We start from the raw sequence: 72,089 nt of genomic DNA, 5'->3' as shown, positions 1-72,089 counted from the left end.
TCGAGCGTCTCTCCTCTCCTCACGTTGGTCCCTTCTGTCCTCACGTTCACTGGCATCTTTCCTTTACTTTGATACAGTGTCCTTCCACTCATTCAGATGAGCTCTTTCATTGCGGGTCAATTCCATGATTTCAGAGAACATTTAGTCTCGTGTCCTTTTTTTTCGCCGCCTTATCTGAGATAGCCTTTGGGACGGAGGAGAGAGGCTTGAAAAATTTGCAGCTGCACGAGGGAGGGAAAAAAGGGAGAGAAGTATTTAAAAAGATACATTTACAGAACAATGCTCATACTCTTTCACGGTGAACAACACTATTCACATTACATAGCACATGTGATTTCAGTACAAGGTCGCATTTTGCATCTTAATATTGAGTGCCTGCGGCTTTGGTGTTAGAGAGCACAGACGCAGGTCCAGGCAACAGAATTCGGCTTGCATGCGGCCATGGTAAGCCATTGTCTTTTGGCTTCTGCAGTCTTCAGAAAAGCAGTGCCCTCTTTTCCCACATACCAAACAAAGCCCGTTGAGTGCTGCAGTTTTCCTGTTAACGTGCAGCAGCAGCAACCAAACTAACCCCCCCCCCCGCATCCAATTCTCTGGGATGATCGTTTTATCTCTCCTTCTTCCTCCCCTCCCCCACTGCATGGCTTGTATCAGGGAAGATCCCTGCTAGCCAAACGCGAAAAGCTCAGCGCCAATCTCTCCCCGCCCCTACCCACTTCGCTAACTGCAGGGAAGGATTTCTTTTCAGCCACAGCCAAACAGCCCAGTAGGAACAGCCACCTCTGTCCCTTTAATTAAATTCCCATATTTCAACCATATATTACCATGAACGATATCACTTTCCTGAGGATAACACAGCGAGATAAAGAACAGATGTTGCTTGAATGCCAGCAAACACCGGGACCATATGCTGCCAGGCTTTGTCCTGCAATGATACCAGATTACTTGCTACTAATATGGCGTGGTCAAGTGTCCTACCATGGAGGACGGAATAAGGCTGCACTGCCCAGAAACCTTTTGGAAAGGCTTTTGGAGTACCTCCAGGAGAGCTTCATGGAGATGTCCCTGGAGGATTTCCGCTCCATCCCCAGACACGTTAACAGACTTTTCCAGTAGCTGTACTGGCCTTGAATGCATCTCAAGTCTTCAGGGCAAATTAATCATTAAAAAACACTTGCTTTTAAACCATGTTTTATATTTACAAAAGTATACTCACCGGAGGTCCCTTCCATGGCCTCATTGTCTGGGGGTTGGAAGGGTACTTCAGTCAGGCTGAGAAAAAGATCCTGGCTGTTGGGGAGAATGGAGTGCTGGGTGCTCTCCACAAGTTCGTCGTCATCCTCCTCCTCCTCCTCCTCATCTTCCCTGTCCACAGAATCCTCAGGCATGGCTGAGATTACCCAATGCTCGGAATCCACGGTCAGAGGTGGGGTAGTGGTGGCAGCCCCCCCTAGAATTGCATGCAGCTCTGCGTAGAAGCGGCATGTCTGTGGCTCTGACCCAGAGCAACCATTTGCCTCCTTTGTTTTTTGATAGGCTAGTCTGAGCTCCTTAACTTTCACGTGGCACTGATATGAGTCCCTGTTGTGGCCTCTCTCCATCATGCCCTTGGAGATTATTTCAAAAGTTTTGGCATTTTGTCTTTTGGAACGTAGTTCTGCTAGCACGGAATCCTCTCCCCATATAGCGATCAGATCCAGTACCTCCCGTACGGTCCATGCTGGTGCTCTTTTTCGATTCTCGGACTGCATGGTTACCTGTGCTCTCCACGCTGGGCAAACAGGAAATGAAATTCAGAAGTTCGTGGGGCTTTTCCTGTCTACCTGGCCGGTGCATCCGAGTTCAGATTGCTGTCCAGAGCAGTCACAACGGTACACTGTGAGATAGCTCCCGAAGGCCAATACCGTCGAATTGTGGCCACATTAACCCTAATTCAAAATGGCAATGTCGATTTCGGTGCTACTCCCTTCGTCGGGGAGGAGTACAGAAATCAATTTTAAGAGCCCATTATTTCGAAGTAAATGGCTTCGTTGTGTGGACGGGTGCAGGGTTAATTCGATTAAACACTGCTAAATTTGACCTAAACTCGTAGTGTAAACCAGGCCTTAGTGTCATTTCTGTGCAGCTGACATGATGAGATGCACCCACCAGACCTGTACTAGCACTACCCCAGCCCAATGCACATCTACTCACTCCAGGCTCCGCACATGAATCATAACAATATGGAGAACAACCCAAGAGGGAACTATGTGCTAAAGCATCTAACTCCATAGCACTTCATCTCACCCGACACACACTTCCATGTGGCACAGGTAAGAGTCACAAGCAGAGGGCTCTATCCCTGCATGGAGCCCCTGCAGCAGGCTCTGAGGCCCTTGTAGCCAACTTTTCCTCAAATAATAGACTAGTTGGTAGCCTACTTCCTGCAGGGGAGATGAAAGTAGGGGTGCTAGAGTTGAGCAGCTTCAAGTAATATTAGCAAGTGAATGCATGGGCTCCATTATATACAGCTTTTACAGTTTTGTTCAATGGCTTTCAGCAGCCACGCTAACAATTATTCCAGCGCCCCTAAATTGCTGTTACCATACAAATTTACTGAAAAAGATGATTTGGCTCCCCCAACTCCCAACACCCTGTGATTAATCTGTTTGTGACGGGTTGGATCACAGAAACCCCCTTGGGAGCTGCCACCCGATGTGCCAAGACTACTTCTGCTCCTGTTTTCCCTGCCAGCTCAGGACTCCAGCACCCTGTCTTGCTGAGCCAGACACTCCTGTCTGGCTCCAACACAGACCCAGGGTCTGAATCACTTGTCCCAAAGCTGCAAGTTTACCTGAAAACAGCTCACAATAGTGTGCTTGTCTTTAACACTCAGATGCCCAACTCCCAATGGTGTCTAAACCCAGTGTGATCGGTGTCGGCCCACCTACCCGCTAGGGGGCGGTGGGGAGCTACGAGGTCACTGGCCGGCCTGGGTCACGCCTCCGTCAGCGGGGAATTAGCGGCGGGGCGGCCGCCAGCCAGAGTCTGTAGCGCGCCCCTCAGGCAGGGGAGCGCCGGCAACGGTCAGTAGCGCGCCCCTCAGGCAGGGGAGCGCCGGCAACGGTCAGTAGCGCGCCCCTCAGGCAGGGGAGCGCCGGCAACGGTCAGTAGCGCGCCCCTCAGGCAGGGGAGCGCCGGCAACGGTCAGTAGCGCGCCCCTCAGGCAGGGGAGCGCCGGCAACGGTCAGTAGCGCGCCCCTCAGGCAGGGGAGCGCCGGCAACGGTCCCGGCGTGGCTCTGCCGGGTAGGGGAGCGCAGGCCCACCCTACACCACTGCGCTCCAGCCCAGGGCCCTGACAGTGGCAGAACGAGGGTCCCACCACTGGGTCAGCGGGGTCGTCCCGCTACATAGACTCACCACTGTGCAGCTCTGTCCCTGGGCTACTTCCTACCCGATTGCTCGCCCGAATCCCTCTGGTCCCGTGAGTGCGTCGGGGTAGTCCGCTGCTGGCAGCTCCGGCTCCCCCTCAGGCTCAGGCTCCTCCAGCTCCTCTGGGTACTCGGCTGCTGGCAGCTCCCGCTCCCCCTCCGGCTCCTCCAGTTCCTCTGGGTACTCGGCAGCAGGCAGTCCTGGCAGCCCCAGTCCGTCCTCCAGGTGAGGTTTCCACAGGTCCAGGGCCTCCCCTGGTGTGGCAGCAGGCTCTGAAGGGAGCAGCCCGCGGTCTGCGTCTGCCTCCCTCCCTGGTGCTGCCCTAACTGAGCTAAGGGCCCCGCCCTTTATACTTCCTGTTCCACCCCTCCCCTTCCGGGGGGTGGAGCGAGCTTGGGCTGGCCCCGCCCACTCAGGCTGAGGGAAAGGCACTTTACCCTCAGGGTCGGAGGGAAGCCACCCTGGCTCCCTACACCCAGATAAATCCGTTTTACCCTGCATAAAGTTTATGCAGGGCAAACTCATAAATTGTTCGCCCTCTATAACACTGATAGAGAGATATGCACAGTTGTTTGCTCCCCCAGGTATTAATACATACTCTGAGTGAATTACTAAATAGAAAGTGATTTTATTAAATACAGACAGTAGGATTTAAGTGGTTCAAAGTAGTAACAGACTTTGAACAAAGTAAGTCACCAAGCAAAATAAAATAAAATGCGCAGATCTATGCCTAATCAAACTGAATACAGATAATTTCCTCACCAGTTCCAGAGTGCTCCCTTTTACAGGCTAAGCTCCTTTTAGCCTGGGTTCAGCAATCACTCACACCCCCTGTAGTTACTGTCCTTTGTTTCAGTCTCCTTCAAGTATCCTGGGGGGAGGGGGGTGGAGAGGCTCCTTCTTTAGCCAGCTGAAGACAAAATGGAGGGGTCTCCCACAGGTTTAAGTAGACTCTCTCTTGTGGGTGGAAACCTCCCTCCTCTGCAAAGCCCAGCTCCAAGATGGAGTTTTGGAGTCACCTGGGCAAGTCACATGCCCCTGCATGACTCAGTCTTTGCATTGTCCACATGGCATCTTGCATGTCTCCAGGAAGACTTCTCATGTGGATTGGAGCATTCCAAGATGCATTGTTCCCTAAGTGTCTCCTGATCAGGTACTTAACCGGGCAAATTCCTTCCTAAAGAAGCTGACCAAATGCCTCACAAAGCTTACTTAGAAATCAGGCAAGCATACAGCCCATATTCTTAAGCTCGAGTAGAAAATGATATATACGTACAAATAGGATGAATAGATATAGTAGATCACAACCCTTACGGAGATATGTTACATGGCACAGGCAGCATAAAACATATTCCAGTTATGTCATACATACATTTATAAGCACCCCCTCCCCATAAAGCCTTATGGGGTACACTGTCACACTGTTACCTTATCCTCTCCTAGTATTCATACTATTCATTCCCCTCTCTCCTCAACATCTTCCTCTGGACTTCACCCTGGTGTGGAATAAACATCCCCAACACCCATGGAAAGTAATGTGAAAATGGGGAGCATAGCCCATGGCAATCTGGGGCCTCTGGAAAGTCTGCTTTTCCTGCTTTACAGAAACTTTCATGTAGCGGATACAAAAATCTGAAAGTTCTTAGAAAAGTGCAGGAAGACTTGGGAGACTCTAACCAACTTAATATGTACAAAAATGTTTTCATGGTTTCTTCATGCGATTTTTTACTTTCTAATGTCAGTGAAAAGAGTTTTCTTTTTGGATGAAAACAGATTTTCCTGCCATGATGGAAAAATCCAGCACAACAGTCTGCTAGGGGAAGAGAACCAGAAAATGAAATATGACCACAGGACTAGAAAGCAGTGAATTAAACAGAAAGAAAAAGATTGAAGCCTCCAGAAGGGAAAACTTTAAAAAAAAAACAGAAAATGATGAAACACAAATTCGGCTACCAAATATTTATATTCAGAGACATGAAGGAAAGACACAGCAGTCTACGTAGGACCCTCAACAAACTCCAGGCTCACGGTTCCACACAAAGAAAAGGACGGTATAGACATCATCATGACCTCCAGCTGTTTGCTGCATGTTTGCCTCGTACTGCTCTTCTCCACTGAAATCTCATCTCGGCTCTGTACCATGCTTCACTTCCAGCAGAACAAAGTGAACAAAGAGAGCTTGGAGCTTCTGCAGAAAATGAGTGGAAATTTCCCCTCACAATGCATAAATGAAAGGACGGCTTTCAAACCCACCCAGGATGTTGTCCAACTCCCAGTGTCCCAGAAGGAGAATGCCAAGGTGGCAATCCAAGAAATCCTCCAACAGATCTTCAACATCTTTAGCAAAAACCTCACCCAAAGTGCCTGGGATGGGACTTCCATAGTCAGGTTCCAAAATGGACTTTACCAGCAAATTCAGCGGCTGGAGGCATGTTTGAGAGCACAGATGGAGAAGGAATTAACCAACCCAGAAAGCGAGGACCTCCAGCTCACCAGCCGGAGAGTGAAAAAATACTTTCAGGGGATAGATGCTTTCCTGAAAGAAAAGCAATACAGCCTGTGTGCCTGGGAGATCATTCGCATGGAAATACCCAGATCTTTTGTACTGATTGACAAACTCACTAGAAGCCTTAGTAACTAAGGTACAGTACAAATCTTTTCCCTGGAGTAAATGAACTAACATTAGTGTAATTTTTACAGCTGAACAAAGATAGAGGATATTTTATAACTCTGCTTATATAGGGCCTGATCCTTCTTCTACAGGGTCTATGGCCAAATAGCAATTGATTTCCATGGCAGCAGCTTTAGGCTGTTCCTGTCCTGTGCTGGAAATGGATTTGCAATGACATGGATTTATTTTTGGGGGTTTCTACTATTATTTATTTTTGCACATCTTCATAATCTCTCACATATCAGTACTGTTGGGCAGCAGGTAATTGGCAGACCACGCAACAAAGTACACATATGTGGAATCTTTAGGCACCTCACCAGCACTTTGGTCATCAGATAATGATACTTTCCTCCCTCCCACACCACAAAGTACTCTAACTTCGACATATGTAGGGTGTTTCTACGATTATCATCATTGCTATTAATTAATCTGTCCCCATGAGAACTATTTCTAGTATTCCAAGGTTTGAGAAGCTTCCTAGAGACTGTAAAAACAATATTAACATACTAAATGACTTGCGAGCTTGTGTGTGGAAAAGATGTTTTCATTTAATTTATTGAGATCAGTTCAATGAAAATTATATTTTTTCCCTTTGTGTTTCAACTATTTCCTATTTCATTTCAGCTCTGGATGCTGCAACTACTGAGATTAAAACAGAAGGATGCAGTGGAATCCCTCCTCTCTGCTGATTCTTCCCACAGTGACGTCTAACACTCCATAACGCTTGACGTATTATGCAATACATTCGCTCTATTATGGAAATCCAATTGCACAAATTACATTTTATGTGATAATATTCTGTTCCTTTACTCATTGTTTAAAATGCAAAATGAAGGATATTGATGCAAAAATGTTACAAGACAAGAATTTCAAAAGAAAGGGTTGGACCTTAAACATTGTTGACATTATGTGTTTGCTATATATTTCTATGGTTCAACTCTTCTCTGATCAAATCTCACCTCTGAACTGTAACATGCAGTATAACCACAGTATAACAGCATAACATGTGTGAACTGGAACAGTTTCCAAACAAAGACATGTGGATAATTTTCCTATGATGTCAGAACGAAGAGAGAGATTTCAGGTGGCACCAAGAGGTTCTCAGTTACGAGTGTCTCTGAAGGAAAATGCCCAGGTGACAATCCAACATATTTCTGGCTGTTTTTGCAAATATCTCTCCCAAGCTACCTGAGGCGGGAGTTCCGTTCAGAGAGTCCAACACACTCATCAGCCAGCTGGGCATCTGGAGACATGTTTGGTTGCACTGCTGGAAGGTGGGACTCTCTCACCAGGATGGAAGAAAGGACTTTCAGCTCACCAGGATGAAAGTGAAGAGATACCAAGAGAATCTGAGTGGAATTAGAAAGTTTTCAACTATAGGACAAACTCAAAGAAGTTTACATATTAAAATACCAACCTTTAAAAAAATACTAACTGAAATCAATGAATATTTTATACATGATGTAAAAGGAGATGCAGTGGAATTTTAAAAGTTGTTGCTACTATTTGTGCATTGTGGAAATATTTTCAGATCATTTTATTTGTAACAGGATATTTATGTCAGTCTACTATTTATTGCTCTTATTTATATTTTATCATAGATTTAATAAATTATTATGTTATACAAAATGGCACCATACAGTTGTACTGATTTCTATTAAAGACCCAATTTTAAAAAATCCAGCAAAAACTCTATTATTATTCAACCTTAAAACCCCAAGTCCAGAAAGTTCTTATGCACGTGACTTATAGTATGTGACCCACCCCACCGATGTTCGTGCTTCCAGTTGGGAACATACTTAGATACATTGATGAATCTGTGTGCAAGTTCACTGTACTTCCATATTAAAAGAGTAGCAATGGGGTGATAATTAGTCTTTCCACTGTAACAATCCATGCAGCAGACCTGACCTCTGCCTCTTTTTCCTCTGCTACTTTTTCCTTAGTTATTTTCCCCTACCAAATAACTTCTTGTTGTGGATGTTTGGTGTAGTAGATAGTTGTGTTGGCGGTGGAGGGAAGAGGGCACTAATCAAGACAGTACGCACCCTCAGAAACACACCAGTTAAGTTAGCATTTAATTAGCTTGCTCATAACTCCATCAATCAGGTTTGTTTGCATTCACATACCACGTCTCCACAATACATTTACAAGCACCGCCCCCGACCATCAAGTATGGGCTTCCATGAACGATTCTCATTTGTGTGTCACACACACACACATTCGGTTCCAGTTTTTTGTGTGTGTGAGCACAGTACAGACTAAATTCATTTTTGAGTACAACCACAAACAAAATTACATGTGAGAAATGAGAGCAGGAAGAGACCATTTGTATTAGGATTATGATAGTTTTGAAACCGAAGGCAACCAATCAGGGAAGAGACATAATTACGTTAACTCAGGTGAACCATCATACAGAACAAGTAGTAAATTATAAATAGGGAATAGTCAAAGCAAAAGATGTGGTGAGAAGGTCCTGAGCAACCAGAGAATAGAATGCAAAAAGAACAGGAGTACTTCTGGCACCTTAGAGACTAACAAATTTATGCATCCGAAGAAGTGGGCAGTAGCCCACGAAAGATTATGCTCTAATGAATTTGTTAGTCCCTAAGGTGCCAGAAGTACTCCTGTTCTTTTTGCGGATACAGACTAACATGGGTGCTACTCTGAAACCAGAGAATAGAATGTAAAGCATTTGTCAAATTATATTAAAAAACACATTAACAAAATCTGAATTTATTTGTAGATTTGCAAATGGGAAAAGGAGCCAAATTAATCTAATTACACATTCAAATAAAGATGGTTGAAATATAGAGGAAAAATAATCCCAAAAAAGTTCTGCTATTTTTAATTGAAATTTATATACACAGTATTTCATCAAATTCTAGCAAATATTTCACCCAGCTGAGTCTGCATCTAATCTTTCCCAGAAAACAGGCTAATTGCTGATGCAAATATACTGAAAGACTGTCTTTACTTCCATTGCTTTCTTACTTTAGCTTTTCTTGTTAGAGTTCAGATTTTAAAATTTTTCTCTTATAAATATTCCCTCCTAAGCTTCAACTTGCCATGAAATGTGCACTCAGAACTCCTAGGGGAGACTGGGGTGTATAAGCGTTGGGTCCTGTATTGTACATAAATATACTGTGTAAACTTCATTCTTCAAAGTGACACTTCCAAGTAGTTTGGGCACAAACTCTGTATGATAATAACAGAAAGCATGTGAGGAGATGGGGGAGTGAGATGTGACAGAACTAATAACAAATATTCTTATGTTTTCTTCCTTTCTTTTTTAAAATTAAGATAAAACTTATTTTCTATTTTTGGATTGAAAACCATTCTCCTTTGCTGATGAAAACTCCAACATGACAGCCTAGTGCTATGGCATGAAGAACAGAAAGTGAAACTTGCTACAGAATGTGTAGCTCATTCAACAGACCACTTCGGTTTCAGTGTTTAAGCCCAGGAAAAACACACATTGAAATAAGAAAAAAAGCACAAATGGTGAAAGTCAATCACATTTGAAACTATAAACCTCGTTCATTCATGTCAGGCTCTCTAGCATATTTATTACCTACCACATCTTTTTGAACAACTCCCTTCCATGTCACTACAGTACATCCTGGGGAACTACTCATAAGTGCCCAACAAGATAACGTGTTCATATAATTCAGCCAAACCTGTTTCTCAGCTTTTTCACAGCTGGTATCAGGTTCCTAAGTAGAGCTCCCAGTTTCTCAGTGCCCTCTGTCCATCCTCTGGTAATCCCTACACACAAGGTTTTTCTCCCTCATTTTTCAAATGGCCAGGAAATTGCATGAGATTAATAGTTGTCTGGCCCCAGTCTCCCACGGGAATTCTTTCCATGCCTTATCAAATGTTCAGAGGTCCCTATGGCATTACTCCCTCCCAAAGCTTGGAAGGAAGGAGACAGCTAGAGCATAGCAGGTTTTTAGGATTTTCAGTGTCACACCAGCTAGGGAAAAAGAACGAGGAGTACTTGTGGCACCTTAGAGACTAACACATTTATTTGAGCATAAACTTTCGTGGGCTAAAACCCACTTCAACAGATGTATGCAGTGGAAAATACAGTAGGAAGATACACACAGAGAACATGAAAATATGGGTCTTGCCATACCAACTATAACGAGACTAATTAAGGTGGGCTGTCTCGTTATAATTGGTATGGCAAGACCCATTTTTCATGTCCTCTGTTATGTATATCTTCCTATTGTATTTTCCACTGCATGCATCCAATGAAGTGGATTTTAGCCCACTAAAGTTTATGCTCAAATAAATTTGTTAGTCTCTAAGGTGTCACAAGTACTCCTCCTTCTTTTTGCTGATACAGACTAACCCGGCTGCTACTCTCAAACCTGTCAGCTAGGGAAAGAGTTCCATCTGCTGGTGAAGTGAAGGAACAGCCGCTTTACACATCACTCCACTGCTCTTATTTGCAGGGTCTGGCAAAAAGAAGCTCTGCATTAGTTCGCCCTCTCCCCGCATCTTCCCAAATTCACTGTTATCACTTCAATGCATGGCTAATCTTACTAAGGTAACAGACATTCATACCCAATGCTAGCTACAGGTACTTGGGAGTAGACAGACAGGTCTCTACTCTGACCTGTAACTGTAGGATACTGTTAATCACCACTCTTTTTACCCTTTACATTTTCCTTTATCTAATGGGGAAGGGGAGAACCTAAGGAAAGAAATGTAGGGTTTCATTAATATTTAAAAAGGGACTCTTTTTGGTTTTGTTCTTCCGATTGTTTGTTCACTTCCTTAAATAAAAAGTAAGAAACTGAAAGTAAAAACCTCAGGCATGGAATACCTTGAATACCAGAAAGTGATAAAAGAAAAATCTCTCTCCTACATAATACTAACATTCAGAGACATGGGGCTAAAACACAGAACTCTGAAAAAGACCTTGAATAGGCACCAGTTGCTCACGTTCTGCACAAACACAGGGAATCTAAGACATCATCATGATTAGCAGGAGTTTGCTGCAATTTTGCCTCATGTTGCTCTTCTCCAGTGAAATCTCATGTCTGGACTGTAACAGGCTTCATGTTCTACAAACCAGAATGAACAGCGACAGTTTAGAGTGTCTGGAGAAAATGGGTGGAAACTTTCCCTTCCAATGTCTAAATGAAAGGACAGCTTTCAAGCCCAGAGATATCCTCAAGATACGACTGTCCCAGCAAGAGAATGCCAAGGTAGCCATCCAGCAGACCCTCCAAGAGCTCTTCCATATCTTTAAAACAACAATCTCACCCAAGTTGCCTGGGATGGAACTTCCATAAAGGAATTCCAAAATGGACTTCACCAGCAGATTGAGAAGCTAGAGACGTGTTTGAGTGCTGAGATGGAAAAGGAGAAATGAGGAAATGAGACCCTCCTGTTCACCAGCCTGAAACTGAAGAGGTACTTCCAGACAGTAGACGATTTCCTGAAAGAAAAGCAATACAGCCAATGTGCCAGGGATATCATCCGTGTGGAAATATCCAGATGTTTTCCAATTCTCAACATACTCACAAAAAGACTTGAAAATGAAGATACCATATATTTATTTTTCCTAGAAAAAACTCAAATAATATTATATGAATAAAACAGCTGAAGAGAGATGGGTCAGAATTTTATAATTCTTATTAATAGGGCCCAATCTTTCTCCCATAGCTGTACTGGTGAAATTACTATTTCAAAATCATGTTAATAAAACGGTTTTAGAGTAGCATATAGTTTAGTGCTTCTTTACCGCACACAACATTCTATATGAAAAAATATACAAGTATATCATAACTGTCAACTAATGACAAAATATCATCCTTTAAGAATTAACCATACCAAATATAACTTTGCCCAGTGAGCGGCTTAGTTGGGGAAAAACAGCAACAAGCCCACTTTTAACAACTGCCTAGTAAGAGAAAATCCCAATCAGGACACCAGAAAATTGACGGTCTGTGGGCACACACTTCTATCCCACCATCTAATTCTGCCAGTTACTTCTGCACATAGGGATGGCCAAGACTACTTATTCTGCTTTTCTTTCTTCTGTTTACCTCTATATTTCAACAATTTTGGTAAAAAAAAAATTTCCACAAGATCATATGTACACTAAGGCTCAGGATTTATGATTTGACATCTGGTTAGAAAAAGATGGTCTATATTTGGCATTTGAAACTCTCCATGTTTGAGCTATTCCCCTTTTTTATTTCAGTATGTGATGCTTCATGCAATGATGTTATGAAAACAGCTGAATGAAACTACATCTCCACTGGAGTGGATTGTCTAAGTTGATTCTACAAGCAGTTCCTTTACCAGACTCTTATCAGTCTGTCTTGCATTAAAACAACTCCTACAGCACTCCAATTGCACAATTTATATTCTTGTCATTACCACTGATTCACTCACATGAGAAAATGTAAAACAAAAAAGATATTGCTGAAAATATGCCAGAAGACAACTTAGTATTTGAACCGAAGGAGAAAAACCTTACGACTTCCAAATCATTGATGTTACGCGTTTGCTCAGAATTTTCCTTGGGCTACTCTTAAAAATGAAATCCCACCTCTGAATTGTAACTGGCTTTGCTTCAGCATAACAAATGTGAATGAGGTCAACTTCCAAACAAAACGGAAGGATAATTTTCCTGTAAAGTCAGAAAGAAGAGAGAGACTTCATGTGGCCCCAAAAGGTTCTCAAGCCTTAGCAGAGACAGACTGCCAAGTGGCCGTCCAGAAAATCCTCAAACAGATTTGCTACATCTCGTGCCACATTCCTTCCCTAGCTGCCTGGAATGACAGTCCCATTCAAAGATCCAAACATGGACTCATAAGCAAATGGAGTTTCTGGAGGCCTGTTTCACTGCAAGAATAAAAAGCAAAGAGCATTCCAAATTCTAGGTCATGTATAATTAAGTGCACTGGAATTATAAACTAGTGAGACTATATATATCCTCCTCCTGCACTGTGAAAATATTCAGATCATTTTGCTAGATTTGTAACAGTATTTTGGTGTTGACCTACCTTCACTAGCAGAACCAAGTACTGATTTTGCCCCAGATGCCTAAGTGGCCCCCTCAAGGATTGAACTCACAACCCTCGGTTTAGCAAGCCAGTGCTCAAACCAGTGAGCTATCCCTCCCTCTACTTGTTTTCCCTCTGGGGTTCTAAAACAGTTTATGATGTGGGCCTACTCTTACAAAAATTGTTCTGTGGACCATTTCCCCACCTATTCGAGATCAGGTAACACCTTCGTGACAGGTACAGCAAATGCTTAACAAAAAAAAGCAGTACTAGGAATGCATTTATAGTAATTTCAGTACTAGCAATGTGGGATCAGCCAGTTCACTGAAGACCACCATCAGGTCCTCCATGTGCCACCACTGATACATGAACCTCAATTTGGGACCTGCTGGTTTAGAGGCATGTACAAGGAGTTAACTCTTAAAACAAATGCCTATTCTTTCTTATGGTGCAGGGTTTTTCAGTAGCTGTGCCTATCAATGGTAGTAGTTCTTTCCTGCTCAAGTCTCTCTGCATTCATTCATTCTTTGGTGGAGTTGAAGCCTACAGGTTATATTAACAAAATACAATTACATGGAAATGAGAGAGAGAAAAAAAAAAAAAAAGGACTGTATAAACAAGTCAAGGATTATAAACGGATTGGTTCACAACCTCCAAAATGTATCCCCCTCTCTGGTGGTACGTGGCAGTAACAGAGCACATGGGAGCCATATAAATTCTTCTTCAAAGTCTAACTAATTCATTACCCCTATGGTGCAGAGGGGAACCTCCTGACAATCATTTCATCACACAGTATTTAAGCTGTGCTACATAAAAGAGTCAATTCATTTCTTTAAGAAGCCATTTGATGATTTCTATCATCTATGATTTTAGACCTTCCTGTGGGAAAGCCAACCACAGGGGGATAAACAGGGAGGAATATGCAACTAATAGATCCCCACTTAAGCTCTCCTTCATCGTTCCATCAGTAGGCAGGAGGAAATAGTGACTGGTTTGTCTCCAGCTTTCATCATAGAAACAGAGGAGACTCTGTTTTCTGTACGGAACACAAGGTCTTTCCACACAATGTAATTTTTGTGCCACTGACATTGCGAGCTACTCCCTCTAGCACTGCCAGAGCCAGGACCGGCTCCAGGGTTTTGGCCGTCCCAAGCATAAAAAATAAAGCCGCGATCGCGATCTGCAGCGGCAATTCGGCGGAAGGTCCTTTGCTCCGAGCAGGAGTGAGGGACTGTCTGCCGAATTGCTGCCAAATAGCTGGACGTGCCGCCCCTCTCCTGAGCAGCCGCCCCAAGCACCTGCTTGCCAGGCTGGTGCCTGGAGCAGGCCCTGGCCAGACGCCAATGCACGTATGCTCACAAAAGGCCCCCCAGGTGGATCATAACTGTATGAAGAACAACCCAAGAGGGAAGTGCAAAAGCGTCTTACTCCCTGGCTCCTTATCTCACTTCCATGTGGAACAGGTAAGAGACACATGCAGATGGCTCTATCCCTGTACGGATCCTCTGCAGCAGGCTCTGAACAGTTTGTAACCAACTTTCCTCAAACAATAGATGAGCTGTTAATATTTTATACGTCATGTGAAATGAGATGTTGTGGAATTTTAAAAGATGTTGCTACTTTTCATTTGTAACAGGATATTTATGGAAGTTTATTATTTATTTATTGCTCTCATTTATGTATTTTACATAGATATTTATTATTTATAAATAAAGTAGTATTTTATACAAAATTACCACTATAGGTTGCCGTGGTTTGTATTAAATACCTATTTAACCAAAAAATGATAAAGCCCTTTCGCTCCTGCTCTGAGGAACAGCTGAGAAAGGAAAGGGGAAAAAAGAGAAATTAGCTGTTGCCACCAGCTAACTAAAAAAATGTGCACAAACAACTTAAGAAACAAAAATACAATCCTGTTCTTAAAAAAGGTAAATTTTATTAAAGAAATAAAATGAGAAAAACCTAATCGTGTCTTGCTACATGCTTCTTGATTTACTTACATATCTGGGGTATCAAATGAGTAGTTTCTAGCTAATAAACTGATGATTTTAGACACCTCTCCAGTTGCGAGAACAGACAGACAAAGGAAGGGACAGCTTTTCGCCAATTTCAAAATGTTCTAGCTACCTTCCTCCTTCATTTTAAACAACATTTTTACAAAACCGGCCATCGGCGGGCCGGCTCCCCGATGGCCGCAAGGCCATCGGCGGGCCGGCTCCCCGATGGCCGCAAGGCCATCGGCGGGCCGGCTCCCCGATGGCCGCAAGGCCATCGGCGGGCCGGCTCCCCGATGGCCGCAAGGCCATCGGCGGGCCGGCTCCCCGATGGCCGCAAGGCCATCGGCGGGCCGGCTCCCCGATGGCCGCAAGGCCATCGGCGGGCCGGCTCCCCGATGGCCGCAAGGCCATCGGCGGGCCGGCTCCCCGATGGCCGCAAGGCCATCGGCGGGCCGGCTCCCCGATGGCCTTGCGTTAGCAAAGTTCTTCATGAGACCCAGCTTGATGTGTAAGGGTGGGAACAAAATCTTCCTTGATTCAACTAGTGGTGGGTGCTGAACACTTTTCCTCCCAGACTCCAATGACTGTCGGAGTGGCCAATCTTTCTTGATGTAGTGGGAATCTCTTGCACGACTATCCCATTCGCAGAGAAAACAGCAGTACTTTGTGTATCCAGTCTGCAGACCAAGCAAGAGAACAACAACAGCAACAACCTTCAAATTGCCACAAAGCTGCCACTGATGTTGGTCATAGTTTACGCACCTCAAAAGTTGTTTCATGTTGTCATAGGTTTCCTTCATATGGACTGCAGGACCAACTGGAATTGATGACAAAACATTGCCATTATGCAGTAAAACAGTTTTAAGATTAGTCTTCGATGAATCAATGAACAGTCTTCGCTCATCTGGATCGTGAACGATGTTGAGGGCTGCCATCACACCATCGATCTTGTTGCAGGCTACAAGATCACCTTCCGTGAAGAAGAATGGGACAAGATCCTTTTGACGGTCACGGAACGTGGAAACGCTAACATCACCTGCCAGGAGATTCCACTGCTGTAGTCTGGAGCCCAACAGCTCTGTCTTACTCTTGGGTAGTTCCAAATCCCTGACAAGGTCATTCAGTTCACCTTGTGTTATGAGGTGTGGTTCAGAGGAGGAGGAGGATGGGAGAAAATGTGGGTCCTGTGACATTGATGGTTCAGGACCAGAAGTTTCATCCTCTTCCTCGTCTGACTCAAGTGAGAATGATTCGGGTGCATCAGGAACCGGCAGTCCTTCTCCGTGGGGTACTGAGCGTATAGCTGATGGAATGTTTGGATAATGCACAGTCCACAAGTGTTGCAGCATGTGTGTGGGTCCCACCTCTTGTCCTGATCTCCAGTTTTGCAGCCTAAATAAAGGCGATAGGCTTTTTTAACGATAGTGGTTATATTGTGCTTCTGTGATGCAAAAGTCACTTCACCACAAACATAGCAGAAGTTATCTGCTCTGTTCACACATGTACGAGGCATCTCTGCTCACTTTGGCTAAACAGAAATGTGTCCCTTTGCAAAATCAAACGCTGACAAATAAGAGAGCACGACACTGTATGATTTCTAGAGCTGATCTAGGGCAATTTGTTCAGCAGAGTGATGTAAGCTTCGTTATGATTGCATCATCCATGACTTCTAGGAATAACATGATGCAATTCATATCATGTATGACGCAATACCAGCTTCAGATTGCATCATTCATTATTTTGCCTAAAAAGCAAGTACCAGGCTCTGGCGATCTGCGGGAGATGGATGCAGCACGCTGCCTCTGAGCGCACAGCCACCTCCGCCCCAGGTTCCAACTTTCCTGGCTCCCCGAACCGCAGGGCCCGAAGCAACTTCCCGCCCCCCCCCCACCCAGCTGCTGCTGCGCGGGGGAAGCTCCCAGCCGGGGGCGCATGGGCTGGAGAGCGGCAGGAGCTGGGAAAGTTGGAGCCCAGGGAGGAGGCAGCTGCATGTGAGCCGCTGCCGGAGTGCGGGGCCCTGAGCCTGCTCCGGGAGGGGCAGCAGCAGCTCACACGCCTTGGAGCCGCAGAACCCGAGCGCGGTGAGCGAGGAGCCAGGGGGTGTGCCTGCCTGGGCTGCAGACCGGCACCCTCCCCCCCGAGGGGCTCCTGCAGCAGATGCATGCGGGCGGCGGCCCCGGTGAGCTCCCTGGCTCCTCCCTTGCCGCGCTTGGGCTCTGCGGCTCCCGGGAACGTGACCCGCCACTGCCCCTCCCAGAGCAGGCTCAGGGCCCCGCGCCCCACATGCCCGGGAGCCACAGAGCCCGAGCGTGGTGAGGGAGAAGCCGGGGGGACCCATGGGGGCCGCCGCCCGCATGCATCTGCTGCAGCCTGCGGGAGCCCCGGAGGCCGGGGGCGCCGGGCTGCAGCCTGAGCAGGAGCAGCAGGTGGCACGGCTGTTCCCCCTAGCAGCGCCGCCTCCTTTGTAGGGCTGCTGCCCCCCCTGCGCCACCCTGGCTCCTCCATGGCTGGGGCTCGGCGCCCCCACAAGCCAATGCTCTGGCTCTCTGGTTCCTCTGGAAGGCAGCTCCTACTCCTCTCTGCCAAGCCAGGGCACTGCTTTTTGGCACCCCCAACCACTTGGCGCCCTAGGCAACTGCCTAGTTTTGCACCAGTTCTGTCCCCACCTTGCACTTCCGAGCTTTTATAATCAGACCTGCATCCCGGAGCCAGTCCGGCACTTGTTTAACCTGGGACACATGGTCCTCCCAGGTCTGGCAAAAAACGCCGAGATTATCAATATACGCCAGGGCAAAATTCTCCATTCCTTTGATTAACTGGGGAGCAGTAAAACAAAGGGGGATTAGCGAGAGATGTGCATGCTGGAGGCTTTGAGAGGTGCGGCTTAAGCCCCGAGAAGGGCTGTCACACTTAAGGGGTTCCTCCAGGGCTCGTGGGGAGTGGAGAGAGCACAGGCCTGTGAGTCCGTGACCCCTTGGGAACAGCATGGAGATGGCCTATAACCATCTCCTTAAGAAGGACATCGTAGAGCTGTGCAGAGAGAGAGAGGGCTGCACACTGAAAAATTCACCAAGGCACAGCTGATTGCCCAGGTGGAAGAGAATGATCGCTCTAAGGAGCCGGTTCCTGAGCCAGCTGGGGCCACAAAAGAGACTGGGAGCAGCCAGGCAGTCCCAGGGGTCATCCCAGTCACTGACCCAACCAGGGATGTGGAAGGGGCTTAAAGCAACCAGGCAGCCCCAGGATCCACCTACCCGACCAGCAGGGGATCTTCCCGACCAAGTTCCCTGTTGGTGGAGCTGAGCCGGTTGGAGTTGGAAATGGGACTGAAACTGAAACTGAAAGAGCTGGAGGACCGTGAGAAGGAATGGGAGGACTGTGAGAGACTGAGGCACATGAACTGGTGATGGCAGAGCTGAGAGCAGAGAGATCCCCAGCAGAGAGATGAGTGGGGATGGGCCCAAGGTGGCTAAGCCCACAGGGAACTCGGATATAAAAGTGCTGCCTTAGTTTAAGGAAGGGGATGATACAGACACCTTCCTCACTGCCTTTGAGAAGGCCTGCAATGTGCACCAGGTTGACCCTGCAGACAGGCTTCAGCATCTCACCCCTGTACTGGGTCCCAAAGGCACAGAGATGTTCAGCCAGATGGATGAGGTGGAAGCAGGGGACTATGAACTGTTCAAACAAGCCCAGCTGCGCAAGTTTGAGCTGACCCCCGAGGCATATAGGAAAAAGTTCCGGAGTGTGCAAAAGACCCAGGGGATGACCTATCTGGAACAGGTCACGCTGATGGGGGAATACACCTGCAAGTGGGTGAATGGGGCTGGGGCACAGACCAAGGAGGACATGATTGAACTAATGGGGCTGGAGCGACTAAATGAACTATGTCCCCCTGACCTAAAGATCTGGTTTGTGGACAAGAGGCTGAAAGACCTGCACCACACAGGGCTGCTGGCTTACGAGTTTGTAGACAGCAGGTCGGGATATGGAATGGAATCCCAGGGGGACAGGCCCACATCAGTGCAGAAGCGTTATCACTCAGGGACTTCCCTGAAGGGATTGTCAGATAAATCCCTTCCAAGAGGCACAGCCAATACCACAGCTGACTGACCGGCCCCAGGGAACCAACGGGACCTGAGGTGTAATTACTGTGGGCAGAGGGGCCACAGATGGGCCCGGTACCAAAAGCTCAGGGACAGGATGTGCAAACCGAGCCCTCACAGAGTTAACTGGGTGGGATCCCAGCAGGAGGAGGGGTTGGCTCCCCAGGTAGAAGGGGCTGGCAGTTTAGCAATCGCCCAAGAGGGAGGAGTCTCCCAGGCCAGCTCCTCAGGGAGGCTTGATGCTCTGGATTCAAAGTTCTCAGTCTACAGAGTGGGTGTGGGGCGGCTCCTGAGGAGCGAGTGCCTCATTCCCCTGGAGGCGGATGGGAAGCAGGTCACTGGGTAGTGGGACACAGGCGCTGAAGTGACGCTGGCCTGGCCTGAGGTGGTGGCCTCAAACTGGGTGGTGCCCAACACCTACCTAACCCTGACGGGCGTGTACGAACCCCCAGTTAAGGTACCTATGGCAAGGATACATCTGAAATGGTGGGCCAAGGAGAGGCCAAAGATGCGGGGGCGCACCATCAGTTGCCAACCAAGGTGCTGATGGGGGGTGACCTGGCAGCCTCTAGAACGCCCTAGTCATCACCCGTAGCCAGAGCCAGCAAAGGGCACTCTGCCCTGACACCAGAGGTGATGCCCTGGCGGGGGTGCAGGTCCCTACCCTGGCAGGAAAGGAGTCACCGGGGACAGGACTTGGCAGGGCTGCAGCCTCGGACCCAGCCACTGAGAGGGAACAGGTCCCCATCCCTTAAACAGCCACTGAATTCCAGGCTGAGCTGCAGAAGAATCCCTTCTTAGAGAAGGGAAGGGAATTTGCTGGCCACAGCACGGTGAAACCTTTGGCGGAAGGCTGCCAGGAAAGATTCCTTTGGGAGAAGGGATTCCTGTACTGGGAATGGGCTTCCCCAAGGGGAAGTGGAACTGTGGGGGATCAGGAGACAGCTAGTGGTCCCCCAGAAGTACCGCCACAGGCTACTGTACCTGGCCCACGATATCCCTCTCTTGGGACAAAAGGGAATCCAGCGCACCAGGCAGAAGCTGCTACAGAACTTTTACTGGCCTGGGATCTTTGATGCCGTCCAGCAGTACTGGGGTTCCCCAAGAGGTCCTTATAGACCAGGGCTCCAATTTCATGTCAACTTTGCTCCGGTGCTTGTGGGAGAAGTGTGGGGTCTGACACACCTGGGCCTCAGCGTATCTCCCTCAGTCCAACGGGCTGGTGAAAAGGTTCAATGGGACCCTAAAGATGATGCTGAAAACCTTTATGAACCAGCACCCACAGGACTGGGACAAGTAGTTACCCCACCTGCTGTTCATATACCGGGAAGTGCCCCAGGAATCAACCATGTTCTCTCCTCTCGAGTTGCTGTATGGGAGGAGAGTGAGGGGACCCCTGGACTTGTTGAGGGATGAATGGGAGGGGAAGGCTTCCCCTGATGGAAAAGTCAGAGGTGGAATATGTACTAACTTTCCTGGAAAAGCACACTGAGCTCATGGACTTGGTCAGGGAGAATTTACTCAGGGCCTAAGGGAAGCAAAAGGTCTGGTACAACCGCTCAGCGCATGCCCGCTCCTATGCTACTGGGGACCAGGTGATGGTTCTCATTCCCATGAGAAAGAACAAACTACAGGCTGCCTGGGACAGGCCCTTTAAGGTCATCAAGCAGCTGAATGAGGTAAACTATGTAGTGAAACCCTTGCGGCCAGAGTCGGGTGCCGGCACAACAAGAATCCATGAAAATGTTATCGTCCCAGAAGAAATGTTAGAGCCTCAATAGCTGAACACATCTTTATGAAACTTATTCAACATAAGAATGGCCATACTGGGTCAGACCAAAGGTCCATCTAGCCCAATACCCTGTCTTCCAACAGTGGCCAATGCCAGGTGCTTCAGAGGGAATGAAGAGAACTGGTAATCATCACGTGATCCACCCCATTGCCCATTCCCAGCTTCGGGCAAACAGAGGCCAGGGACACCATCCCTCTTTCCAACAGATTTTGCGATTTAAAGCAGATTCACTCACTCCTTTAACTATCATCATAAAGACACATGTACATATGCTGGACATGAACATTAGAGAAGCAATCTGCTACAAATAAGTGGAACAGCTTTTACATTTCTACCCTTCTTATTTGGCCCTGAGAGTCATACGTTTAACAGACCTCCTTAAAGGCTTCCTCAACATTTGTAGGCAGATTTATGTGCATGGCAAATTGGTCAGTTACATGTAATTTCTGGCTTTGCATAAGACTTTGTGCAAATGCTGAGGTTTGGCCCTAAAAGATCTGTTCGCTAGCACTCAAACAGGAAGCTAAGATCTACTGCTAAAGCAGATAGGTAATTTGTTTACTGGCTTTGAAATATTGGCTCCACCTCTTCAGTATCTACTGCCTGTCCAATAGTCCTCCCCAGAAGGTCAGTAACAATAATATCCTCTTTTATAAATAAAATATTTGCATGCCAAGAAGGGACACCATCAAGGTGAGTTGTCCTAACTCCCTACAACAAGTTATCATGTATATGTTAAATTGAGGGGAAATCAATCGGTAAAGAAACAGATTTTTGTTTTATACTTCCAGGTATGCATAACAGAAGCAGGAAACAACCCCCCTGCCCATCCCAGATGAAGCCCTGCCTGCAGCAATAATGCCTTTACCTTCCACTCTACTGCCTCAATCAACCCAATCTAGATGAAGCTTCAACTGGTCCAGCATGCTGGCCAAACTCCTGACAGCATCACCTTGGCAACACTTATTAGGCCACATTCAACGCACTACAGTGTCTCTCCAGTGCAGGATTTGCTTTGAGGTCCTAGCCCTAATCTATAAAGCACCAATAAGGGGAGCTAGATCAGGGGATCTGTGCAACCCTTCAAGAATACACCAATCCACACAAGAAATATGACTGACAGAGCTTGGGGGGCGGGGGAGGGGGGGGAGGAACAACACTCACTGCTCAAGTTACACTTCCCTCTGGAGCTGACATCCCTCGTCTGTGGAGCATCCCTCTGCTGGAGATCAGGAAGAGCCCATATATTTTACAAAATAAAATGCTGCAACATCCTTGAAGGCCTGTCCCCAATAGAGGCCAATGGGGCAAACTTCAAAATGTGTCCCATTCCATAAATACACAATACATCCCATAGGGCTCATTTTCTATACAGCAATGAACAATTCTTTTTTTGTTGTTGTTGTTTTTTGAATAATGGTGTTGGCCACCTATATAAAGTATTATGGGGATGGTGGTTTTTACTTATGGCTAGGGTAGATACATACTCTGCAGCAGTTGGACATGGCACCAGCTGCACAATTACCTAACACTTCTATTTTGTGAATTAGATTGCGGGGGGATGTGATACTTTATTCGGGTTTATTTTCTTGTTTGGGGAATCATGCTTGCTATGCCAGTGAGCAAATGAGTCAGGTGATCTCAGGTTCCTGTGCATGTAGGGAATAGGCACATGCATGTATACAAATGAACTGATGTCTGCATGGATATGTTCTGCTTCACCCCACCTCCCTACTTCTTTTTGCTGTCCAGCATGTTGAGAGTGACAAAGACACAAGCAATCCTGAACCATGCAGGTCATGACCTCAGACAGGTAGTGAGCTGGTGAAAAAGGAGTATTTAAGAAAGCATATAATTACAGGAAAATCTAAATTACACAGTTTTGGGAGGAGTAGCTAAATTGGGGCTAATGAAACTGAGTCATTTAGACATACATGCGTACCTGGTTGGATGGTCTCTACACTATGCCCTTTAAGACCCTCTATCAAGACTTTCCAGGGCTTGGCATTTATACCTGGGAAGAGGAAGAGTTCTGCTCTTAGGTTGAAATAATCCTGGGAAATGTAGTTCAGGAAACTACTACAATCATTTTAATTAGCTGAATTGCAGCATCAAGTCTGTTCTATATCCTGAGCTACATCTCAGAACTATTCTACCTGAAAAGATCCCACATTCCGTCTGCCTTTGAAGAACATAATTAGGGCACTGACAAACATTTAGCATCAGATTTTCAAAAGGCTAGAATGGTGGGAGCTGGCAAGTATGGAGCACTTTTGAAAGTCTGGCCACTTCACTAAAGCACCCAAATGGGAACTGAGCTCTTGAAAATGTGGCAACAAGGGATCAATGCTGCTACAGCACGCACTTTTAGTATCTTATTTGTAAAGTTTCCCACTGAAGTCAGGTGGATGACTCGTGGAATAAAAAGTACTGGTCAATGAAAGTAAAGGAGAGGGGAAGCCAGCCCTTAATGCATGGAATGTGCCTTTTCTAGCTTGGAGATTGTTTATTGTTCCAAGGCAGCACAATCTATGTAGAATTAAAAAAAAAAAAAAAAAAAAAAAGAAACCACACAACCAAATTTGGGCTAGGCCAGGAGTTAAGTAAATTCAAATCTTACCAGCAATACTTATCCCATCCAAAAAAGAAGTTTCAAGTAGGTAATCTTTGATTTCATTTTGTATGAAATTTCTTCCAAAGGACTTATGGAATATGGAAGTAAACATTTCAAACACAAGTGCAACCTGAAGTGATTCTACCCACTCCCTTAACCTTGTATCCAATATGGACAAAGTAAATCACTTCATGTTAATTTGCTGCTGAAAGAATCCCTTCTGCAGATAGGGGTACATGTACTCACGCAATATCAAAGTGGCCAAGGACAGAGAGTCAGTCATTTACTGTTTGCCAAAGGGGCTATCATCAGTGAGACTGCCTTGGAAGGAAGTAGGAGCTGGATGTAGACTAGGGCTGAGATACAGTGCTTGCCATGAGATGTAGGAAAAGAGAGCGGACAAGGAAAACTACAAAAATATAGTTGTTTCAGACATGCTGCAGTTAAAGTCATACAAGAAAAAGCATTGTAACAGGGTTTACTCACCACTATGCACTGCCTCATGGCCAGGCATGGCATCACAGTGTCCTTGTGGGGTAGCAGCCCTTGTCAACAGTCACTCTAGGGCTGTGGTGTTTTCTTTCAGATAACTCATCCCTCCAGCCAGGGCACAGTCTTTAGCCCATTTCTTCCAGGGTCAGCCATCCAAACTAAAGATGAAAACTATCTAACAGAAATAAAAAGCTTCCACCCTCCCCACAGCTCTTCTTCAGTGAGGTCACATTCAGCCTGCAGCCCCCTTGCTGGGCTCAGCTACTCTTCTACACCACTTCCTTGGAGCTGGTACCAGAATCCAGTCCCAACCTCAATTCTGGGTTACAGCCCAGGGCCCTGTACTGCACAGCTAAGTCAAATCCTCTACCCATATTGCAGTTTTCCCAGTGCTATTTCCTTCCTCACCTCTTTACTTCCCTTCTGGGTCTCCCAATCTGTACTCTGGTTATCCCAGGTGCCTCCTTGCTCACTCAAGACCCTGCAGGCACCTTCTGACTCCCTGCATTTTCTTTCCTCCAGCCCTTCCTCAGCTGGGCCCACTCAGTAGTTAAACCTGAAATCACCTAATTTCTTTCAGGTGGGGCCCATTCTGTAATCAGGGCTGGCTTAGTCAGGGCTCTCTATTATTATCTCAGAGCTCTGGATGATCTCTGAGTGTTGATCTCTCTCTCTCTCTCCATATATATATATATGAATTTTATTGTCAGGCTCTGTCTCTGGCCCTCTTACACCAATCACTGTAACTGACTTCTACTCTGGCTTATCTGGATTCTTCTAATGATATTGGGCCAGCCAATGGTGCCATGCTGCATTCCAAGAGCTGAGGATCTGCCCATTGTTCTCATGTTGGTGGGACTCTGCCACCCTTATGTTGACTAGTACAATACCCCACAAGCAACCCCCACTGAAATCAGTGTTAGGAAAGTAAGGTATTACTCAGTGTGAGTAGGGGTGGCAGAATCTTGCCTATTATGTCTAACTATTCTTTCTACACGTAGCAATGTAAATTAAAGGCTGTTTTCTAAATACTACATTTTTAAAAGTAGATTTTCTCCCTGCCTAATGCAGCTGCCATCTTGTCCTTAAGATGCAGCACGTTACAGTCACTGTGTTTTCTCTGTCGTGGAAAATTTCTCTTTGTTCAGTCTTTGGGCCCAATTCTGAGAAGTGCTCAGCACCCACTAGTTCAGTGGGAGTTCAGGGTGATCAGGACCTTGCAGGAAGTGGTTAGTGCCTCTCACGGTTAAGCCCTTTCTTTGATGTTTTTCCTTGACCTGAAATGAAAACAAATCTAGACTGAACAGTATGTTTCACTCTGTGAGTATGAGCATGAAAAACATCGTTCCTGTGACTTGGAATCATCTTTGCCTTAGTCTGTGGAGGTTCTTCACCTAGTGTAAGATTTTGTGTTTAGGTAACAACTACAGCATCTCTCCCTTGTCTATTTATGTCCTTCTGCTTGTACGTCAATCTGTGTTGTGATCCTGCGTGTCATATCAGTGCACGTACATTTTTTCATACATTATACAAAGAAGTATCTGACAGATGTTCAAGGAGCAGATTTACACCACACAGATTTATACATGGGGAGAATTGATGCATTCTGACTTGTATATTTAGTATATCTTTTTGAAAGTCAGAATATTTCAACATAGAAGATAGTTTAACATTTTATTATTTTGCAAATGTCAGTTGCATACATGCTGTAAATATCTGTGCATTAGACCATCACCAGCATGAATACAGAGTCAAGAAACTGAAAACAATCACCCCGCTAGATATGAAATTGTTCTTTTATGAAAGGAGTTGTGCTGAAGGGTTGCCACCTTGTCAGAAGTTCAGACGAATATAGGCCAAGATGAGCTTGTCTTTTAGCCAAAACATTCCCCAAGGTTGGAAAGCCCCTCAAGGGAAATTAGGATTAAAGGGGTTTATTTGATGGCCCTTTCTGGTTATCTAGCACAGTTTTGGTCTAACAGGGTGTGACGTTATTGACATAAACTGGGACCATATAGATAATTGTTGCAACCAAGGTCCTGTAGTGGCACCCAAATCTTGTATAAAGGGGGTCAAATGGGGTGTCTAGGACAAGGTTATGGTTTACTGGTTATGATTATGCTGTCTATATGTGTGTATCAGTTTTGTAGTCGAAGTTATGAATATTGGCTCTATACTGTCTGTATGGCAAACTTATGCTATGCTTCTGGGTGACATCCCAGACAAGCTGAGATTAGCTCTGCCTAGCCTGCTTGATGGCCCATTAAGGACCATCAGCTATACAATGGACCCATTGAGAGAAGGCAGATACGCCTTGTACCTCAGCAAAGTATGCAGGGACTGGCCCATGTGACTCCAGACTCCATGTTGCTGTAATTTTCCACAGTAAGAACAAAGAGGTGTTCTTACACCTGGAAAAGACTATATAAGGCGGATGCCTGATCTCCATCTGGTCTTCAATCCTGCTTCTTACCTCTGGAGGAACTTTGCTACAAGCTGAAGCTTTGAACAAAGGACTGAGGACCCATCCCAGCGGGGGATGTATTCCAGAGACTTGATTTGAACCTGCAGTTTATTCCATCGCTGCTGCAAGCCTGAACCAAGAACTTTGCCATTACTGTATGTAATTGATTCCATTTAACCAATTCTAACTCTCATCTCTATCTTTTTCCTTTTATGAATAAACCTTTAGATTTTAGATTCTAAAGGATTGGCAACAGCGTGATTTGTGGGTAAGATCTGATTTGTATATTGACCTGGGTCTGGGGCTTGGTCCTTTGGGATCAGGAGAACCTTTTTCTTTTACTGGGGTATTGGTTTTCATAACCATTTGTCCCCATAACGAGTGGTACTGGTGGTAATACTGGGAAACTGGAGTGTCTAAGGAGATTGGTTGTGTGACTTGTGGTTAGCCAGTGGGGTGAGACTGAAGTCCTCTTAGTCTGGCTGGTTTGGTTTGCCTTAGAGGTGGAAAAAACCCCAGCCTTGGGCTGTAACTGCCCTATTTGAGCGATTTGTCCTGAGTTGGCACTCTCAGTTGGGTTCCGCCAGAACCGCATTGTCACACAGGGAGATGGCCCTTTCTGGTTATCTAGCACAGTTTTGGTCTAAGCAGTCCATAAAAGGAAAAGTACAGGCAGGTTTGACACAGACCAAGAGAGAGGAAAAAGAGGAGAAATGATGTGGGAAATATGCCATGAATTTTATTGTGGTGCCATAATTGTTAGATGAACAGTAGAAATATAGAAGATAATTATTTAGACCTAGTTTGAAGATCTGTTATTTTCTAAAAGGTATTTATGGACTGGACATCCCAACAGCGCTTGACATTTTAGAAAATCTCTAGCTTTGTGAAACAGTTTTTATGATGGTGGCAGTGTTACCCAGAGTTCTTTCAACCCAAAGCTCTTGATAACTTTTACTCTGTGTGAGGTGGTGTCAGGAAATAAATCAATCAGGGGAGACACGGCCGTCCGACCGATAGATGGCTGGCACAACCAGGACAACACAAGAGTGCTTTCACTTAAAGCTAAGCGGCAGCCCGTCTGCCGGTGGGGAACACAAGATGCATCCAGAGGGAGAGTCCCATCTTGAAGAGTCCTGAAAAGTCAAACTTCTCCCCTTATTTTACACATTAGTAACACAATGACATGTCCCTTAAAGAAAATTTGTTAAGCAAGCAGTTTCAATGGTCAAGCAAGAGGTTTTCTTCTGATTATTGATTAACCAGATGTGGGTTTTTCCCAGCGTTTGCAGCCTTGAGGTCCTAATAGACATTCCTGAGGGCACATCCTGCTCTTCTAAAATGCATGTATCAGCAACTTCAACACAATTCTTATCAGGAAGGACACGGGGTCAAGCTGCCCTTTCTGTGGCACCCAAATCCCCCTCCCCTCCTGCCTTGGTCAAGCTAAGGCCGTTGCATGCCTACTTTATGGCCTGCTGACTTGGCTGCTTTTAGCAATAAGCAATAGTGGTTTAAGGCACTTTACTGATTTGCCGAAATCTCCTCGTACAGCAGGACAATAAACATTACAGTGTCTAGTAGAATGGAGAAAAATCTTCCCCAAAATAAAAACGGTGGAACAGTAAACTGGGTGCCTTGTATAAATATATAGGGATGAACATGAAAAAAAAGACACTAAAAATTGTGAAAAGAAACCACCACAGGAAAAATGTATGTATCTCGCTTTCTGTGTTTTTTGACAGGTGGGATATGAATTTCCTCCATGGTTAAGAATCGAAAACAGATCCAAAAATCAGTAGGTGTGCTTCTTCCACCTCTGGTAAGTCTGCTTTCTCTGTTTTGCAGATTGTCTTTCAAAAGTTTTAAGCTAAAATCTCAAATTTCTTAGAAAAGTGCAGGAAGACTTGGAAGACTCTAACCAAATTAATATGCATAATTTTTTTTCATGGTTTCTTCATATGATTTTTCTTTTTTAATTTCAGTGTTTTTTTCTTGAATTAAAACACATTTCCCTGCCATGATGGAAACTCCAGCACAAAAGTCTGTGCTAGGGCTTGAGAACCAGAAAATGAAACGTGACCACAGCCAGTGAAGAGAATTAAACAAACTAGAAGAATTTCCCTGCCCAAGCCGAGTAGAAGGCAAATGTTAAAAGAGAAGGAACCAGCAAAAATGGTGAACACTGAATTTGATTTTTTTTTAATTATTTGAATTCTTTCATCCCAGGGACACAATTGGTAAAAAATATGTAATGGGACTTCTCTGCATAACCTCCTTCTGACCACATTGTAAATCATAATCATCCATGTGGGTACCTCTCTAGCATGTGTTACTATACTAATTGCTCATCCTGTTTTATGAAATAGTCTCAATTTTTCACTATTGTCAGCGACTTGGAGCAATCAACAGGACATGATATTCACACCTTCCAACTGCAACTATTCTTCAGCTACAGTATGTATATAAAAGACCTGGAAATAAACAATGAGTTAAGGTTTCTCAGAGCATTCTGTCTCCTGTGGTTTCACAGAAGGAAGATACCAATGGTTTGTGCTGGGGGGTCAGCCGAATCTTGTGACCCATTGGATAGGATTTTTTCCTTATTTATGAGCCACTGACCCCAGTGGACCCTTTCCCGGGAAGTGAGAGAGTGAGAATTTTTTTAGCTCATGAGCTGCTGAGTGGACAGGGCATTTCCCGGAGTGCGAGGGGAAATCCTTTCTAGCTTATAAGCCACTAACCTAGTGGACAGGGTGCCCCTACACCCCCCGAGATTCCCTAGTTTATGAGCCACTAGCAGACAGGGCCCCTCACTTGGTGTGTGTGATTGGAAAATGGGTGGGGGACAGTCTAAGAATTCCCCCTCAACGCCAAAGGGCACCCCTGCGTATTATATGTATGTGCACTATGGGCCAAGGACCTGCAGGTATTTAGAGATTGGAACTGTTACACGCGTGATAACCCATCTAAACAATTCCCACTAGAAGGTACCTTTGATTTAGCTAAACTCACGTACCTCAGAGGAACCCTTGCATTACCAAAAGCCTCTGATACACAGTGGGAGCAATTTGTCTATTGGGGAAAGGAACAGATTAATTTGAAAATTCAGCTTGGACCAGATATAAAGAGAAAGCTGCTCTGCGTTCAAGGTCAAGAATTAACATAGACCATGCCAAGTACAGAGAAAAAAAAACAAAAAATAAAACAAAACAAAATAAAAATTGCTTTCAGCACCAGCTGGCTGAAAAAAATATAGACAGAGGCAAACCAAAGGCAACACAAGTTACAGGACTGAGATTACATTTGCAAAGGTTTGCCGTCCAGTGCGATCCTGGAGCCGGTGTGGTTTGGGGACACTGAAGAAGCCACAGGCAGCCGGCCTGGACTGGAATACTGAGCAAAGATCTCTGAAAGGGACACCCCAAGAAACCCCAGGGTGGAGAAAAACCCAAGAGCGGAAGCAATTTGGAGATTTTTGCAGTGTACCTCTATTCAACCTGTGCACAGGATAACCTCCCGCCCATCTCTCTCTCTCTCTCTCTCTCTGTCTTTCCTATCCGTGGGCCTGGCCAGCCTGGGCAGCGTGTTCGTGAGTAGAAAAAGAAAAAGAAAAAAAGGGTTACAGGTGGGTCTACCCCCGGTCATAGCAGGACCGGGCAATAAGAGGAGTTGGGGGGGAAAGGGAAGAGATGTGTACCTAACAGCTAGAGAAAAATTGAACAGTTAAAATGCCAACTGGCAATGCATTCTGTCCAGGTGGTAAGTCTAACGGGGAATGATTCGGGTGACCCTTGTGACTGATATTGTTAAGGAAAAGGACCGGAGGGGTGGGGGTTAGTTGAGAAGCCCACTCTCCTTGCTAAATTGGTAGTGAAACAAAGCCTGTGCCCATGGAATGAATGATGCAGAGAGGAAAAAAGGATGGGTCCAGACAAGCAGGCAGGGAGCAGAAAGAAAAAATTGGGAAACGGGTTGGAAACCTTGAAAGCATAGTGGCAGAAGTAAAGGATGTAGTAAATGCAAAATGGGAAATTCAGATCCCTAAAATAATAATTGGAATAGTAAAATCTGAGTTGATTGAGGTGTTGTTTTGGGAAAATAAGCAAGTGATTTAAGGAAAGAAAGTGAGAAGTTAACTCTGTAGTTACTGGAGGGAATTAAGCAGTGAAACTTTGTACAAATGTTAAAGAAAAGGTGTTATGAAAGAATTCTTGGTTTCTTTGCAGCCATTCTGATGGAAAAATGGGCCCTTTTCCAAAGAAATGTCTGTAAATAAATCCAGGCAAAGAGACTATTTAATTAAAATCATTTGGCTATGAACATTTTAGTCGGATTAGAGAAAACATACGGGGTGTCTACTGGAATTTAATCACCCAAATTGTAAGAAGGAATGTCAAGGAAAAGAATAGGTGTAGTGTATATTGTAAAAGGGGTGAGAAAAACGGAAATATGCAATGCTACTTAATTAAAATCCTATTAGGCTCCAAGGGGCTACAATAGTTGGTGTTTTCCTTTTTGAATTACTGTGTGTTTTTGAAAATAGGAGTTAAAAGTAACAGGTAATCAGAACTCTGGTAAAAGTTAATTGTGTTCCTTTTAAGTAAAAGTGAAAATATGGGGGTAATTCCTCTGTCTTGCCTGCAATCAGCAAGGGTATTTGTATAAGAAAGAAATATTTTAAACAATGACTGATCGCCCCAGAAGGGGTAGGAATATGTATTGTCTTTTAGAAAATTAGAGAAAGCTAATGCCAGCTAAAGAGCAATCCAACATACCATGCATTTACAAGCACAAAAGAAATTGTGTTCTGTGTCTATGTCCTTGTGGTGTTTATCTTGTGGCTAGAATTGTTGTGTTTAATTTTCTATAGGGCAGTATAGTTCAAAACCAAATAGAAGGGTTAGAGTTAATGCAAATACTTGTTTTATCCAACTTGGAATACAAAGTGGTTTAAATACTATCAGGAAATACTAAGGTTTTAATATATGTGACAGAGGCTGCACCAAGCTGAGAAATGTTCTTAGAGTGCCCTATTTCGAGCAAAGGGGGGATGATTGCTGCAGTTCACGAGATTGGTATGCACCTAATTTTAATTTGCCTGGTAGCTGCTGTTTTTCCATCTTTGTAGTTTTAGAGCTGTTGTTTTCCTTTTCCAAAACATCCCGGCTCCGGAGACTGTTTTTTCTGCCTTGGCCTTCACTGTTCTCACTGTTATCTTTGCAGCCCTATGTCTCACTTAGTTCTTTTTTTCCTCACAGCTGGTTGAGGGGGGTTGGACCTCCCCCGCTTCTGTCTTGGCGGGTAGCAGCTGGCCTTGGGCTGGAGTTCTCTTATCTTTGCATTGAGTTTGTTAGTTGTAGTGATGAATTCATTCATTCTCTGCTCCATTCTCTTGTTTCTCTTCCCCTCAGCCTCTCGTACCTGCTTGCAATAGTGTTGGCCACATACAGTGCTGATCTGCCTTTCCCATAGACTCACTGAGGGAAGAGGGTCAGCAATATAATATTGGAATAATACTGCCAGCAACATAATATTGAGAAAGCAGTTAAAACTAGAAAAGCAGCACACCCTTCCTGGGGACCTTTTGTAAATATTCAGATTGATTTTATTCAAATGCCTAAATGTTGTAATTATGAGTGTGTGTTAGTTTTAATTGATGTATTTTCAAACTGGGTTGAAACCTTCCCTTGCAGAAGGGCAGATGCCAAGATTGTTGTGAAATTGTTGCTTAAGGATCTTGTACCACAATTTGGCATACCTGTGAGTATCAACGGTGACGGTGGGACTTCATTTTACTGGACAGAAAGTAAAAGAATGCAGTGAAATGTCAGAATGGGATTCTGAAAAACGAACTGGCCAAGATTTGTGCAGAAACAAACTTACAATGCCTTGCCATTAGCATTGATGAGTATGAGGGCCACTCCCAACTGAAAGACTGGACTTAGCCCACATGAGATCCTGACAGGGCGCCCGATGCAACTTCCAGCAGTGCCTCCTCTGGCCCTTTCCCAGATGGACATTTATTTAATGGATGACACAATGCTTAATTACTACCAGGCACTAGTGAAATGTGTCAGGTCTTTTTATAAACAAGTGAAAGAAGCACTACCCAAGGATCCTGAGCAACCCTGCCACTCACTAGAACCAGGAGACTGGGTCTACATAAAGGTCCATCAACGAAAGACTGCTCTGACTCTGTACTGGAAAGCCCTTACCAAGTCCTGTTAACTACCAACATCGCTGTGAAATGCCAAGGACTGACTGCCTGGACCCATGCTTCTCACTGCAAGAAGGTCCCTCCACCTTGAGATGACCCTCCCTCTGCTGATCAGCCTGTCCCTCCTTTTGATACTTTTTCCTCCTTCTGAACAGCAAGAGAAAAGGACAAGTTGAAGTGCTGGTAACCTTTCCCTTGTCCACTAACAGAACCACCATACATTCACCATCTGCTGGAGGAACCCAGTTATTACCGGGTGACGTGCTGGTAACCTCTCCCCTGTATGATGCTGAACCACGACTGTTCCAGGAAAGAAGAAGAAGAAGGTATGTTCGTTCCACTGAAATTGCCAAAGTCCAGGGTTTCTTGACTACAAAGACATTAAGAATTGGCCCTGGTGAAAAAGATGGAGTATCGTAACCTGGCAGGGAGAAACTTATGGGAACTGCACCTGGGACTGTGGTATTGAGTGATGGTTTGGGTTTATTCTGGGGACTGGGCTCTGTGCTTTCAGACAAGTGCCTTCAGCATGTATAGCCCTCCCTAATTGGCTTTCAGATGACAAATACCAAAAGCGCCTTGCTGCCACGACAACTGCCCCCGCCATTATCCTCACTACCACTACCACCCCTGTAACACATTCTAATACAAACAATACCATATACTTTAATGAAACCCAATGGCCAAGGCCTTACACCTCAGTGATCCCTATGGGATGGTGCCAATAGTGCAGCAGCAATTTGAAACATTTACAAAGGCCAACCATATGATGAAAAATTAGAGCAATTGGAAAAGGCCACTGGTCTTATTACTGGAGCACGGTAATCCAAGTACAGGCTGAGGTTGGTAAATTACATGTTATTTCTGCCCTTAGCTCAATGACCCAGAAGCTGTTGACAGAGATGGTATTGAATATCACCAGGGCAGGAAAGGAATTGCAGTGGGATCTGGCATGTTTAGAAAAAAGAGATTTTCTGAATGACCAGCTTATGGCCATTTGGAGTGATCTTGAGCATTAGGCGTGGCCTACTGCCCTTACAGTGCTTCAGGAATGCCATCTGATTTGTGGCCATGGAGACATACTTGAGAGATTTTCTGGGTGGAAGTGCAGACGTTTGCAGTGCTCCTTCCAAGCATACGGGCCGGTTGGAGGGGTGTGGACTTCCACATACCGAATCCTGCTGGGTCCGTGGGACGGATGCATGTGGGATTGGATAATTCACCGAGACATTTGGGAAATTAAACTATCTGGTAGGTCTAATCAATTTATAGTCAGTGCTCCTGGAATAATACCCGACATTTGGATAAGGATAGGGAGTCAATGGACACGCTGGCCGTTAGAACCCCCACAACTTCAGTGTGTACATAAACTGAAGCCCGGAGAAGTTATCACTGTTCATGACAATGTTTGTTGGGAGGGTATGGGACAAGGAACTATCCTGACAGAACACCTGCTTTTCAAAGCTAATGATAGCTTTGTGTATGTTAAGGCCACCACTTTGCAAGACATACATTTTAATCTCACTACTGCTGCAGGCAATAATGTCATTTATTGGCCTGCAGATAGAATTCTACAATCATCCCTTAGGTTCCAGATACCTTTCAGTTGGACTGTCTTAGCACCTGATCGATTCCAAAATTTTCTTTTACTCCTACCAGAGGTTCAGAAAAATCTCTGAATTACTAGGGCAAATTCATATGCTCCAAAATATATATATCAAATTGAAAAGTATGCTTTTCTTACAGTCTATAGAGTGTCTACTTTATGTATTAAGTATGATATATTGTGTTCTGTGACTAAGGTTGTACAGCAACCCCATTATATTATTACAATGGGAATGTTAACGCTTTTACTGTTGTTGTTTAGTTTAGGGTTAGGTTATTGTTGTTGTAAAGGATGTATTAATAATAGCACCTTCCATGTTCATACTAACTATGCTTTGTTGTTGTATTCAGTTAAACCCCAGAAGGTTGTACCATGTGAGCTAGAGTCAGAAATACAAGGTTTGATGAAAATGGAAGTTTAAGATTGATAGTTGTGCTAGAAGCACAAAAGGGGGGAGTGTGGAAGTTGGGAAAAGAGCGGACATCTTAGTCTTCCAGGAAGAAGAAGAGTCAGGCTAACTCTAACAGCTAATAACGCTAGACTTCCAAGCAGGGCCTGGGAGAGTGGAAAAGAACTGTAAGAGATGCTGTAAGAGACCTTGTGTTAGATAAGAACGGAACACAGACCGGAGCAGAAATTGCTGAGGAAAGTAAGATATCAGGAAGGAATATGTATAAACAAAATGCAGTTGTTGATCATTACTGTATGTAACAAAAGGTATAATGCTTGCCCTAATTGTTTATCTTTTGGGAGACCTGACATTGTGCATTCTTCCCCTTGCAATATTGCTTGAGAATAAACTGCCTCTGACATTTGCAACCAACTTCAGAGTGAGGACTCATTTTTCTCCCACAACCCCCAAAGTACTCTGATTTCTACATATGTAGTGTGTTTCTATTATGACCAGGGTTACTATTTATTAATCTGTCCTCATCATATACCACAGCTTGAGAAATTTCCTAGAGACATTTATAAAAAATATATGAAGATAGCGTAAAACTTGTGAGATTATGAGGTGCAGAAAAGATATTTTCATTTAATTGATTGACATTAATACAATGGAAAATGTATTTTTCCCTTTGTGTTTCAACCAAATCTTATTTCATTCCAGCTGAGGAGGCAGCGACTACAGAGGTTAAAACAGTTGGATGAAACTGTACCATTCAGTGGATTCCCTCCTCTCTACTGATCCTTCCCACAGTGACGTCTAAGACTCCATGATGCTTGACCTTGTATTATGCAATACGCTCACTCCAGAATGAAATTCCAACTGCCCATATTACAATTCATGTGATAATACTCTGGTGATTTACTCAAAGTTTAAATTTCAAAATGAAGGATATTGATGAAAAAAAGTTACAAGAAAATTAAGAAAGGGTTAGACAAACATTGTTGACATTATGTGTTTGCTATATATTTCTGTGGTTCAACTCTTCTCTGATCAAATCTCATCTGTGAACTGTAACTTGCAGCTTAACCACAGTGTAACAGCATAACAAATGTGAACTGGAAAAACTTTCAAACAAAAAAAAAAAGTAAATAATTTTCCTCTAATGTCAGAATGAAGAGACACGTTTCAGGTGGCCCCAAGAGGTTTTCAAGCCTCCAGTGTCCCTGAAGGGGAATACCAAGGTGGCAATCCAGGAAGTCTTCCAATATATTTCCTGCTGCTTTTGCAAAAGTCTCTCCGAAACTACCTGAGGTGGGAGTTCCATTCAAAGATTCCAATATAGACTCATCAGCCAGTTGGGCGTCCGGAAACATGTTTGGTTGCAGTGATGGAAAATGGGACTCTCCGACCGGAAGAAAGGACCTACAGTTTCCCAGGATGAACGTGAAGAGATACCAATTATTTCATAAGAGACAAGCAGTTCAGCCTCAGTGCTAGCAGGAGAATCCATGTGGAATTATGGGGCTTTCAAACATAGGACAAACTCATAAAGAAGTTTAGAAATTTAAATACCAACATTTTAGACGTACTAACTGAAATCAAGTAATATTTTATACATGATTTAAAATGAGATGCAGTCAAATTTTAAAAGCTGTTGTTACTATTTATTCTATATGTGCATTGTGAAAATATTTTCAGATCATTTCATGATATTTGTAACAGGATATTTATGTCAATCTATTATTTATTTATTGTTCCTATTTATGTATTAATCATAGATGTTTGTATTTATAAGTAACATAATTATTTTATATAAAATGGCAACCTATAGTAGTAATGATTTGAATTAAATAGCTGTTGAACTGAAAAGGAGAATAACCCCCCCCCCCCCCCGAGTAATTGTTCAACCTTAAAACCCCAATTCCAGGGAGTACTTATGCATGTAACTAACAAAATATGTGAGCCATCCCACCGATGTTGATGCTTCCAGTTAGGAACGTGCTTAAATACATTGATGAATCGGTGTCCCAGTTTGCAGAAATTCCATATTAAAAATAATCGTTACAGAATGATTATTAGCCTTTCCATTCAAACAGACCACACACCACACCTGAACTCTGACAACTTTTACTATTCTACTTTTTACCAGGTTACTTTCCCCCCCCAAAAATTGTCAAGTTGGATGTTTGGTGTAGTAGACGGTTGTGTTGGAAGAGGCTAGATTGGTGCCCTTTCCCCCACTAAGCAAGATTGCATGCACCCCTTCACACACACCAATTGTTCGTTTGTAATTAGCCTACCCATACCCCATCGATCAGGTTTATGTGCATTCACATACCCTCTCCCCCCACCAAAATCAAATCAGGTTTGTATGTATCCAGCACCTACCCACAATACATTTACTAGCACTGTCCCTGATATTACGTCTGTGCTCACATGCACTCTAATCACATTTGTGGCCCCACTGCCTGATGCCATTACCTCTGTGTGCGCCCAGGCTAAATTCATTCTTGGGCGTACACCACAAACAAAATTACATGTGAATAATGACAGCAGGAAGAGGCCATTTTGTATTAGGATTATCAAAGTTTCTTTTTGTCGCCTCTAAAATGCAGCTCCCCATTTGGTGGAATACGTCAGTCAGTTACTACCCAGGAAAAATATGGAATTCTTCTGAAAAAGTCTAACAACCCCAAACCTATACAGCTCTGGAGGGAAACTATTCCCCTTCATTCCATCACACCTTTAATAAAAAAGGGGGAATGCTGAACGCAGTGTTCAGTTGAGCTCTTTGACAAGATCACCCATATAATAAGGAGCAGCCATGCCTGTGGGAAATCCCAGCTCGCATTTCTTAAAAGAGAGGAAAAATTAGTAAATATCTCCCTCTGAGATTCTCCCACAGCCTTTCATTCATGGGCAGGAGGAAGGAGGAGCGGGTTTGTCTGTTGACTTCCTCATGGAAGTGGCTGTCATTCCATCTCCAAACTCAGCAGATTCTGTGGTTTCTGCACTGACCAAAAAGGTCTCTCCAGACACAGAGATCTGCAGCATTTGTCTCAGCTCTGGTCCCATTAGATTTCCTGCCCCTGTCTTTTCAGTGCCAAGTAGTATTTTCCAGGGCTGTTCCAGGCTGCCTGCAGTTCCCTCAGACAACCTTGTAAAGAGTCATTTTTGGGCAGCTGGGATTAGGTGACCAGATGTCCCAATTTTATAGGGACAGTCCCGATATTTCGGGCTTTGTCTTATATAGGCGCCTATTACCCGCCACCCACTCTCCCAGTTTTTCACACTTGCTGTCTGGTCACTCTAGCTGACAACTGGGATCTGTCAGCGTTATAAGTGGGGGCTTGTCCAAGATGTGAACTGGGAAGTCTTTGAAGCTCAGAATGTGCTTTAACATGTCCTCTCCCAGAAGTACACCCATAGGTGTTTACCTCTTCCAGGGGCCCTGTAGTAAGTGTAGATTATAACACCCAGACACTTCGCACAGGGTTCTAACACACTGTTATTTACTTAATCACACAGAAAATACACAGATTGGAACAAAAATTGTAAACCCTATATGCAATTCCCTACCTCAGTTTCCTCAACACACCAGGCCATTCTATGGGCCTGGATTAGGGTCACTTGGGCTCATCCAACATCCTTCTGTTGCAATGCATCACTTATATGCACAAAAACAGAGCCTTCTGCCCCAGCTCAGATAACCCGGCCTTGGCCAGATCATCCCCTTCCTTCCTCTTGCCCAAATGTCCTGTGGGTCTTCCCCTAGTGATTTCTTTTAGAACCTTTTGTTTTTGTCATCTGTCTCTTTGTCAACCTTCAGTAACTTTCCCTCATTCTCCTTAACACCAACTTGGCCAAACTGGTTTCCCAACTCAGGCACCCTACTTAGCGTAACTATGTCATCAGAACATAGTTTTAAAGTTAAGTGTCCCCCATTGTCCTCGGCCTAGTGAATACCTGCTGTAGGTCCTGTTCAACAGGATGGATACACATAGAAAGAGGTTTCCTATGATTAGGAAATTTCATGGCAACAACTCCATAATATCAACTAGATTTCACAAGTCTTACAGACAGACCCCCCCCCTACCCTCACACAAACAAATCAAGCCATATGAATCAGGCTTGTGTACACTCAAGTCAGAAATTCTCTCCCTCGGTTTTCTGACCAACTGGTGCCACCCCTCCACACCCTCCAAATCAGGCTTGTGTGCTCCTTGCCACCAACAACCAGTTTGGTGTACAGAATGTATTAAACTTTCAGAATTAACATGAGCAATGCCTAAAAATTACCTAAATCCAACATTCAAAATTATAGTAATAAACCTGCTGGTGGTATCAGATCTAGCAAGGATCCACCACTCTACCAAGTTTTGTGTAGGTGGATAGTAGTTCTGAAAATACTACTTGGCATTGATAGGATGGGGGCAGAGAATCTAATGGGACCAGAGCTGAGAGATGCTGCAGATCTCTGTGTCTGGAGAGACCTTTTTGATCAGTGGGAAAACCATAGATTCTGCTGAGGCTGGAGATGGAACAACCGCCAATGCCATGAGGAAGTCAATGGATGAACCCGCCCCTCCTGCCTGTGAGTGAAAGGATGTGGGAGAATCTCAGAGGGAGATAGTCACAAAGCTTTCCTCTCTTTTAAGAAATGCGAGTTGGGATTCTCCACAGGCATGGCTGCTCCTTATGATCCGGGTGATATTGTAAAAGAGCTCAACTGAATTCTACGCTCAGCACGGCCCTTTTTTTAACTTAAAGATCTGATAGAATGAATGGAAATAGTTCTTCCCCCTCTCCCCCATACTGAGTAGGTTTGGGGTAACTAGACTTTTTCAGAAGAATTCAGTATTTTTCGTGGGCAGTAACTGACTGATGTATTCCCTCAAACTGGGAGCTGCATTTTAGAGGTGGCAAAGTGAAACTTTGATAATCCTAATACAAAATGGCCTCTTCCTGCTCTCATTATTCACACTCTTACAATTTGATAAGCATGGAAAAAATTCCTATGAGAGATTGGGACCAGACAAGTCTCTATTAATCTCATGCAATTTCCTGGCCATTTGAAATATGAGAGAGGAAAAACCATGTGTGTAGGGAATATCAGAGGACGGACAGAGGGCACTGAGAAACTGGGAGGTTTACTTAAGAATCTGATACCAGCTGTGAAAACCTGAGGAATAGGTACAGTTGAAGGGTGTGAACATGCTATCTTCTCAGGCATTTCTGAGTAGTTCTCAGTGATGTAGTGTAGTGACACGGAAGGGAGTTGTCCAAAAAGATTGTGTGGTTGGTAATAAATATGCTAGAGTGACTGACATAGGAATGTCACTTTCAAATGTGTTTGCCCTTTCACCATTCAAGCTATATTTTTTTACAATGTGCATTTCACTGAGCTTGAACATTGACATTCAAGTGGTCTGATGAATAAAGTTTGCATCCTGTAGCAACTTTCACTTTCTGTTTTTCATACCATAGCACTAGGTTGTCATGTTGGAGTTTCCATCAGTGAAGGGGAACGGTTTTCAACCCAAAAATTGAAAAGGAATATTTTAATATTAATTTAAAAAAAGGAAAAGAAGAAAAACATTTGTTCATGTCACTTCTTTTACATCTCCCTGCCTCATCACCTCAAGCACTTTCTTTAATCATAATCTAGAGTTTTGCCTAAACCATTTGGAAGTGTCACTTTAAAGAATGCAGTGTCACTTTAAAGACCCCAATCTCACATTCACTCCAGTGGGAGTTCTCTGTGTGCATTTCCTGGCAAGTTGAAGCTTCAGGAGATAATATTTATATGAAAAAAAGAAATTTTAAAATCTGAATCTAAACAAGAAAAGCTAAAATAAGAAAGCAATGAAAGTAAAGGCACATAGTCTTGCAGCATATTTGCATCAGCCATTTACCTGTTTTCTGGGAAAGGTTAGATGCAGACTCAGCTGGGTGAAATATTTGCTAGAATTTGATTAAATATTGTATATTTAAATTTCAGTGAAAATAGCAGGAATTTTTATTGGAATTTTTTCCCTCTGTGTCAGCCAGCTTATTTGAATGTGAAATAAGAGATTAGTTTAGCCCCTTTTCCTATTTGCAAATAACCTGCAAATAAATTCAGAATTTGCTAATGTGTTTATTTTAAATGATTTGACAAATGGTTTATATACATTCCACTCTGATTGCTCAGGAGCTCCTCACCACATCTTTTCCTATGAGTATTTGCTATGCATAATTTGCTACTTGTTCTGTATGATGGTTCACCTGAGCCAATGCTATTGTGCTTGTTCCCAGACTGGTTGCCTTCAAATTCAAAACTGCTTTCAAGATGTCTGCATGAACTTTTCTGGAGAAAATTCTCTTTAAAATATGTATTTATATGAGTGTGTGTTATACTTTCTCATTACACTGCTCTACAGCCAAAATGCTTCTGGATAAGTGAGTTATAAAGGGAAGGGATCTCAATTTAAACCAGAAACGACTAAAATACCTCTTTGACTGGATCTATGAATAAATCTATGACTGGGTTTGGACAGTACTTGCTTTTTAGGCAAAACAATGAATGATGCAATCTGAAGCTGGTATTGCGTCATAGATGATATGAATTGCATCATGTTATTTCTAGAAGTCATGGATGATGCAATCATAACGAAGCTTACATCACTCTGCTGAACAAATTGCCCTAGATCAGCTCTAGAAATCATACAGTGTCGTGCTCTCTTATTTGTCAGACATCAAGCGTTATGGAGTGTTAGACGTCACCATGGGAAGAATCAGCAGAGAGGAGGGATTCCACTGCATCCTTCTGTTTTAATCTCAGTAGTTGCAGCGTCCAGAGCTGAAATGAAATAGGAAATAGTTGAAACACAAAGGGAAAAAATATAATTTTTATTGAATTGATCTCAATAAATTAAATGAAAACATCTTTTCCACACACAAGCTCGCAAGTCATTTAGTATGTAAATATTTTTTTTAAAGTCTCTAGGAAGCTTCTCAAACTTTGGAATACTAGAAATAGTTCTCATGGGGACAGATTAATAGCAATGATGATAATCGTAGAAACACACTACATATGTCGAAGTTAGAGTACTTTGTGGTGTGGGAGGGAGGAAAGTATCATTATCTGATGACCAAAGTGCTGGTGAGGTGCCTAAAGATTCCACATATGTGTACTTTGTTGCATGATCTGCCAATTACCTACTGCCCAACAGTACTGATACGTGAGAGGTTATGAAGATGTGCAAAAATGAATAATAGTAGAAACCCCCAAAAAGAAATCCATGTAATTGCAAATCCATTTCCAGCACAGGACAGGAAGAGCCTAAAGCTGCTGCCATGGAACACCCAGGCATTTTGCACAGGATTCTAATACTCAATTGCTCTTTTCTGAATGACACAAGAAATGCACAGATTTATACAAAAATAGTAAACCCGACATGAAACTCTCTGCCTCCGTTTCCTCCACACTTCAGGCCATTTTATGGGCCTGGATCATGGTCACTTGGGGCCACCCTGCATCCTTCTGTTGCAGTGCATCACTTATATTGACTAAACACAAGTATTGCGTAAAATTACCCTAACTCCAACATTTAAAAATATGGTACAAAACCGCCTCTTGGCTCAGATCTACTTAGGATCCACCCCTCTACCACATTTTGAGTATAAAGATAGCGCTCCAGAACACTATCAGTCAACAATTGCACTACAAACAACAAATTTCAGCTATAGCCTAAACAGCTAAGACTCATTAAACATTTATAAAAAATGTTTGGCCCTTGGTAAACATTTTCAGAAATATTTGTACATGTAGATAAACATTTTAAAGAGGATTCTCTCCAGAAAAGTTCATGCAGCCATCTTGAAAGCAGTTTTGAAACCGAAGGCAACCAATCAGGGAAGAGACGTAATTACGTTAACTCAGGTGAACCATCATACAGAACAAGTAGTAAATTATGAATAGGGAATAGTCAAAGCAAAAGATGTGGTGAGAAGGTTCTGAGCAACCAGAGAGTAGAATGTAAACCATTTGTCAAATTATATTAAATAACACATTAACAAAATCTGAATTTATTTGTAGATTTGCAAATGGGAAAAGGAGCCAGATTAATCTAATTACACATTCAAATAAAGATGGTTGAAATATAGAGTAAAAATAATCCCAAAAAAGTTCTGCTCTTTTTAATTGAAATTTAAATACACAGTATTTCATCAAATTCTGGCAAATATTTCACCCAGCTGAGTCTGCATCTAATCTTTCCCAGAAAACAGGCTAATTGCTGATGCAAATATACTGAAAGACTGTGTCTTTACTTCCATTGCTTTCTTACTTTAGCTTTTCTTGTTAGAGTTCAGATTTTTAAATTTCTCTCTTATAAATATTCCCTCCTAAGCTTCAACTTGCCATGAAATGCGCACCCAGAACTCCCAGGGGAGACTGAGGTGTATAAGCGTTGGGTCCTGTATTGTTCATAAATATACTGTTTAAACTTCATTCTTCAAAGTGACACTTCCAAGTAGTTTGGGCACAAACTCGGTCTGATTGTAAGCAGGGGAATGGTCCCGCTATTGTGGGGAACTTTCCTGGCTTCTGCACTACCCCGGTGAAGTGGGCTAGCGACAGGATCTGAGTCCTCCCTCCCACTTCCTTTACCCAGAGGCCTCCCTGCCCTTGAGGGCTCCCCTTCCACTCTCCTGTCTGGCAGAGTCCTCGTAAACCCCGACAAGGCTGGGCCTAGGATTCCTGGCGGGCTCGACCCCCAACCCTGCTGTGGTCACCCAGGACAGGGGCTAAGGTGTCCCCACTCCGGGGTCCTCTCTCTGCACTGGGTACCTCCCTGACCCACTGATCATTTTGTACAATTTAAAGCAAATACAAGTTGTTTAATTAACAATTAATTTAAAAAAAAAAAAAGGAAAAATGGGAAAGGTTAAAGGAAAACACATCACCCCACTCTGTGGCAGGGAACATCACAAACAGTGTCTCTGGAATGTCAGGGCAGTTCAGTCTGTTCCTTGTAGGTCCCAGGCTCCTTCTCAGGCCCTGGCTGTGCTGCAGGGATGCTGCGGGTCGGACACTTGCTCTGGCGGTGGCCACACGCTCTCAGGCTCTAGGTGGCAGGACCCTTTTTCCCAGCGTCGCCCCTGCCCGGTTGGGGTTACGATCCCCCTCCAAGTCTGGCCTGCAGAGCCTCTTGGCTGAGGTGTCTCCCTGTGCTGGGCCCACTGCCCAGGGTCCTCCTCCTCTCCCCAGCTGCTCACTGCACCCGGCTCCGGACTGCTCCAGCCCCAGCTCCAGCTCTAGCTCCGGCTCCACTCGGCCTCAGCACGGCTGCTGCTGCTGCTCTGCCTTCAGCTCCCTGGGCTGCTTCTCTGGCCCCTCCGGCTCTGGTTGCTGCAGCTCTCCTCCCAGGGCAGGTCGGCTCTCTCTGGGCTGTGCTCTGGCTTTGGGGCTGCAGCCCTGCTCCCAGCAGCTTAGCTCGGGCCCCTGCTCTCTCCTTAGCTCGGCCCCACTCTGTCTGACCCAGGCAATTCCAGCTCACACGGAGGATGGGACCCCCTGGCCTCCTGACTCTCTGATTAGCTGCCCGTCCTGTCAGTCAGGCTGATCTGGAGCATTGGCCTCTCCCCATTGTTCCTGGGGACTGTCAGTCTCAGGCTCCTGATTTGCCATCGACCCTTCCCCTTTTAGTGCTGGGAGCTAGCAAGCAAAACACCCCCACTGAGTGTTAGTAAGGGGGCAACAGTCCCCTTACATGATAATAAAAGAAAGCGTGTGAGGAGATGGGGGAGTGAGATGTGACAGAACTAATAAACAAATATTCTTATGTTTTCTTCCTTTCCTTTTTTAAATTAAGATAAAAATTATTTTCTATTTTTGGATTGAAAACCATTCTCCTTTGCTGATGAAAACTCCAACATGACAGCCTAGTGCTATGGCATGAAGAACAGAAAGTGAAACTTGCTACAGAATGTGTAGCTCATTCAACAGACCACTTCGGTTTCAGTGTTTAAGCCCAGGAAAAACACACATTGAAATAAAAAAAAAAAAGCACAAATGGTGAAAGTTAATCACATTTTAAACTATAAACCTCATTCATTCATGTCAGGCTCTCTAGCATATTTATTACCTACCACATCTTTTTGAACAACTCCCTTCCATGTCACTACAGTACATCCCGGGGAACTACTCAGAAGTGCCCAACAAGATAACGTGTTCATATAATTCAACCAAACCTGTTCCTCAGCTTTTTCACAGCTGGTATCAGGTTCCTAAGTAGAGCTCCCAGTTTCTCAGTGCCCTCTGTCCATCCTCTGGTAATCCCTACACACAAGGTTTTTCTCCCTCATTTTTCAAAGGGCCAGGAAATTGCATGAGATTAATAGTTGTCTGACCCCAGTCTCCCACGGGAATTCTTTCCATGCCTTATCAAATTTTCAGAGGTCCCTATGGCATTACTCCCTCCCAAAGCTTGGAAGGAAGGAGACAGCTAGAGCATAGCAGGTTTTTAGGATTTTCAGTGTCACACCAGCTAGGGAAAAAGAACGAGGAGTACTTGTGGCACCTTAGAGACTAACACATTTATTTGAGCATAAACTTTCGTGGGCTAAAACCCACTTCAACAGATGTATGCAGTGGAAAATACAGTAGGAAGATACATATACACACACACAGAGAACATGAAAATATGGGTCTTGCCATACCAACTATAACGAGACTAATTAAGGTGGGCTATTAGTCTCGTTATAATTGGTATGGCAAGACCTATTTTTTCATGTCCTCTATCTGTGTGTGTGTGTGTGTATATATATATATACGGAGCCTCCCCCCGCCCCCCACGTTCTTACACGTCTGGGTGAGGAGACTATGGAACATGGTGAGGGAGGAGGGTGGTTATACAAGGGCTGTAGCGGCACTCTGATCCTGCTGCCTTTCCTGAAGCTCCACCAGACGCTGGAGCATGTCCGTTTGCTCACGCAGCAGCTCCACTGTTGCATCCTGCCTCCTCTGATCTTCCTGCCACCACCTCTCATCTCGAGCGTCTCTCCTCTCCTCACGTTGGTCCCTTCTGTCCTCACGTTCACTGGCATCTTTCCTTTACTTTGATACAGTGTCCTTCCACTCATTCAGATGAGCTCTTTCATTGCGGGTCAATTCCATGATTTCAGAGAACATTTAGTCTCGTGTCCTTTTTTTTCGCCGCCTTATCTGAGATAGCCTTTGGGACGGAGGAGGGAGGCTTGAAAAATTTGCAGCTGCCCGAGGAAGGGAAAAAAGGGAGAGAAGTATTTAAAAAGATACATTTTACAGAACAATGCTTATACTCTTTCACGGTGAACAACACTATTCACATTACATAGCACATGTGATTTCAGTACAAGGTCGCATTTTGCATCTTAATATTGAGTGCCTGCGGCTTTGGTGTTAGAGAGCACAGACGCAGGTCCAGGCAACAGAATTCGGCTTGCATGCGGCCATGGTAAGCCATTGTCTTTTGGCTTCTGCAGCCTTCAGAAAAGCAGTGCCCTCTTTTCCCACATACCAAACAAAGCCCATTGAGTGCTGCAGTTTTCCTGTTAACATGCAGCAGCAGCAACCAAACTAACCCCCCCCACATCCAATTCTCTGGGATGATCGTTTTATCTCTCCTTCTTCCTCCCCTCCCCCACTGCATGGCTGGTATCAGGGAAGATCCCTGCTAGCCAAACGCGAAAAGCTCAGCGCCAATCTCTCCCCACCCCCGCCCGCTTCGCTAACTGCAGGGAAGGATTTCTTTTCAGCCACAGCCAAACAGCCCAGTAGGAACAGCCACCTCTGTCCCTTTAATTAAATTCCCATATTTCAACCATATATTACCATGAACGATATCACTTTCCTGAGGATAACACAGCGAGATAAAGAACAGATGTTGCTTGAATGCCAGCAAACACCGGGACCATATGCTGCCAGGCTTTGTCCTGCAATGATACCAGATTACTTGCTACTAATATGGCGTGGTCAAGTGTCCTACCATGGAGGACGGAATAAGGCTGCACTGCCCAGAAACCTTTTGGAAAGGCTTTTGGAGTACCTCCAGGAGAGCTTCATGGAGATGTCCCTGAAGGATTTCCGCTCCATCCCCAGACACGTTAACAGACTTTTCCAGTAGCTGTACTGGCCTTGAATGCATCTCAAGTCCTCAGGGCAAATTAATCATTAAAAAACACTTGCTTTTAAACCATGTTTTATATTTACAAAAGTATACTCACCGGAGGGCCCTTCCATGGCCTCATTGTCTGGGGGTTGGAAGGGTACTTCAGTCAGGCTGAGAAAAAGATCCTGGCTGTTGGGGAGAATGGAGTGCTGGGTGCTCTCCACAAGTTCGTCGTCATCCTCCTCCTCCTCCTCATCTTCCCCGTCCACAGAATCCTCAGGCATGGCTGAGATTACCCAATGCTCGGAATCCACGGTCAGAGGTGGGGTAGTGGTGGCGGCCCCCCCTAGAATTGCATGCAGCTCAGCGTAGAAGCGGCATGTCTGTGGCTCTGACCCAGAGCAACCGTTTGCCTCCTTTGTTTTTTGATAGGCTTGTCTGAGCTCCTTAACTTTCACGTGGCACTGATATGAGTCCCTGTTGTGGCCTCTCTCCATCATGCCCTTGAAGATTATTTCAAAAGTTTTGGCATTTTGTCTTTTGGAACGTAGTTCTGCTAGCACGGAATCCTCTCCCCATATAGCGATCAGATCCAGTACCTCCCGTACGGTCCATGCTGGTGCTCTTTTTCGATTCTCGGACTGCATGGTTACCTGTGCTCTCCACGCTGGGCAAACAGGAAATGAAATTCAGAAGTTCGTGGGGCTTTTCCTGTCTACCTGGCCAGTGCATCCGAGTTCAGATTGCTGTCCAGAGCAGTCACAACGGTACACTGTGAGATAGCTCCCAGAGGCCAATACCGTCGAATTGTGGCCACACTAACCCTAATTCGAAACGGCAATGTCGATTTCGGCGCTACTCCCTTCATCGGGGAGGAGTACAGAAATCAATTTTAAGAGCCCATTATTTTGAAGTAAATGGCTTCGTTGTGTGGACGGGTGCAGGGTTAATTTGATTAAACGCTGCTAAATTTGACCTAAACTCGTAGTGTAGACCAGGCCTTAGTGTCATTTCTGTGCAGCTGACATGATGAGATGCACCCACCAGACCTGTACTAGCACTACCCCAGCCCAATGCACATCTACTCACTCCAGGCTCCGCACATGAATCATAACAATATGGAGAACAACCCAAGAGGGAACTATGTGCTAAAGCATCTAACTCCATAGCACTTCATCTCACCCGACACACACTTCCATGTGGCACAGGTAAGAGTCACAAGCAGAGGGCTCTATCCCTGCATGGAGCCCCTGCAGCAGGCTCTGAGGCCCTTGTAGCCAACTTTTCTCAAATAATAGACTAGTTGGTAGCCTACTTGCTGCAGGGGAGATGAAAGTAGGGGTGCTAGAGTTGAGCAGCTTCAAGTAATATTAGCAAGTGAATGCATGGGCTCCATTATATACAGCTTTTACAGTTTTGTTCAATGGCTTTCAGCAGCCACGCTAACAATTATTCCAGCGCCCCTAAATTGCTGTTACCATACAAATTTACTGAAAAAGATGATTTGGCTCCCCCAACTCCCAACACCCTGTGATTACTCTGTTACCTTATCCTCTCCTAGTATTCATACTATTCATTCCCCTCTCTCCTCAACATCTTCCTCTGGACTTTACCCTGGTGTGGAATAAACATCCCCAACACCCATGGAAAGTAATGTGAAAATGGGGAGCATAGCCCATGGCAATCTGGGGCCTCTGATAAGTCTGCTTTTCCTGCTTTACAGAAACTTTCATGTAGCGGATACAAAAATCTGAAAGTTCTTAGAAAAGTGCAGGAAGACTTGGGAGACTCTAACCAAATTAATATGTACAAAAATGTTTTCATGGTTTCGTCATGCGATTTTTTACTTTCTAATGTCAGTGAAAAGAGTTTTCTTTTTGGATGAAAACAGATTTTCCTGCCATGATAGAAAAATCCAGCACAACAGTCTGTGCTAGGGGAAGAGAACCAGAAAATGAAATGTGACCACAGGACTAGAAAGCAGTGAATTAAACAGAAAGAAAAAGATTGAAGCCTCCAGAAGGGAAAAATTTAAAAAAAAAAAAAACAGAAAATGATGAAACACAAATTCGGCTACCAAATATTTATATTCGGAGACATGAAGGAAAGACACAGCAGTCTACGTAGGACCCTCAACAAACTCCAGGCTCACGGTTCCACACAAAGAAAAGGACGGTATAGACATCATCATGACCTCCAGCTGTTTGCTGCATGTTTGCCTCGTACTGCTCTTCTCCACTGAAATCTCATCTCGGCTCTGTACCATGCTTCACTTCCAGCAGAACAAAGTGAACAAAGAGAGCTTGGAGCTTCTGCAGAAAATGAGCGGAAATTTCCCCTCACAATGCATAAATGAAAGGACGGCTTTCAAACCCACCCAGGATGTTGCCCAACTCCCAGTGTCCCAGAAGGAGAATGCCAAGGTGGCAATCCAAGAAATCCTCCAACAGATCTTCAACATCTTTAGCAAAAACCTCACCCAAAGTGCCTGGGATGGGACTTCCATAGTCAGGTTCCAAAATGGACTTTACCAGCAAATTCAGCGGCTGGAGGCATGTTTGAGAGCACAGATGGAGAAGGAATTAACCAACCCAGAAAGCGAGGATCTCCAGCTCACCAGCCGGAGAGTGAAAAAATACTTTCAGGGGATAGATGCTTTCCTGAAAGAAAAGCAATACAGCCTGTGTGCCTGGGAGATCATTCGCATGGAAATACCCAGATGTTTTGTACTGATTGACAAACTCACTAGAAGCCTTAGTAACTAAGGTACAGTACAAATCTTTTCCCTGGAGTAAATGAACTAACATTAGTGTAATTTTTACAGCTGAACAAAGATAGAGGATATTTTATAACTCTGCTTATATAGGGCCTGATCCTTCTTCTACAGGGTCTATGGCCAAATAGCAATTGATTTCCATGGCAGCAGCTTTAGGCTCTTCCTGTCCTGTGCTGGAAATGGATTTGCAATGACATGGATTTATTTTTGGGGGTTTCTACTATTATTTATTTTTGCACATCTTCATAATCTCTCACGTATCAGTACTGTTGGGCAGCAGGTAATTGGCAGACCACGCAACAAAGTACACATATGTGGAATCTTTAGGCACCTCACCAGCACTTTGGTCATCAGATAATGATACTTTCCTCCCTCCCACACCACAAAGTACTCTAACTTCAACATATGTAGGGTGTTTCTACGATTATCATCATTGCTATTAATTAATCTGTCCCCATGAGAACTATTTCTAGTATTCCAAAGTTTGAGAAGCTTCCTAGAGACTGTAAAAACAATATTAACATACTAAATGACTTGCGAGCTTGTGTGTGGAAAAGATGTTTTCATTTAATTTATTGAGATTAGTTCAATGAAAATTATATTTTTGCCCTTTGTGTTTCAAATATTTCCTATTTCATTTCAGCTCTGGACGCTGCAACTACTGAGATTAAAACAGAAGGATGCAGTGGAATCCCTCCTCTCTGCTGATTCTTCCCACAGTGACGTCTAACACTCCATAACGCTTGACGTATTATGCAATACATTCGCTCTATTATGGAAATCCAATTGCACAAATTACATTTTATGTGATAATATTCTGTTCCTTTACTCATTGTTTAAAATGCAAAATGAAGGATATTGATGCAAAAATGTTACAAGACAAGAATTTCAAAAGAAAGGGTTGGACCTTAAACATTGTTGACATTATGTGTTTGCTATATATTTCTATGGTTCAACTCTTCTCTGATCAAATCTCACCTCTGAACTGTAACATGCAGTATAACCACAGTATAACAGCATAACATGTGTGAACTGGAACAGCTTCCAAACAAAGACATGTGGATAATTTTCCTATGATGTCAGAACGAAGAGAGAGATTTCAGGTGGCACCAAGAGGTTCTCAGTTATGAGTGTCTCTGAAGGAAAATGCCCAGGTGACAATCCAACATATTTCCGGCTGTTTTTGCAAATATCTCTCCCAAGCTACCTGAGGCGGGAGTTCCGTTCAGAGAGTCCAACACACTCATCAGCCAGCTGGGCATCTGGAGACATGTTTGGTTGCAGTGCTGGAAGGTGGGACTCTCTCACCAGGATGGAAGAAAGGACTTTCAGCTCACCAGGATGAAAGTGAAGAGATACCAAGAGAATCTGAGTGGAATTAGAAAGTTTTCAACTATAGGACAAACTCAAAGAAGTTTAGATATTAAAATACCAACCTTTAAAAAAATACTAACTGAAATCAATGAATATTTTATACATGATGTAAAAGGAGATGCAGTGGAATTTTAAAAGTTGTTGCTACTATTTGTGCATTGTGGAAATATTTTCAGATCATTTTATTTGTAACAGGATATTTATGTCAGTCTACTATTTATTGCTCTTATTTATATTTTATCATAGATTAATTTAATAAATTATTATGTTATACAAAATGGCACCATACAGTTGTACTGATTTCTATTAAAGACCCAATTTTAAAAAATCCAGCAAAAACTCTATTATTATTCAACCTTAAAACCCCAAGTCCAGAAAGTTCTTATGCACGTGACTTATAGTATGTGACCCACCCCACCGATGTTCGTGCTTCCAGTTGGGAACATACTTAGATACATTGATGAATCAGTGTGCAAGTTCACTGTACTTCCATATTAAAAGAGTAGCAATGGGGTGATAATTAGTCTTTCCACTGTAACAATCCATGCACCAGACCTGACCTCTGCCTTTTTCCTCTGCTACTTTTTCCTTGGTAATTTTCCCCTACCAAATAACTTCTTGTTGTGGATGTTTGGTGTAGTAGATAGTTGTGTTGGCGGTGGAGGGAAGAGGGCACTAATCAAGACAGTATGCACCCTCAGAAACACACCAGTTAAGTTAGCATTTAATTAGCTTGCTCATAACTCCATCAATCAGGTTTGTTTGCATTCACATACCACGTCTCCACAATACATTTACAAGCACCGCCCCCGACCATCAAGTATGGGCTTCCATGAATGATTCTCATTTGTGTGTCACACACACACACACACACACATTCGGTTCCAGTTTTTTGTGTGTGTGAGCACAGTATAGACTAAATTCATTTTTGAGTACAACCACAAACAAAATTACATGTGAGAAATGAGAGCAGGAAGAGACCATTTGTATTAGGATTATGATAGTTTTGAAACCGAAGGCAACCAATCAGGGAAGAGACATAATTACGTTAACTCAGGTGAACCATCATACAGAACAAGTAGTAAATTATAAATAGGGAATAGTCAAAGCAAAAGATGTGGTGAGAAGGTCCTGAGCAACCAGAGAACAGAATGCAAAAAGAACAGGAGTACTTCTGGCACCTTAGAGACTAACAAATTTATGCATCCGAAGAAGTGGGCAGTAGCCCACGAAAGATTATGCTCTAATGAATTTGTTAGTCCCTAAGGTGCCAGAAGTACTCCTGTTCTTTTTGCGGATACAGACTAACACGGGTGCTACTCTGAAACCAGAGAGTAGAATGTAAACCATTTGTCAAATTATATTAAAAAACACATTAACAAAATCTGAATTTATTTGTAGATTTGCAAATGGGAAAAGGAGCCAAATTAATCTAATTACACATTCAAATAAAGATGGTTGAAATATAGAGGAAAAATAATCCCAAAAAAGTTCTGCTCTTTTTAATTGAAATTTATATACACAGTATTTCATCAAATTCTAGCAAATATTTCACCCAGCTGAGTCTGCATCTAATCTGTCCCAGAAAACAGGCTAATTGCTGATGCAAATATACTGAAAGACTGTCTTTACTTCCATTGCTTTCTTACTTTAGCTTTTCTTGTTAGAGTTCAGATTTTTAAATTTTTCTCTTATAAATATTCCCTCCTAAGCTTCAACTTGCCATGAAATGTGCACTCAGAACTCCTAGGGGAGACTGGGGTGTATAAGCGTTGGGTCCTGTATTGTACATAAATATACTGTGTAAACTTCATTCTTCAAAGTGACACTTCCAAGTAGTTTGGGCACAAACTCTGTATGATAATAACAGAAAGCATGTGAGGAGATGGGGGAGTGAGATGTGACAGAACTAATAACAAATATTCTTATGTTTTCTTCCTTTCTTTTTTAAAATTAAGATGAAAATAATTTTCTATTTTTGGATTGAAAACCATTCTCCTTTGCTGATGAAAACTCCAACATGACAGCCTAGTGCTATGGCATGAAGAACAGAAAGTGAAACTTGCTACAGAATGTGTAGCTCATTCAACAGACCACTTCGGTTTCAGTGTTTAAGCCCAGGAAAAACACACATTGAAATAAGAAAAAAAGCACAAATGGTGAAAGTCAATCACATTTGAAACTATAAACCTACACACACACACACACACACACACACACACACACAAACACAGAACATGAAAAAATGGGTCTTGCTATACCAACTATAACAAGACTAATTAAGGTGGGCTATTAGTCTCGTTATAATTGGTATGGCAAGACCCATTTTTTCATGTCCTCTGTGTATGTATATCTTCCTACTGTATTTTCCACTGCATGCATCCAATGAAGTGGATTTTAGCCCACTAAAGTTTATGCTCAAATAAATTTGTTAGTCTCTAAGGTGTCACAAGTACTCCTCCTTCTTTTTGCTGATACAGACTAACCCGGCTGCTACTCTCAAACCTGTCAGCTAGGGAAAGAGTTCCATCTGCTGGTGAAGTGAAGGAACAGCCGCTTTACACATCACTCCACTGCTCTTATTTGCAGGGTCTGGCAAAAAGAAGCTCTGCATTAGTTCGCCCTCTCCCCACATCTTCCCAAATTCACTGTTATCACTTCAATGCATGGCTAATCTTACTAAGGTAACAGACATTCATACCCAATGCTAGCTACAGGTACTTGGGAGTAGACAGACAGGTCCCTACTCTGACCTGTAACTGTAGGATACTGTTAATCACCACTCTTCTTACCCTTTACATTTTCCTTTATCTAATGGGGAAGGGGAGAACCTAAGGAAAGAAATGTAGGGTTTCATTAATATTTAAAAAGGGACTCTTTTTGGTTTTGTTCTTCCGATTGTTTGTTCACTTCCTTAAATAAAAAGTAGGAAACTGAAAGTAAAAACCTCAGGCATGGAATACCTTGAATACCAGAAAGTTATGAAAGAAAAATCTCTCTCCTACATAATACTAACATTCAGAGACATGGGGCTAAAACACAGAACTCTGAAAAAGACCTTGAATAGGCACCAGTTGCTCACGTTCTGCACAAACACAGGGAATCTAAGACATCATCATGATTAGCAGGAGTTTGCTGCAATTTTGCCTCATGTTGCTCTTCTCCAGTGAAATCTCATGTCTGGACTGTAACAGGCTTCATGTTCTACAAACCAGAATGAACAGCGACAGTTTAGAGTGTCTGGAGAAAACGGGTGGAAACTTTCCCTTCCAATGTCTAAATGAAAGGACAGCTTTCAAGCCCAGAGATATCCTCAAGATCCGACTGTCCCAGCAAGAGAATGCCAAGGTAGCCATCCAGCAGATCCTCCAAGAGCTCTTCTATATCTTTAAAACAACAATCTCACCCAAGTTGCCTGGGATGGAACTTCCATAAAGGAATTCCAAAATGGACTTCACCAGCAGATTGAGAAGCTAGAGACGTGTTTGAGTGCTGAGATGGAAAAGGAGATAACCTACCCAGGAAATGAGACCCTCCTGTTCACCAGCCTGAAACTGAAGAGGTACTTCAGACAGTAGACGATTTCCTGAAAGAAAAGCAATACAGCCAATGTGCCAGGGAGATCATCCGTGTGGAAATATCCAGATGTTTTCCAATTCTCAACATACTCACAAAAAGACTTGAAAATGAAGATACCAAATATTTATTTTTCCTAGAAAAAACTCAAATAATATTATATGAATAAAACAGCTGAAGAGAGATGGGTCAGAATTTTATAATTCTTATTAATAGGGCCCAATCTTTCTCCCATAGCTGTACTGGTGAAATTACTATTTCAAAATCATGTTAATAAAACGGTTTTAGAGTAGCATATAGTTTAGTGCTTCTTTACCGCACACAACATTCTATATGAAAAAATATACAAGTATATCATAACTGTCAACTAATGACAAAATATCATCCTTTAAGAATTAACCATACCAAATATAACTTTGCCCAGTGAGCGGCTTAGTTGGGGAAAAACAGCAACAAGCCCACTTTTAACAACTGCCTAGTAAGAGAAAATCCCAATCAGGACACCAGAAAATTGACGGTCTGTGGGCACACACTTCTATCCCACCATCTAATTCTGCCAGTTACTTCTGCACATAGGGATGGCCAAGACTACTTATTCTGCTTTTCTTTGTTCTGTTTACCTCTATATTTCAACAATTTTGGTAAAAAAAATTTTTTCACAAGATCATATGTACACTAAGGCTCAGGATTTATGATTTGACATCTGGTTAGAAAAAGATGGTCTAATTTTGGCATTTGAAACTCTCCATGTTTCAGCTATTCCCCTTTTTTATTTCAGTATGTGATGCTTCATGCAATGATGTTATGAAAACAGCTGAATGAAACTACATCTCCACTGGAGTGGATTGTCTAAGTTGATTCTACAAGCAGTTCCTTTACCAGACTCTTATCAGTCTGTCTTGCATTAAAACAACTCCTACAGCACTCCAATTGCACAATTTATATTCTTGTCATTACCACTGATTCACTCACATGAGAAAATGTAAAACAAAAAAGATATTGCTGAAAATATGCCAGAAGACAACTTAGTATTTGAACCGAAGGAGAAAAACCTTACGACTTCCAAATCATTGATGTTACGCGTTTGCTCAGAATTTTCCTTGGGCTACTCTTAAAAATGAAATCCCACCTCTGAATTGTAACTGGCTTTGCTTCAGCATAACAAATGTGAATGAGGTCAACTTCCAAACAAAACGGAAGGATAATTTTCCTGTAAAGTCAGAAAGAAGAGAGAGACTTCATGTGGCCCCAAAAGGTTCTCAAGCCTTAGCAGAGACAGACTGCCAAGTGGCCGTCCAGAAAATCCTCAAACAGATTTGCTACATCTCGTGCCACATTCCTTCCCTAGCTGCCTGGAATGACAGTCCCATTCAAAGATCCAAACATGGACTCATAAGCAAATGGAGTTTCTGGAGGCCTGTTTCACTGCAAGAATAAAAAGCAAAGAGCATCCCAAATTCTAGGTCATGTATAATTAAGTGCACTGGAATTATAAACTAGTGAGACTATATATATCCTCCTCCTGCACTGTGAAAATATTCAGATCATTTTGCTAGATTTGTAACAGTATTTTGGTGTTGATCTACTTTTATTTATTTATAATATTTATTTATTGCTCTTATTTATCATTTTCAGATGTATTTTATATTTATAAATAAATATTTATTTATACAAAATAGCAGCCTGCTGCAGTAGTGATTATTAATTATATATTTAAAAAAGCAAAGACCCAATAAAAATATTATCTTGTTCTGCCTTAAGACTCCAGTTCAGCAAAGGACTTGTCAACATTTACCTAAGCTTAAGTGCACGAGTCTTATGTTCACGTGTGGAAGTACCTTGTAAACATAACCCCTGATTCAGAAGTGATTGCAGAGGAAAATAGGTATGGTAATTAATTTTACCACTCCAACAGATCACAAACCACAACCTCAGTTCTGCAGCTTTTGCATTTCTTCCTATTACTAGATAATTTTTTCCCCAGCACTTGTAGCTGTGGGTGTATGGTTCAGTAGCTGTTTGGTAAGGACCAGTTAAAAGGGTGATAGAGAGATTGGCATTCCGAGGGGGGATGTCATGATACAAAATTGCTTGCCCCTCCCTCCCCCTAATGAGATGTGCGTGTGAACTTCCTCCCAATTAGTCAGGTTTCCATATACTCAGTCTCCCTATCCACCACCTTTCAGACTTGTGTGGGCCTAATTTCCCCCCGACCAGTCAGACAGACTTGGGTACACTTGCCTCACAAATGACATCAATCAATCAAGCTTGCATGTACCCAATCCCTCCTGCTAAGGTTTGTAAGCACCTGGGGCTACCCCTTTTGCCCTCCCCCTACTGCCCCAAAATCAAGCACGTGCTCATGGACTGCATGTTCCACCAACAACCACCAGTTTTATGAGCACAGTGCATCAAAATTTCAGTTGTAATGTGAATAATGACTAAAAATACCATAAACCCAATAATTAAAAATTTGAAAAACAAAAAAACAAAACAAAACTAGGCATTAGACCAGACCTAGTGAGGAAGGATCTACCTCTCTGCCAAATCTGGGTACATAGATAGTATTCTGAAGCGCTACTAGGCAATCCCAGCACTGCCTAGGACAAATTTAAGCCAGATACTAAATCTGGAGATTTCTTATTTGTCTTCTTTTAAAAACTTTTAAACAGCCACTACATTAAATGTTCAAATAGTATAAAAACAAATCATGTGTGAATTCTCACAATGATTGTCAATTTGCCTTGAGGGGGAAAAACAGGAACATATTCCCTACTGGAAATCCCTTTTATAATGCAACCAAAAATATGGAATTGCTAATAGGAGCATCTGTACATTCAAAGTCAACAGATGGTGCCACTGCAGAAGCCTTTAAAATTAAGATTATGGATACATCCTATCTCCTAGAAGTGGAAGGACCTTGAAAGATCATTGAGCCCAGTCCCCTACCTTCACTAGCAGAACCAAGTACTGATTTTGCCCCAGATGCTTAAGTGGCCCCCTCAAGGATTGAACTCACAACCCTCGGTTTAGCAAGCCAGTGCTCAAACCAGTGAGCTATCCCTCCCTCTACTTGTTTTCCCTCTGGGGTTCTAAAACAGTTTATGATGTGGGCCTACTCTTACAAAAATTGTTCTGTGGACCATTTCCCCACCTATTCGAGATCAGGTAACACCTTCGTGACAGGTACAGCAAATGCTTAACAAAAAAAAGCAGTACTAGGAATGCATTTATAGTAATTTCAGTACTAGGAATGTGGGATCAGCCAGTTCACTGAAGACCACCATCAGGTCCTCCATGTGCCACCACTGATACATGAACCTCAATTTGGGACCTGCTGGTTTAGAGGCATGTACAAGGAGTTAACTCTTAAAACAAATGCCTATTCTTTCTTATGGTGCAGGGTTTTTCAGTAGCTGTGCCTATCAATGGTAGTAGTTCTTTCCTGCTCAAGTCTCTCTGCATTCATTCATTCTTTGGTGGAGTTGAAGCCTACAGGTTATATTAACAAAACACAATTACATGGAAATGAGAGAGAGAGAAAAAAAAAAGGACTGTATAAACAAGTCAAGGATTATAAACGGATTGGTTCACAACCTCCAAAATGTATCCCCCTCTCTGGTGGTACGTGGCAGTAACAGAGCACATGGGAGCCATATAAATTCTTCTTCAAAGTCTAACTAATTCATTACCCCTATGGTGCAGAGGGGAACCTCCTGACAATCATTTCATCACACAGTATTTAAGCTGCGCTACATAAAAGAGTCAATTCATTTCTTTAAGAAGCCATTTGATGATTTCTATCATCTATGATTTTAGACCTTCCTGTAGGAAAGCCAACCACAGGGGGATAAACAGGGAGGAATATGCAACTAATAGATCCCCACTTAAGCTCTCTTTCATCGTTCCATCAGTAGGCAGGAGGAAATAGTGACTGGTTTGTCTCCAGCTTTCATCATAGAAACAGAGGAGACTGTTTTCTGTACGGAACACAAGGTCTTTCCACACAATGTAATTTTTGTGCCACTGACATTGCGAGCTACTCCCTCTAGCACTGCCAGAGCCAGGACCGGCTCCAGGGTTTTGGCCGCCCCAAGCATAAAAAATAAAGCCGCGATCGCGATCTGCAGCGGCAATTCGGCGGAAGGTCCTTTGCTCCGAGCAGGAGTGAGGAACTGTCTGCCGAATTGCTGCCAAATAGCTGGACGTGCCGCCCCTCTCCTGAGCAGCCGCCCCAAGCACCTGCTTGCCAGGCTGGTGCCTGGAGCAGGCCCTGGCCAGACGCCAATGCACGTATGCTCACAAAAGGCCCCCCAGGTGGATCATAACTGTATGAAGAACAACCCAAGAGGGAAGTATGTGCAAAAGCGTCTTACTCCCTGGCTCCTTATCTCACTTCCATGTGGAACAGGTAAGAGACACATGCAGATGGCTCTATCCCTGTACGGATCCTCTGCAGCAGGCTCTGAACAGTTTGTAACCAACTTTCCTCAAACAATAGGTCAGCTGTTAATATTTTATACTTCATGTGAAATGAGATGTGGAATTTTAAAAGATGTTGCTACTTTTCATTTGTAACAGGATATTTATGGAAGTTTATTATTTATTTATTGCTCTCATTTATGTATTTTACATAGATATTTATTATTTATAAATAAAGTAGTATTTTATACAAAATGGCAACCTATAGTGGTAGTGGTTTGTATTAAATACATATTTAACCAAAAAATGATAAAGCCCTTTCGCTCCCGCTCTGAGGAAGAGCTGAGAAAGGAAAGGGGAAAAAAGAGAAATTAGCTGTTGCCACCAGCTAACTAAAAAATGTGCACAAACAAGTTAAGAAACAAAAATACAATCCTGTTCTTAAAAAAGGTAAATTTTATTAAAGAAATAAAATGAGAAAAACCTAATCGTGTCCTGCTACATGCTTCTTGATTTACTTACATATCTGGGGTTTCAAATGAATAGTTTCTAGCTAATAAACTGATGATTTTAGACACCTGGACCCAAGCTTGATACAGCATAACTGCTACCTTCTCCGCCTCTCCAGTTGCGAGAACAGACAGACAAAGGAAGGGACAGCTTTTCGCCAATTTCAAAACGTTCTAGCTACCTTCCTCCTTCATTTTAAACAACATTTTTACAAAACCGGCCATCGGCGGGCCGGCTCCCCGCCGATGGCCTTGCGGCCATCGGCGGGCCGGCTCCCCGCCGATGGCCTTGCGTTAGCAAAGTTCTTCATGAGACCCAGCTTGATGTGTAAGGGTGGGAACAAAATCTTCCTTGATTCAACTAGTGGTGGGTGCTGAACACTTTTACCTCCCAGACTCCAATGACTGTCGGAGTGGCCAATCTTTCTTGATGTAGTGGGAATCTCTTGCACGACGATCCCATTCACAGAGAAAACAGCAGTACTTTGTGTATCCAGTCTGCAGACTAAGCAAGAGAACAACAACAACAACAACAACCTTCAAATTGCCACAAAGCTGCCACTGATGTTGGTCATAGTTTACGCACCTCAAAAGTTGTTTCATGTTGTCATAGGTTTCCTTCATATGGACTGCATGACCAACTGGAATTGATGACAAAACATTGCCATTATGCAGTAAAACAGTTTTAAGATTCGTCTTCGATGAATCAATGAACAGTCTTCACTCATCTGGATCGTGAACCATGTTGAGGGCTGCCATCACACCATCGATCTTGTTGCAGGTCACAAGATCACCTTCCGTGAAGAAGAATGGGACAAGATCTTTTGACGGTCACGGAACGTGGAAACCCTAACATCACCTGCCAGGAGATTCCACTGCTGTAGTCTGGAGCCCAACAGCTCTGTCTTACTCTTGGGTAGTTCCAAATCCCTGACAAGGTCATTCAGTTCACCTTGTGTTATGAGGTGTGGTTGAGAGGAGGAGGAGGATGGGAGAAAATGTGGGTCCTGTGACATTGATGGTTCAGGACCAGAAGTTTCATCCTCTTCCTCGTCTGACTCAAGTGAGAATGATTCTGGTGCATCAGGAACCGGCAGTCCTTCTCCGTGGGGTACTGAGCATATAGCTGATGGAATGTTTGGATAATGCACAGTCCACTTTTTCTTCTTTGGTACACCTTGCCCAATTGGAGGCACCATGCAGAAGTAACAATTGCTGGTATGATCTGTTGGCTCTCTCTAAATCATTAGCACTGCAAAAGGCATAGATTTCCTTTTCCTGTTCAACCAGCATGTGTGTGGGTCCCACCTCTTGTCCTGATCTCCAGTTTTGCAGCCAAAATAAAGGCGATAGGCTTTTTTAACCATAGTGGTTATATTGTGCTTCTGTGATGCAAAAGTCACTTCACCACAAACATAGCAGAAGTTATCTGCTCTGTTCACACATGTACGAGGCATCTCTGCTCACTTTGGCTAAACAGAAATGTGTCCCTTTGCAAAATCAAACGCTGACAAATAAGAGAGCACGACACTGTATGATTTCTAGAGCGGATATAGGGCAATTTGTTCAGCAGAGTGATGTAAGCTTCGTTATGATTGCATCATCCATGAATTCTAGGAATAACATGATGCAATTCATATCATGTATGACGCAATACCAGCTTCAGATTGCATCATTCATTATTTTGCCTAAAAAGGAAGTACTGGGCTCTGGCGATCTGTGGGAGATGGATGCAGCACGCTGCCTCTGAGCGCACAGCCACCTCCGCCCCAGGTTCCAACTTTCCTGGCTCCCCGAACCGCAGGGCCCGAAGCAACTTCCCGCCCCCCCCCCCCCCCCAGCTCCAGCTGCTGCTGTGCGGGGGAAGCTCCCAGCCGGGGGCGCATGGGCTGGAGAGCGGCAGGAGCTGGGAAAGTTGGAGCCCAGGGAGGAGGCAGCTGCATGTGAGCCGCTGCCGGAGTGCGGGGCCCTGAGCCTGCTCCGGGAGGGGCAGCAGCAGCTCACACGCCTTGGAGCCGCAGAACCCGAGCGCGGTGAGGGAGGAGCCAGGGGGTGTGCCTGCCTGGGCTGCAGACCGGCACCCTCCCCCCCGAGGGGCTCCTGCAGCAGATGCATGCGGGCGGCGGCCCCAGTGGGCTCCCTGGCTCCTCCCTTGCCGCGCTTGGGCTCTGCGGCTCCCGGGAACGTGACCCGCCACTGCCCCTCCCAGAGCAGGCTCAGGGCCCCGCGCCCCACATGCCCGGGAGCCACAGAGCCCGAGCGTGGTGAGGGAGAAGCCGGGGGGACCCATGGGGGCCGCCGCCCGCATGCATCTGCTGCAGCCTGCGGGAGCCCCGGAGGCCGGGGGCGCCGGGCTGCAGCCTGGGCAGGAGGAGCAGGTGGCACGGCTGTTCCCCCAGCAGTGCCCCCTCCTTTGTAGGGCTGCTGCCCCCCCTGCGCCACCCTGGCTCCTCCATGGCTGGGGCTCGGCGCCCCCACAAGCCAATGCTCTGGCTCTCTGGTTCCTCTGGAAGGCAGCTCCTACTCCTCTCTGCCCAGCCAGGGCACCGCTTTTTGGCACCCCCAACCACTTGGCGCCCTAGGCAACTGCCTAGTTTTGCACCAGTTCTGTCCCCACCTTGCACTTCCGAGCTTTTATAATCAGACCTGCATCCCGGAGCCAGTCCGGCACTTGTTTAACCTGGGACACATGGTCCTCCCGGGTCTGGCAAAAAACGCCGAGATTATCAATATACGCCAGGGCAAAATTCTCCATCCCTTTGATTAACTGGTCCAGCAGTGTGAAAAGGGGATGCTGAATGCTACAAGGTCAGACTCTTGAAGGTTGAAGCTGTGTAAGCTTCTTGCCCTGGAGACAGTATGCTCAAAGAGAGGAGGCATGCTCCCCCAGAGTCCTGACTGGCTTCGTACGGAGTAGTTCCACAGCATCGCCCGGTGACTCCGTGACAACTGGTGGCAGTGGTAGGATCAAACTGCACCCTGTGGACAGAGCATCCTGCAGTAAGTGACTGGGGAGCAGTAAAACAAAGGGGGATTAGCGAGAGATGTGCATGCTGGAGGCTTTGAGAGGTGCGGCTTAAGCCCCGAGAAGGGCTGTCACACTTAAGGGGTTCCTCCAGGGCTCGTGGGGAGTGGAGAGAGCACAGGCCTGTGAGTCCGTGACCCCTTGGGAACAGCATGGAGATGGCCTATAACCATCTCCTTAAGAAGGACATCGTAGAGCTGTGCAGAGAGAGAGAGAGGGCTGCGCACTGAAAAATTCACCAAGGCACAGCTGATTGCCCAGGTGGAAGAGAATGATCGCTCTAAGGAGCTGGTTTCTGAGCCAGCTGGGGCCACAAAAGAGACTGGGAGCAGCCAGGCAGTCCCAGGGCTCATCCCAGTCACTGACCCAACCAGGGATGTGGAAGGGGCTTAAAGCAACCAGGCAGCCCCAGGATCCACCTACCCGACCAGCAGGGGATCTTCCCGACCAAGTTCCCCGTTGGTGGAGCTGAGCCGGTTGGAGTTGGAAATGGGACTGAAACTGAAAGAGCTGGAGGACCGTGAGAAGGAATGGGAGGACTGTGAGAGACTGAGGCACATGAACTGGTGATGGCAGAGCTGAGAGCAGAGAGATCCCCAGCAGAGAGATGAGTGGGGATGGGCCCAAGGTGGCTAAGCCCACAGGGAACTCGGATATAAAAGTGCTGCCTTAGTTTAAGGAAGGGGATGATACAGACACCTTCCTCACTGCCTTTGAGAAGGCCTGCAATGTGCACCAGGTTGACCCTGCAGACAGGCTTCAGCATCTCACCCCTGTACTGGGTCCCAAAGGCACAGAGATGTTCAGCCAGATGGATGAGGTGGAAGCAGGGGACTATGAACTGTTCAAACAAGCCCAGCTGCGCAAGTTTGAGCTGACCCCCGAGGCATATAGGAAAAAGTTCCGGAGTGTGCAAAAGACCCAGGGGATGACCTATCTGGAACTGGTCACGCTGATGGGGGAATACACCTGCAAGTGGGTGAATGGGGCTGGGGCACAGACCAAGGAGGACATGATTGAACTAATGGGGCTGGAGCGACTAAATGAACTATGTCCCCCTGACCTAAAGATCTGGTTTGTGGACAAGAGGCTGAAAGACCTGCACCACACAGGGCTGCTGGCTTACGAGTTTGTAGACAGCAGGTCGGGATATGGAATGGAATCCCAGGGGGACAGGCCCACATCAGTGCAGAAGCGTTATCACTCAGGGACTTCCCTGAAGGGATTGTCAGATAAATCCCTTCCAAGAGGCGCAGCCAATACCAGAGCTGACTGACCGGCCCCAGGGAACCAATGGGACCTGAGGTGTAATTACTGTGGGCAGAGGGGCCACAGATGGGCCTGGTACCAAAAGCTCAGGGACAGGATGTGCAAACCGAGCCCTCACAGAGTTAACTGGGTGGGATCCCAGCAGGAGGAGGGGTTGGCTCCCCAGGTAGAAGGGGCTGGCAGTTTAGCAATCGCCCAAGAGGGAGGAGTCTCCCAGGCCAGCTCCTCAGGGAGGCTTGATGCTCTGGATTCAAAGTTCTCAGTCTACAGAGTGGGTGTGGGGCGGCTCCTGAGGAGCGAGTGCCTCATTCCCCTGGAGGCGGATGGGAAGCAGGTCACTGGGTAGTGGGACACAGGCGCTGAAGTGACGCTGGCCTGGCCTGAGGTGGTGGCCTCAAACCGGGTGGTGCCCAACACCTACCTAACCCTGACGGGCGTGTACGAACCCCCAGTTAAGGTACCTATGGCAAGGATACATCTGAAATGGTGGGCCAAGGAGAGGCCAAAGATGCGGGGGTGCACCATCAGTTGCCAACCAAGGTGCTGATGGGGGGTGACCTGGCAGTCTCTAGAACGCCCTAGTCATCACCCGTAGCCAGAGCCAGCGAAGGGCACTCTGCCCTGACACCAGAGGTGATGCCCTGGCAGGGGTGCAGGTCCCTACCCTGGCAGGAAAGGAGTCACCGGGGACAGGACTTGGCAGGGCTGCAGCCTCGGACCCAGCCACTGAGAGGGAACAGGTCCCCATCCCTTAAACAGCCACTGAATTCCAGGCTGAGCTGCAGAAGAATCCCTTCTTAGAGAAGGGAAGGGAATTTGCTGGCCACAGCACGGTGAAACCTTTGGCGGAAGGCTGCCAGGAAAGATTCCTTTGGGAGAAGGGATTCCTGTACTGGGAATGGGCTTCCCCAAGGGGAAGTGGAACTGTGGGGGATCAGGAGACAGCTAGTGGTCCCCCAGAAGTACCGCCACAGGCTACTGTACCTGGCCCACGATATCCCTCTCTTGGGACAAAAGGGAATCCAGCGCACCAGGCAGAAGCTGCTACAGAACTTTTACTGGCCTGGGATCTTTGATGCCGTCCAGCAGTACTGGGGTTCCCCAAGAGGTCCTTATAGACCAGGGCTCCAATTTCATGTCAACTTTGCTCCGGTGCTTGTGGGAGAAGTGTGGGGTCTGACACACCTGGGCCTCAGCGTATCTCCCTCAGTCCAACGGGCTGGTGAAAAGGTTCAATGGGACCCTAAAGATGATGCTGAAAACCTTTATGAACCAGCACCCACAGGACTGGGACAAGTAGTTACCCCACCTGCTGTTCACATACCGGGAAGTGCCCCAGGAATCAACCATGTTCTCTCCTCTCGAGTTGCTGTATGGGAGGAGAGTGAGGGGACCCCTGGACTTGTTGAGGGATGAATGGGAGGGGAAGGCTTCCCCTGATGGAAAAGTCAGAGGTGGAATATGTACTAACTTTCCTGGAAAAGCACACTGAGCTCATGGACTTGGTCAGGGAGAATTTACCCAGGGCCTAAGGGAAGCAAAAGGTCTGGTACAACCGCTCAGCGCATGCCCGCTCCTATGCTACTGGGGATCAGGTGATGGTTCTCATTCCCATGAGAAAGAACAAACTACAGGCTGCCTGGGACAGGCCCTTTAAGGTCATCAAGCAGCTGAATGAGGTAAACTATGTAGTGAAACCCTTGCGGCCAGAGTCGGGTGCCGGCACAACAAGAGTCCATGAAAATGTTATCGTCCCAGACGAAATGTTAGAGCCTCAATAGCTGAACACATCTTTATGAAACTTATTCAACATAAGAATGGCCATACTGGGTCAGACCAAAGGTCCATCTAGCCCAATACCCTGTCTTCCAACAGTGGCCAATGCCAGGTGCTTCAGAGGGAATGAAGAGAACTGGTAATCATCACGTGATCCACCCCATTGCCCATTCCCAGCTTCAGGCAAACAGAGGCCAGGGACACCATCCCTCTTTCCAACAGATTTTGCAATTTAAAGCAGATTCACTCACTCCTTTAACTGTCATCATAAAGACACATGTACATATGCTGGACATGAACATTAGAGAAGCAATCTGCTACAAATAAGTGGAACAGCTTTTACGTTTCTACCCTTCTTATTTGGCCCTGAGAGTCATACGTTTAACAGACCTCCTTAAAGGCTTCCTCAACATTTGTAGGCAGATTTATGTGCATGGCAAATTGGTCAGTTACATGTAATTTCTGGCTTTGCATAAGACTTTGTGCAAATGCTGAGGTTTGGCCCTAAAAGATCTGTTCGCTAGCACTCAAACAGGAAATTAAGACCTACTTCTAAAGCAGATAGATAATTTATTTACTGGCTTTGAAATATTGGCTCCACCTCTTCAGTATCTACTGCCTGTCCATTAGTCCTCCCCAGAAGGTCAGTAACAATAATATCCTCTTTTATAAATAAAATATTTGCATGCCAAGAAGGGACACCATCAAGGTGAGTTGTCCTAACTCCCTACAACAAGTTATCATGTGTATGTTAAATTGAGGGGAAATCAATTGGTAAAGAAACAGATTTTTGTTTTCTACTTCCAGGTATGCATAACAGAAGCAGGAAACAACCCCCCTGCCCATCCCAGATGAAGCCCTGGCTGCAGCAATAATGCCTTTACCTTCCACTCTACTGCCTCAATCAACCCAATCTAGATGAAGCTTCAACTGGTCCAGCATGCTGGCCAAACTCCTGACAGCATCACCTTGGCAACACTTATTAGGCCACATTCAACGCACTACAGTGTCTCTCCAGTGCAGGATTTGCTTTGAGGTCCTAGCCCTAATCTATAAAGCACCAATAAGGGGAGCTAGATCAGGGGCTCTGTGCAACCCTTCAAGAATACACCAATCCACACAAGAAATATGACTGACAGAGCTTGGAGGGGAAAAAAAACAACACTCACTGCTCAAGTTACACTTCCCTCTGGAGCTGACATCCCTCATCTGTGGAGCATCCCTCTGCTGGAGATCAGGAAGAGCCCATATATTTTACAAAATAAAATGCTGGAAATCCTTGAAGGCCTGTCCCCAATAGAGGCCAATGGGGCAAACTTCAAAATGTGTCCCATTCCATAAATACACAATACATCCCATAGGGCTCATTTTCTATACAGCAATGAACAATTCTTTTGTTGTTGTTGTTGTTTTTTGAATAATGGTGTTGGCCACCTATATAAAGTATTATGGGGATGGTGGTTTTTAACTCATGGCTAGGTAGATACATACTCTGCAGCAGTTGGACATGGCACCAGCTGCACAATTACCTAGCACTTCTATTTTGTGAATCAGATTGGGGGGATGTGATACTTTATTCGGGTTTATTTTCTTGTTTGGGGAATCATGCTTGCTATGCCAGTGAGCAAATGAGTCAGGTGATCTCAGGTTCCTGTGCGTGTAGGGAATAGGCACGTGCATGTATACAAATGAACTGATGTCTGCATGGATATGTTCTGCTTCACCCCACCCCCCCTACTTCTTTTTGCTGTCCAGCATGTTGAGAGTGACAAACACACAAGCAATCCTGAACCATGCAGGTCATGACCTCAGACAGGTAGTGATCTGGTGAAAAAGGAGTATTTAAGAAAGCATACAATTACAGGAAAATTTAAATTACACTGTTTTGGGAGGGAGTAGCTAAATTGGGGCTAATGAAACTGAGTCAGTTAGACATACATGCGTACCTGGTTGGATGGTCTCTACACTATGCCGTTTAAGACCCTCTATCAAGACTTTCCAGGGCTTGGCATTTATACCTGGGAAGAGGAAGAGTTCTGCTCTTAGGTTGAAATAATCCTGGGAAATGTAGTTCAGGAAACTACTACAATCATTTTAATTAGCTGAATTGCAGCATCAAGTCTGTTCTATATCCTGAGCTACATCTCAGAACTATTCTACCTGAAAAGATCCCACATTCCGTCTGCCTTTGAAGAACATAATTAGGGCACTGACAAACATTTAGCATCAGATTTTCAAAAGACTAGAATGGGGGGAGCTGGCAAGTATGGAGCACTTTTGAAAGTCTGGCCACTTCACTAAAGCACCCAAATGGGAACTGAGCTCTTGAAAATGTGGCAACAAGGGATCAATGCTGCTACAGCACACACTTTTAGTATCTTATTTGTAAAGTTTCCCACTGAAGTCAGGGGGATGACTCATGGAATAAAAAGTACTGCTCAATGAAAGTAAAGGAGAGGAGAAGCCAGCTCTTAATGCATGGAATGTGCCTTTTCTAGCTTGGAGATTATTTATTGTTCCAAGGCAGCACAATCTATGTAGAATAAAAAAAAATAAGACACCACACAACCAAATTTGGGCTAGGCCAGGAGCTAAGTAAATTCAAATCTTACCAGCAATACTTATCCCATCCAAAAAAGTTTCAAGTAGGCAATCTTTGATTTCATTTTGTATGAAATTTCTTCCAAAGGACTTATGGAATATGGAAGTAAACATTTCAAACACAAGTGCAACCTGAAGTCATTCTACTCACTCCCTTAACCTTGTATCCAATATGGACAAAGTAAATCACTTCATGTTAATTTGCTGCTGAAAGAATCCCTTCTGCAGATAGGGGTACATGTACTCACGCAATATCAAAGTGGCCAAGGACAGAGAGTCAGTCATTTACTGTTTGCCAAAGGGGCTATCATCAGTGAGACTGCCTTGGAAGGAAGTAGGAGCTGGATGTAGACTAGGGCTGAGATACAGTGCTTGCCATGAGATGTAGGAAAAGAGAGAGCGGACAAGGAAAACTACAAAAATATAGTTGTTTCAGACATGCTGCAGTTAAAGTCATACAAGAAAAAGCATTGTAACAGGGTTTACTCACCACTATGCACTGCCTCATGGCCAGGCATGGCATCACAGTGTCCTTGTGGGGTAGCAGCCCTTGTCAACAGTCACTCTAGGGCTGTGGTGTTTTCTTTCACATAACTCATCCCTCCAGCCAGGGCACAGTCTTTAGCCCGTTCCTTCCAGGGTCAGCCATCCAAACTAAAGATGAAAACTATCTAACAGAAATAAAAAGCTTCCACCCTCTCCACAGCTCTTCTTCAGTGAGGTCACATTCAGCCTGCAGCCCCCTTGCTGGGCTCAGCTACTCTTCTACACCACTTCCTTGGAGCTGGTACCAGAATCCAGTCCCAACCTCAATTCTGGGTTACAGCCCAGGGCCCTGTATTGCACAGCTAAATCAAATCCTCTACCCATATTGCAGTTTTCCCTATGCTATTTCCTTCCTCACCTCTTTACTTCCCTTCTGGGTCTCCCAATCTGTACTCTGGTTATCCCAGGTGCCTCCTTGCTCACTCAAGACCCTGCAGGCACCTTCTGACTCCCTGCATTTTCTTTCTGCCAGCCCTTCCTCAGCTGGGCCCACTCAGTAGTTAAACCTGAAATCACCTAATTTCTCTCAGGTGGGGCCCATTCTGTAATCAGGGCTGGCTTAGTCCGGGCTCTCTATTATTATCTCAGAGCTCTGGATGATCTCTGAGTGTTGATCTCTCTCTCTCCATATATATATGAATTTTATTGTCAGGCTCTGTCTCTGGCCCTCTTACACCAATCACTGTAACTGACTTATCTGGATTCTTCTAATGATATTGGGCCAGCCAATGGTGCCATGCTGCATTCCATGAGCTGAGGATCTGCCCATTGTTCTCATGTTGGTGGGACTCTGCCACCCTTATGTTGACTAGTACAATACCCCACAAGCAACCTCCACTGAAATCAGTGTTAGGAAAGTAAGGTATTACTCAGTGTGAGTAGGGGTGGCAGAATCTTGCCTATTATGTCTAACTATTCTTTCTACACGTAGCAATGTTTTCTAAATACTACATTTTTAAAAGTAGATTTTCTCCCTGCCTAATGCAGCTGCCATCTTGTCCTTAAGATGCAGCACGTTACAGTCACTGTGTTTTCTCTGTCGTGGAAAATTTCTCTTTGTTCAGTCTTTGGGCCCAATTCTGAGAAGTGCTGAGCACCCACTAGTTCAGTGGGAGTTCAGGGTGATCAGGACCTTGCAGGAAGTGGTTAGTGCCTCTCAGGGTTAAGCCCTTTCTTTGATGTTTTTCCTTGACCTGAAATGAAAACAAATCTAGACTGAACAGTATGTTTCACTCTGTGAGTATGAGCATGAAAAACATCGTTCCTGTGACTTGGAATCATATTTGCCTTAGTCTGTGGAGGTTCTTCACCTAGTGTAAGATTTTGTGTTTAGGTAACAACTACAGCATCTCTGCCTTGTCTATTTATGTCCTTCTGCTTGTACGTCAATCTGTGTTGTGATCCTGTGTGTCATATCAGTGCACTTACATTTTTTCATACATTATACAAAGAAGTATCTGACAGATGTTCAAGGAGCAGATTTACACCACACAGATTTATACATGGGGAGAATTGATGCATTCTGACTTGTATATTTAGTATATCTTTTTGAAAGTCAGAATATTTCAACATAGAAGATAGTTTAACATTTTATTATTTTGCAAATGTCAGTTGCATACATGCTGTAAATATCTGTGCATTAGACCATCACCAGCATGAATACAGAGTCAAGAAACTGAAAACAATCACCCCGCTAGATATGAAATTGTTCTTTTATGAAAGGAGTTGTGCTGAAGGGTTGCCACGTTGTCAGAAGTTCAGACGAATATAGGCCAAGATGAGCTTGTCTTTTAGCCAAAACATTCCCCAAGGTTGGAAAGCCCCTCAAGGGAAATTAGGATTAAAGGGGTTTATTTGATGGCCCTTTCTGGTTATCTAGCACAGTTTTGGTCTAACAGGGAGATGGCCCTTTCTGGTTATCTAGCACAGTTTTGGTCTAAGCAGTCCATAAAAGGAAAAGTACAGGCAGGTTTGACACAGACCAAGAGAGAGGAAAAAGAGGAGAAATGATGTGGGAAATATGCCATGAATTTTATTGTGGTGCCATAATTGTTAGATGAACAGTAGAAATATAGAAGATAATTATTTAGACCTAGTTTGAAGATCTGTTATTTTCTAAAAGGTATTTATGGACTGGACAGCCCAACAGCGCTTGACATTTTAGAAAATCTCTAGCTTTGTGAAACAGTTTTTATGATGGTGGCAGTGTTACCCAGAGTTCTTTCAACCCAAAGCTCTTGATAACTTTTACTCTGTGTGAGGTGGTGTCAGGAAATAAATCAATCAGGGGAGACACGGCCGTCCGACCGATAGAGGGCTGGCACAACCAGGACAACACAAGAGTGCTTTCACTTAAAGCTAAGCGGCAGCCCGTCTGCCGGTGGGGAACACAAGATGCATCCAGAGGGAGAGTCCCGTCTTGAAGAGTCCTGAAAAGTCAAACTTCTCCCCTTATTTTACACATTAGTAACACAATGACATGTCCCTTAAAGAAAATTTGTTAAGCAAGCAGTTTCAATGGTCAAGCAAGAGGTTTTCTTCTGATTATTGATTAACCAGATGTGGGTTTTTCCCAGCGTTTGCAGCCTTGAGGTCCTAATAGACATTCCTGAGGGCACATCCTGCTCTTCTAAAATGCATGTATCAGCAACTTCAACACAATTCTTATCAGGAAGGACACGGGGTCAAGCTGCCCTTTCTGTGGCACCCAAATCCCCCTCCCTCCTGCCTTGGTCAAGCTAAGGCCGTTGCATGCCTACTTTATGGCCTGCTGACTTGGCTGCTTTTAGCAATAAGCAATAGTGGTTTAAGGCACTTTACTGATTTGCCGAAATCTCCTCGTACAGCAGGACAATAAACATTACAGTGTCTAGTAGAATGGAGAAAAATCTTCCCCAAAATAAAAACGGTGGAACAGTAAACTGGGTGCCTTGTATAAATATATAGGGATGAACATGAAAAAAAAAGACACTAAAAATTGTGAAAAGAAACCACCACAGGAAAAATGTATGTATCTCGCTTTCTGTGTTTTTTGACAGGTGGGATATGAATTTCCTCCATGGTTAAGAATCGAAAACAGATCCAAAAATCAGTAGGTGTGCTTCTTCCACCTCTGGTAAGTCTGCTTTCTCTGTTTTGCAGATTGTCTTTCAAAAGTTTTAAGCTAAAATCTCAAATTTCTTATAAAAGTGCAGGAAGACTTGGAAGACTCTAACCAAATTAATATGCACAATTTTTTTTCATGGTTTCTTCATATGATTTTTCTTTTTTAATTTCAGTGTTTTTTTC

The 72,089-nt window shown here is 44.3% G+C and overlaps 2 protein-coding genes, 1 long non-coding RNA gene and 2 pseudogenes across 3 annotated transcripts in view; all 5 read left to right on the top strand.

The window, feature by feature from the left end:
- Positions 1-5,477: 5,477 nt before the first annotated feature.
- LOC135972263 (interferon beta-like) lies at positions 5,478-6,123 on the top strand. Its single transcript, XM_065549624.1, has one exon. It carries the CDS (start codon positions 5,478-5,480, stop codon positions 6,051-6,053), a length of 576 nt encoding a protein of 191 aa, XP_065405696.1. The 3' UTR covers positions 6,054-6,123.
- A 4,875-nt stretch (positions 6,124-10,998) lies between these two features.
- Positions 10,999-11,694, top strand: LOC135972460 (interferon beta-like; annotated as a pseudogene).
- A 36,889-nt stretch (positions 11,695-48,583) lies between these two features.
- Positions 48,584-49,909, top strand: LOC135972261 (interferon beta-like). Its single transcript, XM_065549622.1, has one exon. It carries the CDS (start codon positions 49,117-49,119, stop codon positions 49,690-49,692), a length of 576 nt encoding a protein of 191 aa, XP_065405694.1. The 5' UTR covers positions 48,584-49,116; the 3' UTR covers positions 49,693-49,909.
- A 4,285-nt stretch (positions 49,910-54,194) lies between these two features.
- LOC135972329 (interferon beta-like) lies at positions 54,195-54,822 on the top strand (annotated as a pseudogene).
- Positions 54,823-69,695: 14,873 nt separating this feature from the next.
- Positions 69,696-72,089, top strand: part of LOC135972262 (uncharacterized) — a 9,009-nt gene continuing 6,615 nt past the window's right edge. The window contains exon 1 of the long non-coding RNA XR_010588681.1: positions 69,696-72,089. This exon is cut by the window's right edge and continues 1,623 nt beyond it. This is a non-coding gene — a long non-coding RNA (uncharacterized LOC135972262).

Source organism: Chrysemys picta, chromosome 6, assembly GCF_011386835.1.
Source record: "Chrysemys picta bellii isolate R12L10 chromosome 6, ASM1138683v2, whole genome shotgun sequence".
NCBI classification, from domain to species: domain Eukaryota; kingdom Metazoa; phylum Chordata; order Testudines; family Emydidae; genus Chrysemys; species Chrysemys picta.
This window is presented reverse-complemented; position numbering and strand designations above follow the sequence as displayed.

Coding starts and splice junctions, on each gene's coding strand:
- LOC135972263 (XM_065549624.1), top strand. CDS start 5,478: ATGACCTCCAGCTGTTTGCTGCATGTTTGCCTCGTACTGCTCTTCTCC.
- LOC135972261 (XM_065549622.1), top strand. CDS start 49,117: ATGACCTCCAGCTGTTTGCTGCATGTTTGCCTCGTACTGCTCTTCTCC.